Here is a 72,089-nt window from a genome sequence, read left to right as displayed (position 1 = left end):
AAACACAGCTCAAAAAAAGCATATTTAATACATTTTGGCAGTATTAAAGGCCCCCCCTCCAGCCATTGTCTCAATCAGAGAATGGGTGTGTGGATAATAGTCGGATGGAATCCACAACCATGGCAACAGGATTGCAGCTGACGTGACAGCATCTTGGAAAAAAGCGACATGGCTCAGAATTTGATGAATTTACTGTTTATCAGAACACAAATGAGACGATGATTAGCACAACACAGAGTCTCTCTCTCATTGGCTCTCTTATTTACCTGCCTGGTTGCTGCATAACACACCTGAGGCACGTTGAATCTCAAAAAGGTGTGCTACAGTTTCCAGGCTGAACGACAACGAGTTTTGAGGTATGTTTTCTCTCTTTTGGTGGGTGTGTCAGAGGTGGTAACCAACCAGCAGTGACGTCTATGTTAACTCAGGGTAATTAAAAGGGAGAAAAGCAGGTTATTCAACGCACCATTGTTTCAGTTTAAATAAAAAATGTACATTTTGTCGGGGCTGAACGTGCCCCCGAATCTCCAACCAATCAGTTGCATTGTGGGTAATTTAGGCACCAGGTTTTGTTAAGGGAGAAGGATGATTTCTGCCAAATCTGTGTGTTTCTGAAAACATTTTAAGCGAGGAATAGGCCATGCAGCTGCTGAATCTGTCTTTGTTTCAGATCGCCAAAGCTGAGTTTAAAAGATTTTCGTCAGATTTTGAGAGGCGGCAAACCGAGCCGGTGACTCGACGTCCAGCTTCTCCAAAGTCCTCGTGACGCTACCAGAATGCATTGCACGGTTGCTCCCATAGAAATGAATGGGAAGCGGGGAAATGACGCTGACCATGGACACAACACCATAACTGTATACTGTGACTTGCTAGACAGTCAGTTCAACAACTAACCTAAACTAACCAAGCTGAATGTGATTATCCCGCTATACTGACAGTGCACCCAAGAGCAAAGTAAGCTTTCATCATTTTTCTCTTGAGTTTGGTTTGAACTGACACGTTTGCTTAAACTCAACGTGTCACTTTTCTGTCTGAATGCATCTCGGTTATCTTGATAGCCCTCCAGTCTCCTGGTCATGCTTGCCACCCCCAGAATGTAGGATACACACTGTAGCACTGTAGAGGTATGGATGTATACAAAGCCGTTGTGTAATTCTTCCTCTCATTGTTGTGGGAGCATTTGTATTCTGACTGTGCTTGTACATGTGTGTAAGCTCTGATAAGAACTTCGTCCCCTGTGAGAACTTGTTAATTTATTCTAACCCTGGTGAGATTAAACTAACTCTTCCAAATCACCTGGGGATGGCATCTCTGAACCTACCTTTTCCTCTTAAGGTGCTAATTACTCCCCTGTAATGAAAGTAATCAGCACTTGAAGTGATGTTGCATGCGGAGCACTTGTTTTGTGATTGCCTGTATCATACTATGCATCTTCAAGCTCTCAGTAACAGGCTTAAGGAATGAACTGCTTCACTGGAGCAATCAGATAAGGGACAGCATATCTTGAATATTGATGATACACTGATGCAGTTCTGGGAATAGGTGGGGCGTGGTTGTTAAGGATGCGGTACTGACATGAGAAGACAAGGCTTTAAACCTCTATATGGTACACTTTATTCTTGTGGAATAGAGGATGAATGATGCTTGTGTGCAATACATGTTTATGTGCAACCAGGGGATGAAGTTAACTTTTTTGACCACCAGCCACTGTGGCAGGTGGATTTTTAAATCCACCTGCCCAGGGACTTTTTACCAGCCAAAAAAAAACAACAGAAAAACAGGAATTGCTGTGTCTCGATCCTATCCTGTCCTATTGATGGTAGCCTACTGGTGGACATTGCGCTGTCATCACGTGCTGTAGTATGGGGGCCCGCCTTGATAATCCTGCATAGGGGCCCGGTGTTGGCTCGTTACGCCACTGCATATAAGAGATGAGATGACTGACAAAATCAGGAGTAGCCTACGCGCACCACAACAACAACAACAAAACACTGGTGAATGCGCACCATAACACAAGAATTGTTTTTGTATAGTTCTTAAAAATAAAAAAATAAATAAAAAGGAAACTTGTTTTGGGGAGAATAATACTTATTACTATTAATTCATTACTCTGGGCTGAGATTTCCTAGGAACCTTACCAAAAAGGCTCAGGATGCTGCAAATGTTGGTATAATATGAAAAAGGCTGGTGGATTTAAGACACAAAATAAGAATGTATTGAATGAATCAAATATGAACATATCTGTCATTGTCAGTGGCTTGTTAATCTTTACATTGTTAGTTAATTTCCTAACCTGGCCTGGGACACACATTCATACGGTTTAATAAAGTACTTATTGGACTTTAACTTATCATTGCACTTACAATAACGAGAGTAGCTGTCCTCAATTTAGGTCATCCTGTACGTCTCATTTGCGTTTTTTCCTGCATCCACCGTGTGCGTTTGTGTGTGATTGTGTGTGTGTGTGTGTGTGTGTGTGTGTGTGTGATTGTGTGTGTGTGTGTGTGTGTGTGTGTGATTGTGTGTGCGCGTCAGTCGCGGGGGAAACGGAGCAGCCCCGCCCGCTGCAGAGAGCCGACAGTATTGAAACAGCAGCAGCTTCAGTGACAGCGTACATTGATGTTAAAATGTATACATGTTGGCAGGACGGTCTGAAATGTTTTGACGGTCTTTCGCTGTACGTTTTGTTGGTAAATGTGAGATGTTCGAGTCACACACACGACTCGTCTTCATATCAGAAACTAGGAAATTAACTTTACCCGTTCTCACTCCCGCTTGGTCAGTGGCTGCACATGGGACTGCTAGGATTGTGTGAGTAATGAAAATGCGATAGGGGGCCACGGCTGTCAATCAATGTCTTCCAGTGATGCGGGCCCCTGATTGGACCGGGCCTTTAAGCAACGGCGTACCCTGCTTACCGATAGTTAGGTGTCTGAATCACTCAATTCTCATTGGCTACCCGCCAACGTGCAGGTAGATTGACAGTTTCACCCGCCAATCACAAAAGTTACCCGCATTTGGCGGGTGGGCGGGTGCCAATTTCATGCCCTGTGTGCAACAATGTAGCAACATTTGATTTGATGTTGGTTCTATTGTGAGCAGAAAGTGTAGATGACACATTGTTATGTCTGGAGTAACACAGATAAACCACTGCTTTGATTTGTCAAGATTAGCTTGGCGGAAGAAGAAAAAAAAAAAAAAGCTTTGATGCCATTTTAACTGTCAGAAGGAACAAGGAACTAGTTAAACTAAAAAGGATCAAAGGCTATGTTAAGACATATGCATCCAGCACAAAGGGACCGTCCCATTTCGTCGTCCCTCTCTAGACCTTGGGCATTTCCCCTCTAACTGTTTGTGTGTGCAAAACTTGAATGGCTATTGGATCTGTGATGTCACATGTGGGCACTCCAGTACATGGATATACAGTAGTAATTAAAGATACTTGATCTGATCTGGACAGTATGTTTCCCTCTGGCCTAAATAACTGTGTGTTGCCTGATTACCCGCTGGAAGTAAAGTTGTACCTTGAGTCATGTTTAGTCTCACTGCTAGGTGATTTTTGCTTGTAATAAGTCAAAACAATCTGCCAATGGAACAAGTAAAAAATTCACTTGGTAAGAAAGAAGATGACCCATATTTTACAAATAACAGAGCCGCTTAAAAACCTTATGAGATGTCCAAAAAAAGCTTGCTTCATCTGAGATATGACTCAAAACAAGATGTTTCCAAGACTCTTTCACTTAAAGTGCTCATATTATGCTTTTTCCTTTCCTTTATTGTGTTATATATCTTTTTTGTGCATGTTATAGGTTTACAAAGTGAAAAAGCCCAAAGTCCACCCCAAAGGGACTTACCATCTCCAACAGAAAACACTGTTCACTAACTGCTCCAAACAGCTCTATTGTAGTCCAGCCTTTACTTCAGAGACAAACGTGGTCACTTTGGAACACACGTTATAATGCTCACCTAGCTGCTAGCATGGCACGCCCTCATACTCTGCTTCTGACTGGCTAGCAGTCCTTACCTAGGTACTGTCAGGGCACGCCCTCATACTCTGCTTCTGACTGGCTAGTAGTCCTTACCTAGCTACTGTCAGGGCACGCCCACATACTCTGCTTCTGACTGGCTAGCAGTCCTTACCTATCTACTGTCAGGGCACGCCCTCATACTCTGCTTCTGACTGGCTAGTAGTCCTTACCTAGCTACTGTCAGGGCATGCCCTCATACTCTGCTTCTGACTGGCTAGTAGTCCTTACCTAGCTACTGCGCATGTGCGACTCCCAACAAAGATGGAACAGAAGTGAGAGGTCTCACTCTGTAGCTAAAACAGAGAGCTCAACACACAGGGTGAAAAGAGGAGCTGCAGCAATGTGCAGTACAACAAAAATATGATGTTTTTGACCATTTTTAACCATGTAAACCTATTCTGGTACAACCTCTAAATACAATTATGAACCTGAAAATGAGCATAATATGAGCACTTTAACAAGATATTTACACTGCATCCTTAAGTATTGGAATATTACCAATTTATTGAAATATTACTTGTTATTGTGTATATTAAGTGTTATTAGATATTTTGAATAGAAATTAGGTGAATATACTTGGAAAGATTTAGCTTTTTTGCAGTGCCATTTATTCAATTTCAACTGCACTGCTGTCTTGTGTGATGACAGGTCAGCACACAAACACACACACACACACACTCTCACACACACACAACACACACACACACACACACACACACACACACACACACACACACACACACACACACACTACTCTACTCTCAGCCCTGTACAAAACACTGTGTGACCTTCTGCTCCCACGCTGCCAGGGGGAATGGTAGGGATGAATGTGTGGGGGGAAAAGAGCATGATGGGAAGGATGGATGGAGTCGGGGAGAGAGGACTGTGCCCCGTTTCCTCCTCTTTATGTAAATATTTATGGCAGGGACGGTTTGAGCTTGACACAAACTCAGACTTTAACATGATAACATGATAATTAACATGCACGTCTCCAGACATTTGCTTGGTAAATAGAGTTCCACGTCCACCTGTGACTCAGAGAAATTACACTTTGCTTTTAAGGGGTCATCCCGTTAGCCGTCGGATAAATACTGGAACAATATAAAGATGTAATCTTGTTTAAAGTATGTCTGTTTTAAGGGAGGGGGGGGGGACGACACTACAAGGAAAAACATAATTCTTTCCGATTTTAAGATTGATTGTGAAGTGCTTGCTTCCATAACATGCCTCCTTTCAGAAAATAAACCATCAAATCCACAAATACACATTTAGGTGACTTTACTTCACTTTGTCTATTTGCGCCTGTAAATTTCGTTAACATTAGTATAATGTAATGTCTCATTTGCATTTTTAAACATTGGAATTTCAGATACCTTAAATACAACAACTAATATCTTAATGTAAGTAATCAGCTGGGAAGTTTCATGGTGATATCTTTTAAAATGTTTTACCCAATTTGCAGTTTTTTTTAGTCGCTATGGTACTATTCTCACAAGTATGTGGTAATATTTCACTACCTTCAGTACAAATAAACCAACAGATCATCAAAAAATAACTTTTTACACAACTCTAAGTACATCTGACGTTGACTGTGTACAAAAACCATCTAGAAATACAAAGTACATGCATACCTTTGGATTGGATTTTCTTCTCTATTGTTAAAATATTTTTTACTAACACTATGCGTATTATTCATAACTGATAGTCAATGAAACATTTGCCTAATATACTGTATGTATGGTTGGTTATTTTGCCTGATATAGTCTGATGCAAAACTTCAGAATCACCACGCTAAGGTGGGAGATGATTATGTAACCTCGGTGGGATTTGAACCCACAACCTTACAGCCATTTTTCACCAGGCGCATCTGTGCTGCGTTCCAGTTTTGTTCCGTCCTTGGTTACGCGCCATACCACATAAGGAGCGTCTTGCTGCCCGACTCACAGATTTGACTGTCTCTACTTTGTACTTTACAGAACAATGCAATGTTTTTCCACCTCCAAGATGAATCTCTCGTTGTCCGTGGTGTTGTACAGGAGACATAATATACAATACTGGAGGTGTGTTTTGGTAAACTGACTGGATGCTGTTTTACTTCCTGCCACAACAGTGTGGACGAGGCTTGTGATGACATCACTGCTGACCAATGTCAGGCTTGGATTCGACATTCAAGGAGATTTTTCCCAAGTTGCATGAATTATGAAAACATACATTGTGATGTGGACGAGAACTTACGGCCAAATCCAGATACCGAATTGATGCAGATTAGTTTAGTGTGTACTACAGAGAACTTTTACAGTATTTACAGTAAACAATTTTCTTTCAGTTCTGTTACAATATTAATAATTAGGCAAAACCTTACATAATGTTGCAATAAACACATCCAAACAAACACACACACACACACACACACACACACACACACACACACACACACACACACACACACACACACACACACACACACACACACACACACACACACACACACACACACACAGACGCACACACACACACACACACACACACACGCACGCACACACACAGACACAGACACACAGACATACACACACACAGACGCGCACACACACACACACACACACACACACAGACATACACACACACAGACGCACACACACACACACACACACACACACACACAGTATTAGTAGTAAGTAGTTGATAGAGAACAGGGAAAACAGTAATCTGGTAGTGTGTGTGTGTGTGTGTGTGTGTGTGTGTGTGTGTGTGTGCGTGTGTGTTTGTGTGTGTGTGTGTGTGTGTGTGTGTGTGTGTGTGCGTGTGTGTTTGTGTGTGTGTGTGTGTGTGTGTGTCACTACAGGATCCTGGCTCTCAGCGGTTTGCTGACGCATACTGTCTGCGCTGGCCGCTGACTGACAGCCGGACTGCGAGGTGCAGAGAGAAGGGGATACAATAGAAAACACTTTAAAAGCTCAGCTAGATTACAAGATAGGGAAATAGGTACATTTGGGCAATTTTCTCCCTCCTGGAGGTCTCTTTTTTCATACCGTTTATTGGCCGGCGCTCTTTAGAGACATTTCTTGTTATTTTTCTTCTCTCTCTGTTACTGACTTCAGTTCTTTTTCACATCCTTCACTGAGCTGCGTTTTGCCACACAAATAGAATCACCCTTAAGTTGTAACAAATGGCTTTATTAATGCTTAATATATAATGTAGCAGTGCTTGATATGATGATGATGATTAGTATTTATTTTTTCTTAGTTTCTTACTTTTCTCCTCCTTAATGTGTTAGCACCTGTTTTTGCATATACTGTAAATAGTAGCATAATTGGGATGTGTGCAAACTACTATTACTATTTTAGTATTTGTTATGGGGGGAATCAGTCAGTGTTGGTGTAGTTAGGCTTGGGAGTGTTGTGCTTGCCTAGCTGCTAGCGTGGCACGCCCTCATACTCTGCTTCTGACTGGCTAGTAGTCGTTACCTAGGTACTGCCAGGGCACGCCCTCATACTCTGCTTCTGACTGGCTAGTAGTCTTTACCTAGGTACTGTCAGGGCACGCCCTCATACTCTGCTTCTGACTGGCTAGTAGTCCTTACCTAGGTACTGTCAGGGCACGCCCTCATACTCTGCTTCTGACTGGCTAGTAGTCCTTACCTAGGTACTGTCAGGCCACGCCCTCATACTCTGCTTCTGACTGGCTAGTAGTCCTTACCTAGCTACTGTCAGGGCACGCCCTCATACTCTGCTTCTGACTGGCTAGTAGTCCTTACCTAGGTACTGTCAGGCCACGCCCTCATACTCTGCTTCTGACTGGCTAGTAGTCCTTACCTAGCTACTGTCAGGGCACGCCCTCATACTCTGCTTCTGACTGGCTAGTAGTCCTTACCTAGGTACTGTCAGGGCACGCCCTCATACTCTGCTTCTGACTGGCTAGTAGTCTTACCTAGGTACTGTCAGGGCCCTCATACTCTGCTTCTGACTGGCTAGTAGTCCTTACCTAGGTACTGTCAGGGCACGCCCTCATACTCTGCTTCTGACTGGCTAGTAGTCCTTACCTAGGTACTGTCAGGGCACGCCCTCATACTCTGCTTCTGACTGGCTAGTAGTCCTTACCTAGGTACTGTCAGGGCACGCCCTCATACTCTGCTTCTGACTGGCTAGTAGTCCTTACCTAGCTACTGTCAGGGCCCTCATACTCTGCTTCTGACTGGCTAGTAGTCCTTACCTAGGTACTGTCAGGGCACGCCCTCATACTCTGCTTCTGACTGGCTAGTAGTCCTTACCTAGGTACTGTCAGGGCACGCCCTCATACTCTGCTTCTGACTGGCTAGTAGTCCTTACCTAGGTACTGTCAGGGCACGCCCTCATACTCTGCTTCTGACTGGCTAGTAGTCCTTACCTAGCTACTGAGCATGTGCGACTCCCAACAAAGATGGAACAGAAGTGAGATGTCTCACTCTGTAGCTAAAACAGAGAGCTCAACACACAGGGTGAAAAGAGGAGCTGCAGCAATGTGCAGTACAACAAAAATATGCTGTTTTTGAGGTGTGTGCACACCAAATGAGGTGGTCTCGGTACACTTTCACGTGATGCGAACTCGAACCGCCCCAACTACTGTATGTATCTCTGCAAGTCTGAGCTTAACAGCTCCTGTAGGTGTGCTTTGCAGTCTGCAATGCAGCAGACAGGGGGCATAGCACAAGATTGTGGGCCTTGATCTGAGGTCAGTTAGTCTTCTGAATAGGTTGCGCAGATCTCAGAAATTTTATACATTGTTCGTCTGCTATTTCATTACTAAATTCACTTCTGAGACTTTTTTATGCGAGATATCAACTATGTAGAGCTCAAATATGGACTGTTTTACTAAAATTTATGGGTTATTGCAAATTTTGTATGACTGTGTCGGACTTCAGGAGCTCCACAATCTGCCGTGACAGGCGACGACTGCCGGCCGGGTTTGATGCCTTCCCAGTCGGCCTCTCCCCCTTCACAGACCCTCTATGTGAGCTGGAGCTCTGTCAGGATCTCACACACGAGCTGCGCTGTGTACTTTAGAAAGAAGAAAGTTTGGAAGTTTTTCAAGGATATTGAAAATGAACCACGGTCGTAAATGCAGTGTTCCAGGCTGTAAAACGGAATACTGGCCCAGAGAAAAGTGTTTAGAACAAGTATATCGGACAATGGAGCGGGGGTTGTGGATCTAATGCAGTGGCGCAGAGGACGTGCCTACATGACTTCACTCTCTGCTAAATTTCCCTGCGCTGACTAGCTACAGGGTGAGTTGTGATTCCTTGGTGGAGGTTTTTTATGTCCCAAGGGTACAACAACACTAGTTGTAATGAAAGTGTCGAAGCTTTGCATTTTGTCTCGGCTGTTTTAGCCGCGCTGCAACCACTGCTCGCGCCTGGCATGTCTGGGCATGTCTGTACTTTTGGAAGTCTGTCGATAACAGACAGTATGTCTGTGTGTGTGTGTGTGTGTGTGTGTGCGAGCAGCGCTTCGTGTGTGTGTACGAGCAGCGCTGTGTCTGTGTGTGTGTGTCTCTGTCTCGTCAGAGCTCCTGAAGTCCGACACATCTTACCAAATTTGCAATTAGCCATCAATTTTCGTAAAACGGCCCATATTTGACCTTTACATAGTTGATTTTTCGCATAAAAAAGTCTCAGAAGTGAATTAAGTAATGAAATAGCAGACGAACAATGTTTAACATTGCAGTGTCTGAAATATGAGACCTGCTGTCTTGTCTCCCATGCATGTGTATGTGCTTCGCTCAACCAATCAGCGCACAGCTCATCTAAATATTGATGAGCATACCATATTTGGAAGAAAAGCTGTCGTTCCAAATAGGGCCATATTCACAGGGTATTCACAGACCCATAGAATAGCACCTGGGCCATTTTCAGCCCAACCAATGTTACATACCCTATTAGGAGACCTTAAGGAACAGTGTGAAATACCCTATCTAACCATTCTATCACTCCTTTAAACTCCCCTGACTCTATTGGATTGGAATATTACAGCCCATCTATGCAGCCTGTCCATGGTATCCAGCAGTGCTGAAACACTTTGGCAGCAGTATGTGTGGAACTGCGTAATGATAGGGCTCGAGTGGGAGTGAGAAGAAAAGGTGGGCTGCTGATGGAGAGCGGAAAACAACCATGGTTCTTACAGGATGACTTTAATGAAATACTTTCTGTTGAGGCAAAAAGTGTGAACAATATGGAGGACAAAGACCCTTGGGTGCGGGCGTCGAATGGAGGAGCCATTTCACCTCCACTCCCTGAGCACAGCGGGAGACCCACAGTTCACCGCACCATCCTACTACCATGTCCATTTTTCCTTTTCTTTCCCGCTCTCCTACTTGAGAGAATAATGGCGGCGCCGTATTTAGATTGAGGTGTGAACTAAATGCACGGCTCCACACAGAGGTGCAGGAGACGGGCTTTCAGGTAAGAGCACTGTGACTTATTCATCAACTCTTGACACTTTCGCCCATAGTTGAAGGCCAAATGCACGCACCACACATTGAAGATAAATAGCTCTCTAAGTCCAGGTGCTTTTCCTCACAAAGCTCTTTTTTTTTTTTTTTTTTACAGATGTCAGCAACAAAGCTCTTAGAGCCGAGATTGACAGACGCAATCATCAACTACAAGGGAAGTTTCTTCTTTTATTTTGTTTTTCATTCTTTTTCAAACCAAAGTGGTTGGTTAGTTCTGAGCCACTTTTAAGGTGTGTGTGTGTGTGTGTGTGTGTGTGTGTGTGTGTGTGTGTGTGTGTGTGTGTGCGTGCGTGCGTGAGTGCGTGCGTGTGTTCTCACTGTCGGGCGGAAACCTTGTTGTATCTCCTTCCAGTTACTACCATCAGGCCTCCACTTTAAAGTCCTTCGAGCCGAGAAGAACACTTACAAACACTCCTTTACTCCCACTGCCTTAAAGATCTTAAATAAAAAGCAATGACCCACACACCCACGCAAACACTTTGCCACTTTGCACACGTATCATAATTTTTATAAGCTATTGTATGTTTACTATCTGAGCTTATTTTTGCACTGTATGTTGAGGCCATGTCTAAGATGATTTTCTGTCAAATCAGACAATACAAAAAAAGTTTTAATCATTTTAATATCAATGTTATTACAAATACTTACTGCCAGATTTAGTCCAAGGTAAATAGCCCTTTCATTCCCTGAAAAACCAGTGTTAGACATACAAGGTTTGCACCCGTCAGTGGCGATGTATAGATTTGACAACTTGGCTGATGAAATGCACAACACATTTTTAATTCTGTAGTTTTTCAGCCCTCTTTCATCTAAAAGAGTAGCTGTTCTTGTTGCATTTCTAAAGGGAGGAAGAGAAAAGGATAGGTGTGGTCCCAGTAATTTTTTTCCAAAATAAGACACACGCAGTCTCTATTCATAGTGCCTATTTTGGAATGAGGAGGAAGTAAGCTTTTGGTTAGTTAGGTCAGTGTGTGGGCTAAAGGTCTTGTTTGCACCCTGAGGATGTCAGTGGAGCAGCAGTATACCAGTCAACAGCAACCGGAAACTAAAAATAACCCTCTTAAAGAGAACTTATCAATGTAGACTGATACACGCCAGTTACTGTACACTGTATATACATATAGACTGTATATTTTAACAGAAATTGTCCAGAATTACAGTTGTATTTTAGTTTTTTAACATTTTGAATAACATAATTTGTACGCCGACAACTTTTGTCGGCCACGGAGGTTTTGGGAGATTACACAAGTCCACGTTGTCACATTATTCAAAGCTGTTGTCACTTTTTAATGACATTTTGGGCGTCTTTTTCTGCCGCATTTCGACCTACATGACACTTTTTACATTGTATTTGTATTTTTTTTACGCTTTTTTTACGTTTTTGTTGCTTTTTCTGACATTTTTGTCGCTTTAAAAATGTTTTTTTTTAAGTTTTTATCAACATTTTCAGAAGGTTACTAACTGAGCAGATTTGTATGAAATATTTTTTTATATAGGCCTACCAGAAAATGTTCTATATTTTAACTGAAGCTGAACACATAACTTCTGTTTTTTTAAGTCCGGGTAATGAGCTGCCAGAACTTTTTCTGTTATTTTATGGATTTATTTCTTAGAATTAGGCACACATTCTAAATATGGTGAATGAACAGGAGGGAGTTTCTACAGAAAACATAAAAAAGAGATGATTCATCACCAAAGATGAAGAAAGCTCTGAGAGTCATTCTTACATTATCAGCTGATCGCCATCTGGCCGTGACTTTACACAATGGGAACCTTCAAAATCCTCTCCCACTCAGCTCGATATGGATTATCCAGCTCAAAGCCCACGCGCTGGTTTATTTCCAGAGCGGAAAAAAAGGCAGATTGTTTAATATATCTTGACATTTAGTCTGCAATGCAAAGGTCAGGTCCCATCCGATGTGGGCTCACACTTCAAACAGTCTTGTTTTCTGTGCAGATACAGCTTTAGGACTCTACAAAATAGTCCGATTTAAGTAATTTAGGTAAAAGGGTTATTTGCCATCTCTAGTGGTTGTGTCTTAAGGCCCTTTCACTAAATTTTGCCGTGCAATTAATTGTCTCAGAAATAATTGCAGTTAACAAAATTATTGTCTCTTTCAGTCATTTTTGTTGCTATGAACATGTATAAGGTCAAGTGCCAACAACTAACAATTGAAATTTATAGTCAATTATATATATATATATATAATTACAATTTGGCATATCTAACCATAATCTACAATTACCAGTCATACACCTTAAGACCTTAGTTAATGTTAGCAATTAATTGCGGTTAAACAAAGAAACCGCGATTATGTAAAAAAATTGACAATTAGACAATGATGTAATAATTGTTACAGGCCTATACCTTTTACACGTACTGCTCTGGACATTACCCGGCGGAGCTGTATGTGAGAACGCAAATGTCCGAATCAGTTGGGCTGGACATCAAACAGTCTTTACCCTGCCAGCTCCTGAGTACAAATCTGTGCAATCTCCATTTGAGGCCAAAGTGTGAGAATTCCCAGCAAGCGAGTGGGTGTGTTGATGACGTTTCTATCGCCTTGCGTAAAAACCCAAAGAAAACAAACATCCAAGGGTGAAGAAGAAGGGTGATTTACACGAAGACAGCAACAAAATGTCTAACTGGAGAGATGACACGATTCAGGAATTCTGTTGGCAAGGGCCAATGCGGAAATCGCCAGACAATTTCAAGGAATGGCAAGAGACCAGACCAAATTACGAACTAGAAATGTGACTGCGGTTTAATCTGTGTCATGTTTTGCCTCCTGCACGCTCTACCCAGGCTGCAACCCTCAGGCACCAACCCTCAGCTAAACCATATTTCCAGTAAGTGAGAACGTGTCTGACATGGCTGGAGAAAGGGAAAATTTGGACAATGTCCCGACGTGATTCGTCGGACATTGTCTGGAGTATACATGTAAAAATGGCTATATTCTCTAAGGCTGTGACTGTGGCCTATTGAAGAACTGCTAACCTAACTGGTACAAGACTACACATGGAGAGATGGTGCAGTCCGCAATCTTCCTCTCTTAAATTTGGTAATACAATTTCAAAAATAATCTTCTGTCTGGTTGCAGATCTGGAAGGAACTATAATCATTCAGCACCCTCCCAAGAGTCTAGGTACAGCCCAAAGTTACTTGTCAGTGTCAACAAAATCCTGTGTTGAATACTACACAGGGAAGAGGAGAAACAAATCAATGAAAACTGAAAAGTAATGCTGATCCAACCCTCTAAAACTCTCCCAGCTGACCTGTTATGCAGCTTCCCCATGCATGTCTCTCGGGCCGGAGAAGCTGCCAAAAGACCTCCTCTTCAGCCCTTTTCCTTCAATTTCTTTATACTTTTTTAAACTATAGGCTATTATGCACATCTCTCTCTCTTTCTCTCTTTCTTAGACACACCCTTAAGAAAAAAGCTATACACTCAATCTAAAGTGGCGGTCACACCACAGAGTGACATAGATGAGGGCCAGGATGATGCGAATCGACATGTCTGTGATTTGGTGGGGCCCTTTATCATTTTTAAGGTTTTTGTTTCCTTTGCGCCTTGCGGGGGGCTGTGGACGCCTTTCATGGCCAAACTAGTCTGGACCGCTGTCTGACAGGAAACCTGTCCCCGAGTCAACACGCTGCCCGCGGCTATGTCCGAGGGCTGACGGTGATGCTGTGTGGGTCCCGTCTCGGTGGGGATGATAGGGTATGCGCCCCTGGGAACCTCAACCGGGCCTGGCACAAAAAGATACAAAACCCCGACCCGAGTGCAGTGCCACGGCCTCGCCCTGGCCGTCCTCCGGGTGCCTCTGGGTACCCAACTCTCGGGGTACCCAACTCTCGGGGTACAGATATGTCAGTAAATTCAAGTAAAAGCAGGCTTTGCTTATCCTGTGCGAATGCGCCACACAAAACTCAGATGTGGGGGGGGGGGGTCATTTCTAAATCACACAAGGTCCCCAGATGATACTAATCCTGTGCAAATAGTGCTTCAGTTCTCTAAACGTGTATAACTTGCATGCAAAAAGGAACACTAGCTGTGACAAACCCTCAGGTGAAGTATTAAAGTGCCCATATTATGAAAAAAATCACTTTTTCTGGAATTTGGGGTGTTATTTTGTGTCTCTGGTGCTTCCACACGCATACAAACTTTGAAAAAAAAAACATCCATGCTGTTTAGAGTGAGATACGGTTTCTGAATGTGTCCTGTCTTCAGTCTCCAGGTGAGCTGGTCAAAATCTGCACAGCTTTCTACGTCACTAGCTGAGACGAGGGGCCTAGGGGGCTAACCGTTAGCATTCTAGCACTAGCAAGTTAGCTTGCATACAACTGCTACAACACACACAAAGTCACCCTAATCTACAAAATAAATTGTATAGAACTACTTCCATGTCCCTGTTCTGCAGGTATTCCACGCAAAGTTGGAAGCGTGCCCTCATCAAGTCTCCCAGCTAATCCTGCCTTGTACAGGCCGAAGTTGGAAAAACAGCTAGCTAGCTCATGTTATCCTTAGCTAGCTACTGAGCATGTGCGACTGCCAACAAAGATGTTACAGCAGTGAGAGGTCTCACTCTGTAGCTAAAACAGAGACCTGAACACAGGGTGAAAAGAGGAGCTGCAGCAATGTGCAGTACAACAAAAATATGATGTTTTTTGAAAATTAAACCATGTAAACCTATTCTGATACAATATCAAATTACAATTATGAACCTGAAAATGAGCATAATATGGCCAGTTTAACATCTCTGCGGTTCCTCTCAGCTCTGAGCTTTCAGCACACTGTTTTGGTTTTACTGCTCTTTCACCACTTTACCAGAAGTTTCAGCTAAAATGCTCTGGAACTTTATACGCACCCTGCCCACCACCAAGCAGCAGACAGACCAAGTCAGCGACTGGCTGGTGACTATAGTGGAGCTTTTAGCAGGTAAAGAGCCGGAACGTTTTCTTTGGAGTTGGTGGAGGCCAAGATATGTTTCCTCTGGTTAATGAAAATTGGGTGCCATTACGTTCCATGCAAAACATATTTGCAAATGAATGCAAATTGCCCGTACAGTTCATGAAGATTATTTTCAGGAGAATACAGTAGGTTTCTGAGCATGTGTATATGATTGAGGACCATGTGGAAAATTACAATCTATTGCAACACGGCTGCTGTCAGCATAAGGTGTGGTGAGAGGGGAGAAAGGCCAGGGAAATAATTGGCCTCCACCTTTCCACATATTTAACGCCCACACACACACACATAGAAGGCAGATGCCAGCTCCAACTTCAGGGGCACAGAACACACGTTAGCAGGTAAACACGTGAGGCTGCAAACTGCACTTTTCCTCCCCTCGGGTTAAACCTAAGCACCCAAAAAAAAAGTTCAGCATTCTTTTACCTGGGCATGTGATTCGCCAGAAGATTAGAAATGAGGACTTGAAGAGACAGAGACAAACAGATTGAGGACAGGTGAAAAGACTGATAATTAAAGAAAGAAAAAAAGGGATGGAGCAGACAGACAGGGTGGGAAACAGAGAGAGAGAGAGAGAGAGAGAGAGAGATGGATTGAAATGGGATCGACTGGAGGGATAAAAGAGGGAGGAGAGACAGACAGAGACGGGGCGAGGGGTGAGGGGGCAGAGAGGGATGGATGAGAAGATGAAAGATTAAGTAGCATGGAGGAATGTTAAGTGTAGCTTAAGCGTGTGTACAGAACTGGGGGATTTATGGTTAGCGCACGCTCAGGGCAAAATAGTTTCAGAATTATTAAACGACTTCAATTAAAGTAATATAAGGGGAGAGAGGCCGTGTGGGTGGGGGAGTGCAGGGGGGGGGGGAGCCCCCCTTCACACACCCCCATCAACTTTGATTTATGAACGCCCTCTTTTCTTCCTCTCTTCCTCCTGCAGTCCGTTCGTCATGCCCCCTCTCCCCATGGCAGCAGTTTACATCCTCATTCTGCCTTTTCTTTTTTCTTCAGTTTTACTTTAATTCACCATGATGGAAAATTGTTAGTTTTCTGTGTTATAATGTAGAGAAGTAAAATATACATACAAAAAAATATAAAAAGTACGCTGTGTCTCAAAAATAATCTATTCAAATTAAAATAACATAATGTTGACAAACAGTCTTGCAAAAAATATTTGAAGATTAGCCAAGTATCCTCGTCCAAAGTCAACATACATGCTGTTTGTAACTTGACGGTATTTTGAAAGGTCAAATTATGAATTAATTTGAGAGGACAGTGAGTCGTTGCATGCCGCTGTAGCCGCCACTGTTTTCAATATAAACACGACACCAGCCATGCCACCAAGGCTAACAGCACACCAAATTCCATTCTCAAATGAACGACTTTAAAGTCTTCACTACACAGCACTTGAAGGAAACTCACTTTTAAACCTAGTAGCTATCTATTTATAAGTGAATATTCTCTGTCTAGCTTGGCTAAAAACACCAGATCTGCAACATGTTACTGTGGCCTTCACTACCGAGCCTGTTTGTAACCGGTAAGCTACTGACAATGTGATCTTCACCTGTTCAACTGACTTTACCCGTTTAGATAGTACGGCTCTGTCCTGCTATTATTACAGACATGTAAACTCAACACAGATACAGACACGGTGGTGCGCTGCTTTAATCCAAGGTGCCAGAGCGTTGTTCCGGATCATTCCCGCCAACTTTAACCCCTGTACGTCAGTAAACTTTCTCTATATCTGTATCAGTGTCTCTGTGTCACAACTGGCAGCGGCAGATGACCGTCCACCAAGAGCCTGGGTCTGTCTTAGGTTTCTGCCTAAAAGGAGGTTTTTCCTCAACACTGTCGCACTAAATGCTTGCTCTTGGGAGAATTGTTGGAATTGTTGGGTCCTTGTAAATTATAGAGTGTGGTCTGTAAAGTATACAGGTTACTGTCACTGTTCTAGCTCCATAGAAACCATGACATCTATTGATTCCTCATGGAGTTTCAATAAGACAGACTGGATTCAGGGGTAAAGAGTGTATAGTCCAAACGCCCCTCCCTGCAGACTCCCTGTTCTTCTTTTGCCAGCCAGACATCTGTATCACTGTGTTGTAAAAGTGTCATGAAAGGCGATCCGTCCATGAATACTCCCTGCGGGAGTCTAAAGAGCTGTGTTTTAAGACCATGGGATTTGTACCATGTCACCAACTCTCCATTCGCCCGACACAGTCCATCCAAGTCCAGATGCTCCCCCTCCATGTAATTTAAAGTTAGAAGTCGATGAAGCTCTGATTTATACATTTTCTCCTGAGCCTCCACAACCACTCACCAGTGTTTGTTTTTTATATGTATGCATATGTGTGCATTGAGACAAGCCTGAGAGTGCACACCAACTAATAACAGAAATGGAAGAAATTATTAGTTGGAGGTGGAATACATGTCACATCAGGCATGAACAAAATGATAATGAATGGATGGATGGATGGATGGATGGTTAGACGGATGGTTGAATGGTTGGTTGGTTGTTTGGATGGATGGATGGATGTTTGAATTGATGGATGGATTGATGTGTGAATTGTTGAATTGTTGGTTGGATGGATGGATGGATGGATGGTTGGATTGATGGATGGATGGATGGATGGATGGATGGATGATGGATGGATGGAAGAATGGATGAATGGATGGAAGGATGGAAAGATGGATGGAAGAATGGATGGATTGATGGTTTGATGGATGGATGGTTGGATTGATGGATGGATTGATGGTTTGATGGATGGATGGAAGGATGGATGGATTGATGGTTTGATGGATGGATGGTTGGATTGATGGATGGATGGATGGATGGATAGATGGTTGGATGAATGGATGGATGGATGGAAGGATGAATGGATGGATGGATGGATGGATTGATGGATTGATGGAGGATGGATGGATGGATGGATGGATGGATGAATGGGTGGATGGATGGATGGATGGATGGATGGATGAATGGATGGATGAATGGTGGATGGATGGATTGAAGGATGGATGGATGGATGATGGATGGATGGATGGAAGAATGGATGAATGGATGGAAGGATGGAAAGATGGATGGAAGAATGGATGGATTGATGGATGGAAGGATGAATGGATGGATGGATGGATGGATGAATGGTGGATGGATGATTGATTGAAGGATGGATGGATGGATGATGGATGGATGGAAGAATGGATGGATGGATGGATGATAGATGGTTGGATGAATGGATGGATTATTGGATGGAAGGATGAATGGATGGATGGATGGATTGATGGAGGATGGATGGATGGATGGGTGGATGGATGGATGGATGGATGAATGGTTGAAGGATGGATGGATGGATGATGGATGGAAGAATGGATGAATGGATGGAAGGATGGAAAGATGGATGGATTGATGGTTTGATGGATGGATGGTTGGATTGATGGATGGATTGATGGTTTGATGGATGGTTGGATTGATGGATGGATGGATAGATGGAGGATGGATGGATGGATGGATGAATGGGTGGATGGATGGATGGATGAATGGATGGATGAATGAATGGGTGGATGGATGGATGGATTTAAGGATTGGATGGATGGGTGGTAGGATGGATGGATAATGGATGGATGGGTTGAAGGATGGATGGATTGAAGGATGGATGGATGGATGAATGGAAGGATGGATGGATGGGTGGTAGGATGGATGGATGATGGATGGATGGGTTGCTGAACAACCATTTTCCCCCCATAGTTGGCAGATTTTTGCTTCTTATTCATATGATATTGAAATATTAACAGCTACAAAAATACAAACATTTCCATTTCTGTCAAGGATCAGTGTGTTCAGTTCAGTGTATTTGCATAATTTATAAACTGCTCTAATTCCAGATTCAGGCTTCTGTAGCCTATATGTAAGCATATCTAACTCACACACACACACACACACACACACACACACACACACACACACACACCGCTGCCTGGAAGGAGACGTTGGGGGCTTAAAACACCGATAAACCACACACACACACACACACACACACACACACACACACACACACACACACACACACACACACACACACACACAGTACCAACTGGCTTGTGATGTACCCTATTCCTCCCAGACTTCCTGTTAGCCTGTTACTAATCAGTCAAGACATCTGCCAATTGCCTGTCCAATCCGACTGACACTAGCGAGGGCCAGCGTTGGAACAATGTTGGCTGGCGGATCAAAGTACTTGTGGGGAAATGCCACCAAGACTAATTGGTATCGTTACTGTCTAGGTCCCAGCTGGGATCAAACAGGGCAGACGGGAGAGGTCTGATAACCAAGATAAAGTAAGTACAGGGCTGGTGCGTGAAACATAATGATATGCTATTTAGAGATTCAATTTCTCTATATTGGCATGGATAACAGCCATGAAAAAGTGGTACGGACTCATCTATTGCTGATAATTTCCGATTTATATCTGGTGGGATATTACTGCCACGGCTGATTACTGTGGAATGGAATGACTGACAAGAACACACTCAGAGCAAAGGATGTATGTAAGTCGCACAAAGTCCAACTGATATAACATTGCATGTTTTTTGTCAACAGCATGCACTACATGCTCTGTAAAAAATCCTATATTCTCTTTTGGGAAAAAAAAACTGTACCCAAAAGACAGACATGTGTGTAACCTGATGGCCTAGGGGTTTAACTGACCATGTAATTGCAGTCCCAGGTTTAGGTCCGCTGGGGACATTTGTTGCATTTCACCCCTGTCATCGCTCTACTGTCCTCAATCTAATAACAGGAAAACGTTTCAATCTTATAATCTTTTGGCTTCTGTCTTTTGCATTAACTGGAATGGCAGGAGGTTGTCTGTCTACGTATACAGACACATTGCATGATGCCAACCAAATATTTTATTTTCAACTTGTACAAAAAGCAATATGTCCCCGTTCTGTCACTGGGCGATGGTGCCACTGACTAACAGCCAGATGGCTCCTTCTAATCTATAAACATAGACAAGTCAAAAGAGCACTGCTAACATCAGGTTGCAGGATAAAGAGCTATGTAATTAGTGAGCTGTGATGCTCTAAACAGCTTTAAGACACAGTGAAAAAAAAAAAAAAAAAAAAAAAATATATATATATATATATATTTTATTTTATTTTTTTTTGTTTTTTTAATTAAGTCCGCTCTGGCTGACTTTAAAAACTGGTCAGTTTAGATGCTATATTGTATATTGTATTGGTCCTTAGTCCAAAACCAGTGCTAGTAAAAAAATATCTTGTAAGCTATAGTTAGCAGCAGTATGTGTACACTGTGTCTCATGCTCTTGCGGAAACAGCTGCCAATCAAACAAGTTCACGAACACAATACTTTTGGATGGTTTGATGGTTTGATGGATGGATAGTTGGATGGATGGATGGAAGAATGGATGGTTGGATTGATGGATGGATGGATGGATGGATGGCTGGATGGAAGGTTGGATGGATGGATGGATGGTTGGATGGATGGATGGATGGTTGGATTGATGGATGGATGGATGGATGGCTGGATGGACGGTTGGATGGATGGATGGTTGGATGGATGGATGGATGGATGGATGGATGGATGGCTGGCTGGTTGGATGGATGGTTTGATGGATGGTTGGATTGATGGATGGATGAATGGTTGGATTGATTGATGGATGGATGGATGGAAGGATGGATGGTTGGATTGATGGATGGATGGAAGGATGGATGGTTGGATTGATGGATGGATGGTTGGATTGATGGATGGATGGATGGTTGGATTGATGGATCGATGGTTGGATTGATGGATGGATGGACAGAATGATGGATGGATCATGGCTCGCTTTAACTTGTGTTCTCTCTTTTCTTTTTATCCTGTGTTTCACTGCTGTAAGTTAGGGACGAATATAAATATTTTTTTTGTTCACCGATGTGAGAACATTTCTCTGTAATCTTGAAGCCCCACCCTGTGTGTCTTTCTTTGTTTGTTTCAGGTTTACATGGGACGTTGAAACATGCGGTAATATTACTGTACTTATCCATACAAAGCTCTTCAAACAGCCTAAACCCTACCTCGACATGCCTTTGGCCCAATAACAAATTCCTTTGAATGCATTTCGCCACAGTGTGCACACATGAAGATGTCTTTACATAAATCCTAGAACGTACACTCTGACATTTCCTTTGTTTGAAGGCTCTCCAGAGGATATGACATCACCAGACCCCTTTCTTGCGGTGCCCAAAGTCCAAGTGAGAATTTATAAGTTTACATAAAAATCTCACTTTTTTTTAACAGGCCTCTCCTTCCAACTGTCACAGGGCAATATATAATCCTCACCTAAACATTTGAACTCCTACTTCAGAGGGAAGGAACGGCGCCAGAGCGGCCTGTTGTGTTTTATTAGCATGTCAAAACTTGTATTGATTGAGAGTATGATTGAAAGCACCGTGTATAGCCTCACAAAGTAAAAGACAAATTGAAGCAGACTGGGGTGTGTGTGTGTGTTTGTAGTATGTGTGTGGTTCTGTCTGTGTGTGTGTGTGTGAGAGTAAAAGTGAACGACCTTTGTACGTGTATATTGCATTTTTGAATGGACACACTGTACAAAAATGTCAGAAATCTGAGGGGGGAAAAAAAACTACAAAATGCAGCAGGATACAGCAAAACAAATCCAAGTGAAAAATGGCTCCCCTAGTCCAACCCATACTTCTTTATTTATAGCCCGCAGAGTGACATTTTCACAACGCTGCCACCAACCATGAAATTTTCCCTCTATATTTTGCCAAGAAACGGTTCGTTGTAGAGACAAGAGGGAGGCTGGAGCAGACACAGAGGGCTGGGAATGGAGAGCAGAAGCTGATTGGTTAAACAGGGAGCGCAAACATCTGTCGTGTTCATGAAGTGTTCTTGTTTTTTTTTTATTTGGTTAATGTTTCCTGTCTTCTCCCAACGCTCATCAGCAGGTGCTCTAATGGATCATTGTGGCAGTAATGTGCTGGCACAGGGGAGTAAGGCAGCGAACGGAAGCTCACCACAGAAAGGTAGAGAATGCCTCCGTGAGTTAACATCACTGATCACACAGTGCCACAGGCCACGCTGTAGGTATGCAGGAAGAGGCTTAGCTTCAGGTACAGGACAGCACTGGGGTTTTGGTAGGCCCATGCCCAACGCAATTTCAATCCCAACTCGTAAAATACTGACTCTTGGTCAGTGGCTCTCAGTGTCAGATGTATGGAACGCAACAGGCAGAGCAGCAGCTCGACCGTGGTGCTGTAACAGAGTTTCTGCAGGTTTCACCAAGTCAAATTTAAGACCTTTTTAAGACCATTATAAATAAAATGTAAGACCTTTATCACAACATGAACTGAGCCCTAAATTCAGTTTTTTTCAAGCCAAGTATTGCTAAACTTGCACTTCCCCGTAGCTGAAGAATAAAATCTGTTTTATGTCTGTGGTACAATCCCAAAGAGACTTGCGCCAATAACCCGAACGCTGATTGGCTGCAATGTAAATTGATCTCATTTGTAGTCGTAATACAGCAAAATTATATTTGGACTAGCGAAAGAAAGAACTACAACACCACGGAATGAAAAAAAGAGCATTAGCGGTACCGTTGCATGGACGTAGAAAAAATAAGACCTGTTTAAAATTATTTTAGACCTAGAACACAATATTTCATCTAATTTAATGTCTCATAATCATTTTAAGGGCTAGAAATTTCAGACTTTTTAAGACCCTGCGGAAACCCTGTGTAAGGGACTGTTTGTTATTTATTTCAGGGGCCACCAGAGGAGTTTTGGGATCTTTAATCAAAATAGACCTGACCCTCCCTTCACAAGCAATACATTTTGGTTGACCCTCCAAAATGATATGGAAAAAAGGGATGACCCTCCCCAACAATTTATTAATACATTCTGTACTGGTTTGCGCTTGGCAAAGACATAGTCATTGTTTTTTTACAGCCATGACATATGTGACTCTGCTTTCTCATCTTACACATCCCACTCCTCTGTTATGGTGTGGTGACCATTTCAGTAGATTTACTCACTAACATTGTTGTGGAAACACAATAAGCATGGAAACTAAATGCACACTTCCTGCATTACTGCATTACTTCAAATACTAAGTTACTCCTCTAGTAAACTAGTATTCACATGAAATAAAACAATAAAATATTGAGACCATTCAGCAAAGTACTCTGGGAAATAACAAATTCAACACTGGTTGCTATGGACTCGTCACTAGGCTTCCTCAGTCATTGTATATTTTATCATAGGTAAAGCTGCCAAAGCTGAACATTATCCAAAACTCCATTTCTCAGACAAGCGTCAATTTGGGAGCTTACATGCTACCACTCTTTCCTTCGTCGTTTATATATATATATATATATATATATATATAATATCACCGGGACCGAAAGGATATTTGAGTCAGGTATGGCTGCAGCCCGGAGACCTCCCGTCTCATGCCATCAAAAGATAAAAAAGATAGACAAAATGAATTGGATGACCCTCCCATCAACAAAGAATAAAAAGACATGACCCTCCCCTATTTTCCTCCGGTGGTCCATTCCATGAATACCGTACGGTCCCTAAGATGACGTAAACATGGAGTAGTATGAAATACTGAAAATCCGCATGATGAGGAAGGTTGGGGGGGTGGATTGGTCAAACAACACAGGACTTTCACCCAGGAGACCGGGGTTCACGTCCTGTTCTTGTCCGGTGTGTCACTGAAACGTACATTTTATAACCCCACCCACCATCTTTTCCTAAACCTAACTGTCCCGTTCTTATGACATGTCAGTTAAACGTGGGCTCCGAACCAGAGCGTCAAAAAGTGACGGCAAGAGTCCCGACCAAGCGTGTCTATATATGACGCGAAAGTACTTTATGCATCAATAACAACTTACCTGTTTAGTAGGTGTTTAAAAATGACTGTATACATATGTTGTCTTACTATGACTATATAATATAAAATATGCAATAATACAAAGATATACAAAGATATACAAAATATATAATATATACAGGTACGATTTAGAGTTGAATGAGGGGTGGGGAAAGTTACAAGCTTCGGTTTCGTCCCGCTCCTTTTCGAACATATTGGACATATTGTTTGTAACACTTCATAGACAGTGTTTTTCCTTTTGGTGTGTTGCTACGCAGTTATTGTGTTTTTATATATTTTATTTTATTGTTATTTTTTTGTTCTAAGTAAAAATAAAGAAAGAAAGGATGCTAACATTTTCCAATCAAACCTAGGATGAATATGAAATGAAATACAAAATATGTATTCTGGCATACACTTTGAGAAATATCTCTGTATTAACAGTTGTAAGACTGTAGCTTTTTTTGTTTTGCGGCCACGGATGTTGGTTTGGGGGATTACAGAAGTCCACGTTGTCACTTTTTTCGATGTTTGTTGCTTTTTAAGATATTTTTGAAGTTCCTTTCAAAGTTTTTGTCCTTTTTTTCACCTTTTGGGGCGTTTTTGTTGTTTTCTTCTGACCTTTTTGACACCTTTCCTGACATTTTTGTTGCTTTTTCCGACATTTCGGAAGTTTTTTTCAATGTTTTCAGAAGTTTACTAACTGAGCAGCTTTGTATGACAGAATTTTATAAAGGCCTAACCGAAAATGTTCTGTATTTTAACTATAGTTACACATATCATTTCCTGTTTTTTAATTACGGGACAAAGTCCGGGTAATGAGCTGCCAGAACTTTTTCTGTGTTATTTTACAGATGTATTTCTTAGAGTGTACTTGTAGGATCTAATGACAATATTGCAAATTAAAACTTACTTACATAATTATCATATGAGAGACGGGCATCACTGATTGTCTGACAGCTCATTTTCTTTTTAAATACTTTGGCTACATTTACATTGCTACGTTTTGCTACGTTTCCCCCTCTCATTCCCCCTGCTCTGCCATTTCCCCCTCTCATTCCCCCTGCTCTGGCGCTTCCCCCTCTCATTCCCCCTGCTCTGGCATTTCCCCCTCTCATTCCCCCTGCTCTGGCATTTCCCCCTCTCATTCCACCTGCTCTGCCATCTCCCCCTCTCATTTCCCCTGCGCTGGCGTTTTCCCTTCTCATTCCCCCTGCTGTTGTGTTTCTGAGCCCCTAAACCGGAGACATTTGGAAACACTTCTGACCGGTTTTGGTTTGGAATCTGCGGGGTTGTGTTGCAGTCTCAACGGCTGCAAACGGAGACCTTTGGTAACACTGACACTGACGCCAATGTTTCTCCGCCTGATTGGGTCTTATCAGTCACAGCGTCTCAGTCTCTGAGACTAAAGCTACTAACGTTACCATGGCAACTACCAGCAACGGGCAGAGTATACACGCTGCCTCCTGTTTATGCCCAGTAGTGGTGGGCGGATCAATCCAAATATCGATAATATCGATACCAACGTTGGTATTGATCAGCGGCGCACGCACACACACACACACACACACACACACACACACAAACAGGACAGAGATGGAGCAGAAGAATGGCAGAGAGGAAGAGGAGCGCCGTGTGGCTATATTTTCAGGTCGAAAATAAAACGACAAGCTGTATAATTTGTAAAAAGGCTGTAAGATACAGTGGTAACACAATAACTTTATACAAGCATATGGACAATCTGTCCTGGGTTTTAACTTATTAATAATCCAAAAGAAAAATCACAAAAACACGTAAAGTTCATGAGAATTCATTCACATTTAGCAATTTGATGATGCATCCACCTTAATTATTAAAAAGTATCGATATCGTATCGGTATCGGTGATACTGGCCCTGTATTTACTTGGTATCGGATCAATACCAAATTTTGCAGTATCGCACACCACTAATGCCCAGTATACGAGAATGTTGATGAGATATTTTGGTTTGGGCGTGTTAGTTTAAATGGAGATTAGTTCTTCTACTGGAGCTAGTGTGTGCATGGAGATCACTTTTGGCTCAAAACTCTGCTTCAAAACCAAAATGTAGCGGTGTAAATGCAGCCTTAGCCGATAACAGCCCTTTAGTAAGTTGTCTCATCTTCTTTGTTTCTTTCAATGTATGCAAACATTTTTAAACCAAGCTTAAAATAGCAAAGGTGTGAGAAAGAGCTGTCTGCTCCTGAAAAAGATTGTCTCCTCGCTGACCTCGTGACACACAACAATAATTAGAGCCAATTAAAGGCTGTGAGTGACATTTTAATTGCACCCCGCACATTTGTTACACTCCTTTACTCGCCAGTTGGATGGAAAATATTGCTCTTGTCTACCATCCCTACTGCAACTAATGCAGTTTTAATTAAAGTTTTTCTTTCCACAGAAGCTCTCTCTGCTTTGTCCTCGGAAGGTAACAAGTTCAGGCATGTATGCTGTAGGTATCGCATCAGGCTGCCAAGACAGTAGCAAATAACTTTGCGGTGATCATGACTCAGAATGCAGCTATTTCTGGTAGCCATTTAGCTGTAATTGTAAACAAATGGGCAAACCACAAAATATGTTGATCACTTGCGTTAGTCAGTGTTTGCATTGCATTGACACACCCAGAACTCATTTTAATGCCGCAGGGGGGAGGCGATTTGCAGGCATAACAAAAATGAAAATGGTGTGTGAAAAAATTTTAGTAGAATCAGAATGCAGCACAGTGAATCAGGAATGTGTTTCTTTAAGCTCATAGCTGCTTCGTCACGGCTATCGCATCTCTATGTGAACACAGGATGGGTCTATCCCTGGATATACGATGACATGAAACAGGTGGCGTACAGTAGGCTTAATGTAAAGCTCAGATTCTCCTGACATCAGGGCCTTCTGTGATTTAACAGTACCTTAGTCTTGCATAGCCAGACCTTCCTCCACAGCGCTGCGGAGGAAGGTCTGGCTAGTCCACACAGCATTCTGGGATGGGAGATTTCTTTAAACCAATCACAATCGTCTTGGGCGCCGCTAAGCGCCGGATGGAGCCACGGTGCTTCTGCAAAATAGCCTCGGGAAGGAACTTGTTTTGGTGCACTCTAAGAAATAAATCCATAAAATAAAATAAAAAGTTCCAGCAGCTCTTTACCTGGAAAAAGGCTGGGAAAAGTGTCAAAAAGTCGACAAAAACGTCTGAAAAAATGCCCAAAATGTGGAGAAAAATGACAAGAACTTTGAAAAGAACTTCAAAAATATCTTAAGGAAGCCCCAATAAAGTTCATAATCAAAGTTTTTTTTTTTTTTCTCATACCCGTTACCATGGTGCCCTTTCAATAAGACTGCTGCAAAAGAACGGGAACTGAGGAAAAGTACAATTATTTAAAAGGAAGCCATGTTAGTTTGAGTAATGTCATATTAATAATGTATGCCCATAGTCTCCAGAGCTGATATCATAAAATGCTTTGCTCTTTATGAACTGATCAAGGATCAGTTACATAACCACACAGGACAAACTTCACTACGAGATGAATTGGTCTCAGAGGAGTAGGAAATTATAGCTCAGGTTATATTAAGTAAGTCAACCTTTATTTATGCAGGGGAGGGTTTGTTGAGCATGCATGCTCTTTTGCAGCGAGGCTCAGCTTCACATTTACACGGATATACATTCACACCTGGGAGCTACAGATACAGTTTTCAAGGCTTTGACCGAGATAGGTTTTTGGAGGTTGTTACAGATGTCCTGGAATAATACTTTGGCAAAGTGCCGGATGACACAAGGATTCATTGTTCCTCTATGGGTGTGCCAATCAATTACAAAAAAATCTGACTGGTATAAATTCCATCTGACTCTAAGTCACAATTGTGATCAGAGAAACACAATGTCCTAAGATATAATGAGGAGACATTCTGGTACTTGTTGGTACAACATGTTCCCTCTTCTCTAGTCTTACATAATTGATTGACTGCTCAAGGCCCATTAAGGTGTTTTTGCATGTTTAGCTTTGTTTGTAGCTCTTACATCCGCCTATTGAGACTGCTAAAACCATGTTCTACACCAATATTTGGCAAGTTACTTGAAATGTGTGAAAAGGGTTCCTTGTAGTGATGGACGCACAGAGAATTATCACCCAAAGTAAAACACCTGCATTGAGAATGTTACTTAAAGTGCTCATATTATGCTTTTTGGCTTTTTCCCTTTCCTTTATTGTGTTATATATCTTTTTGTGCATGTTATAGGTTTATATTCCAATAAAGAAACAATTCCATTGGAATCAAAATTTTTGAAACGATTCCATGTTGGAACCGGTTCTCGATGCCCAATTCTATTCATGGAGGCCTTCCACAAAGGTTCCCTAACATTTTCTACGTTTTTTGAAAAGTGCCACATGAAAACTGTAATTATTACAGCTAGGATCTGAGTTAGGAATTTTAGACCCAATTAACACCTGGGATTAGCTGTGATCGCATATTCTTGAGAAAGTGCCATGTCATCCAAGGTGAGGGTCACGTGACAAAGCGACACAGCCGAAGGCATCTGTAGGCTACAAGTCCACAGAAAATGATCCAAATGCACCTGGAAATCCAGAGACCGAAAATGCCCATGCACAAAATAAATTCAAGTGTAAAGCCTGTCAACAAGGGAATAGTCGGACAACCTTCACACGCTGCTCTCTAACCTGCCCTCTAACAACAGTTAGGGGTCAGTGCCTTGGTAAAGGGCACTTTGATGGCAGCTAATTTAGGTAGAGGAGAGTGTTACCTATTTTCTTCCTCTAACTCAAATCTCTCCTAGCTCCTCTGGGGATTTAAACCCCTGATCCCCCGGTCATAACCCATTTTCCCCATCCTTCAAGCTGAAGTTCTCCCCCCCATCCTTGTCTTTTAGTTTGTCCCAAACATTAAACTGTAGTTTAATGTTTTGTCTGCATGCTTACTTGGCAAACTGCCCGGGACTCTCTTTTTATATTTTACAGTGGAGACACGTATACACATCCCTGTGGCAATGTGAATAATGAGAACATGTACTTGGGAGGAGAGGAACAAATAGGGAACCAGCGCAGATGGAAAACAGGATAAAATAAAAATGACCTCCTGATAGTTTAGAGGCTCCTCAGCACATACAGTATGTCCTTACAGCAAGTATGCAGGACACAGTGTATATATTTAGGCATTCTGTTGAACCAGGTATGCTTCATCCACGTCCTGAGCCATTATTCCAAGGCCTGGAGGTGGGCTGACCATGAGGGAAATTGCTATTATTTTTTGTAATGGGTGTAATGGGTGTATGTGTAGGTCAGTTGGTATTGTTTCTGATAGTATTTGTTTGATTTTATCGTGGTATCTCAAGAATATCTCCTTCAACAGAAGGATTCCTCCGGCACGGCAGCTGGTCTGATTGACAGGCCCACACTTCCTCATTACCGTTCAACACAGAGATGAGAACAGATAGAAAACAACATATAAAAGGCTTTATCAGGGGTAATTAATCAGACCCCACAAACACACAAACGCCTACATGAAGCCAAACCCTTATAGGTTCACCGTTTTATGTTCCGTCTTAATTGGTCAGCACAATTGGTAATGCGAAGGCAGCGGCTCTATTTGTTACCGTGCCAGCATGGATGCAGGGATCGCTGTCCCCATAATCAGCAGGCCATGCTTTGAGGTTTCGCATAATAGAAGACCTACTCTCAATGAGCTGCAATCAGTGGTTATGTGTGTGTGTTTATTTTTGCCAAGGCAGGACAAAATATAATACTTCTTCCCATCCGGTGTCTCTGCCCGTGGGGCTGATTGGGAGAATTCACCCCCTGAAGGAACTGAGCTAAGAAATTTGATATCCTTCATTTAATTGTGCGGGTCTTTCGAGATGCAAAGGGTCAAACAGACGCAGATGCTCCGTCCCTGTCATGTCAGACAGCATAACTCATCCTCGAAACACCAGATACGAGCAGGAATAATTCACCCATCCCACAGTATCTTTGGAGCACCGCAGCCACCACATGCTTTGTGCTGAGTAAACAGCAGCGGTTTTCCAGTGGCCACAGGAGCAAGGTGATCCGCTCGGCGCCCGCCAATTTGTTTGTCCTCTAAGCTTGTGCTACCAGGGAGCAGAGTGGCAACCAGGCAGACAGCAAAGTTCAGCAGGTTAGGGATATGGGATTGAGAATGAAGAGTATCTGATTTCCCTGTTTGGCCCGCACAGATAAACACTCCCATCAAGCAGGAGTAAGAGCGCTAATTTGCTAATTCAGTGTGTTTTGAATTATCCTGCAGACAATTTGAGTAGGGCAACTTCGTCATCTTCGTCATTCCCCAACCCTTGTCCCTTTGAAACAAACATGTAATGTAATTAGCTGCAGGCGGAAGCTAACAACATCCCATATTCTGCCCAGTTGTTGTGTTTAGTGGGGAAAGGGAATTGTGTCTCTCCGCTGTGTACTTAAGGGAATGCCACCCAAACCCAGCACAAATGTTGATATCCCTGGTCACAGAAAGAGAAGATAAATACACAGAGGGAAATCTTTTTGGAGTGATGGAGTAATGATAACAAGGAAGGAGAAAACATTATCGGGCTGACTGACGCACGCATAAACACTTTGATAATGATTCAAATGGCTTGTTTAATACATGCAGACTGTGCTGTGAGAGTAAAAAAGCCGGGGAAATGTTAGGAACAGATGAAATTGTCCTTGACAGTCACTCAACAAGCCTGAGGAGCTGCAGAGTCAGATGCTTCTGCAGGGCACACGTGTTGGGAACGCTGCTCCGTGTCATTGCACCTTCTCTCAGCCTCCATTTCACACTCTTTTCAAGTCATCTCCTAGTCCATTTTATCAACAGCCTTTCTCATCCCCACTTTCTTTTTATAACTTTAATCTTCACTCTAACCCCCCACTCACTCAATTTTTGTTTTTGCACGTACAATATCCCCTGCCCTTACATTCTGCTTCATGCTACCATTGCTTTGACAGTAAAAGTGTTTTCCCAGTTCAGTTTTTTCTCACTTATACCCGTTCCTTTTTTATTCATCAACCTCTCACTTTCTCTTTCATCATGCATATTTAATGGGCTTAAAATTATGGTACGAGATTTTTTTTTCCAATAGAAACATTGACTTTTTTTTCTCCTTAACCCTTTGAACTGGATTGATGCACTTTGTGTCCATAATTGCACACCTTCTTAACTCAATTAAATCAGAACATACAGATGTCATACACACACTCTTAGATTCAGTGTATCTATTTCAGAGATATAGCCTAATTCCATTGTCCATTCATTTCTCTGAGTCTGTGTGTCGATCTGAAGGCCACATTCTGCTTTATGATGAATCATGAGCAGGTTCGAGGAGCTGATGACAAACAAAACTGATTGACTTTGGGTTAAGTGCTAGTTAGTAATCGTTAGCATGCTAACACGTCAAACTAAAATGGTGAACATGGTAAACATTAATCCTGCTAAACATTAGCATGTCAGCATTATCATTGTGAGCGTGTTATGATGCTGTTGTTAGCATTTAGCCAAAGACGGTTTAGTGTTTAGTGCTAGTTAGCAAATGTTAGCATACTAACACGTCAAACTAAGATGGTGAACATGGAAAACATTAATCCTGCTAAACACGGTTTAGAATAGAGATGCCCTGAATCGGAGTAGTTTCCTGTATCTGTGTCCCATGGGTTTCTCCACTACCACGCCTCTTTAGGAGACTAGTGGCAAGGTCCTCTATTGATTCCAATGGGAGAAGTTAATGTGAACACAGATTGTGAGTTAGTAGCCATAGTCACCAAAGTAAATATTGGACCCATTTTTCACAAGCCACAAATCTCCAGAACACTGACACTAACATGGCCTTTTTCAGACAGAAAAATTAACTTAGTTTGATACCTGTTTCTGTCTCAGGAACAAACTTCTCTGCGAGATCTGGCAACAAAACTAACGTTCCTGAATGCACAACAAGGCCGAGGCCACGCCCATTTAGGAGACAGGAAGTGTATGGTTTCATACCATCGGCGCAGCGTGTAATACGTTAATCTTTAGTTATAGAGAATCTTTGATTTAGCTAGCAGTATCACTGTGCCTAAGTACCATCTCTCAGAGCCATTAGCATGGCTGTAGACTGTTGCTGTAACCCCTTAAAGATAATCATTCATTTCTGTCCCATATTTCTTTTACATATTTCATCAGTCCCTTTTTCGGTCCTCTTGGACTGCCTTCCATCAGTATTGCTGCCCGCCTCTCTCTCCATTGCAGTTTCCCTCCTGGACAGAGTGCCTGTACAGTTGGAGATACAGTATAAACCCAGCATCAACTACATCAGAATACTAATGTCCATTGATCTGTCGAGACATAACATTTCAATCACAGGGACAGCATCCTCCAAGCCTCCAAACTTATTACAATCAATGCGCAATAACTATAAAAGCTATCGAGCTGAGGCTGTGGGGGAGGGATTAACAATCATGTACATTTAAATCAAAGGTTACCACTCAGCGGTGCTATCCATTCTCATAGCTGTCCAACCGGTTTCATTTGGCTCTATTCAAAGTGTGTGAGGAAACATACTGTGTTCATCAGAGGGAGACAAAAAGGCAAGGAAAACTTGTTTCTCGCTACCTCTGAGACGAGAGCGGGAGTTAATTAAAATGTGAGACACCTCGCTGAATATCTTTAACATTGTTTCCAAGCAGGCTTTCCAACGCCCAGGAGTAAAAAAAGAGGGGATGGGGGAAAGATTCTGAATAGGTGAGACAGAGAGAGAGAGGGCGGCAAACGCTGCACTATTTCAGCGCGCAGATCTGACTAGACAGGCTGAAGCTGCAAATTGCTTTTAGCAGTCATTTTCTCACCTTAATTAAAAGAGGGGAGAGCCGCAGCTACAGGCTACATATCTTTCAGCATGTGCTTTGTGTGATAAAAGTGGGACAATGGTGGGCTCTTTTTTTGTTTTTTTTGTTTCCTGCCTCCCCCTGCTGATAAACCACTGAGTGCTGTTGAGTCAGGTCAAACACTGATGCTTAACCTGTGATGTGAAACCTCAGTGGGCTGAATGGCAATTAAATGTGCTTTTGCCAGCTTGTCGTGTGAATGCCCCCCCCCCACACACACACACACACACACTTCTCTCTCTCTGTCTTTCTCTCTCTCTCTCTCGCTCGCTTTTGTTTGTTTACTCCAACCTGTAGTGGCATTATGGCTGCGGAAGCCATTGGTGGCCTGGTTAATTAAACCAACAAATCCTCCATCTAGAGAGGCCTTTTGTCCACATTGATCGCCGCTGGAAAATGTTTTCAAAAGATTGCTCATAATGAATACAACGGGAGGTCTTTCTATTCGAGATAACGTTATTGCCTTATCATCTTGAACAATAATAGATTCAATAAATATAACATGCCATTTCTGCAGCTTTTATGTCGGGTTCGGTAAGGCATCATACGAATGAGCATCTGCATGTTTCAGGCTCTTGGTGCCTTTGTGATTTACTACCATACAATATTTAGAAGCTAAGACTGCAACACTGCCGCAACACAGTTACAACCGCTCGGATGTTTGCTAAGGGAAAGACTGTGTTCAGACAGAGAAAAAAAACTTTGGCAGGGCAACCTCATTCATTTCAATGAGGCCGCTGTGGTGGGTGCACAGGGCTCATACCTAAAAACAAAAACAAAAATGCAAGGCCATATCAAACATTTACAACCTGGTCTCAACTTCAGAAAATAATGGAATAATTGCAAGGGCACATTCCTGTTAGATGACTTAATAGCATTAGCGCCATGTTTCCACCGTTTACCTGGCGATCATTTTGGGGTTCTGGAGACCATCTAAAACATACTTATCATTGTTTTGTCACCTTGATACGTTTACTGTAATTGATTTTGAACTGATAACATGTTTCAGATGGTTTCTACAGAAAATGACACACCTCTTGTATACTGTAATATTTCTATTCCACTTTCGACATGGCATGATTCTGAATGGCATGCTGTCGGATAAACATAATAAGAATAAGAATAATTTATTTGATACCTTTTACAGACAGAGTCACAAAGTGCTCCACACAATAAACATTTGTTAAAATACACTAGGATCCAAAACAGAAAATAAACAAGCAAAAACAAATACAATACCAATGCAGGTACCCAAAATTACAAAATGTCAGCGAGTTGAAAGAAGTATGTCTTCAGCTGCTTTCTAAAAGCGTCAACCGAGACTGCAAAATTAAGTTAATAGGAAGGGTGTTATACAGAGTCGGAGCTACCACTTCAGAGGAACGGTCACATTTAGTTTTCAAACGAGTGCATGGGACCACCAGTAATCCCTGGTTAGAAGACCTGAGGGACCTGTTAGTAGTGTACGGATGGAGCAGGTCAGAGATATAAACAGGCGCCTGACCATGCAATGCTTTATATGTAAGAACAAGAACTTTAAATTGGATCCGGACATGAAACCTAACAACATGAAGGCTGCAGCAGCACACGCTAAAACGTGGAGCGAGAGAGAGAGATTAAATGTGCAACTTGTTTCGCCTTCTAAGATCACTTGAATCAGCCCGTTTTCACTCCCAACTCGTCAAATACTGACCCTTGGTCAGAGTCTCTCAGCGTCAGATACCGACGCAAAAATCCCCCTTTAGCGTCTGTATGGAACGCACTGGGCAGAGCAGCAGCTCCACCACGGCGCTGTAAGATGATGTAGTATGAAGAGAGACAATGGTAGAGAGTAGTATGAAAGACCTAAAATCTGCATAAGGAGGTTGGTTGGGGTGGTGGATGGGTCAAATAACACAGGACTTTCCCCCAGGAGACCGGGGTTCATGTCCTGTTCTTGTCCCGCCTGTCATTGAAACGTACATTTTATAACCCCACCCACCATCTTTTCCTAAACCGAACTGTCCCGTTCTCGTGCTACATGTCAGTTAAACGTACGTCCCGACCCAGAGCGTCAAAAAGTGACGCCAAGAGTCCCGACCTAGCACGTCTAAATATGATGCTAAAGGAGACTTTTTGTCAGTAACAAACGCCAAAGGCACCTGACCATGCGTCGCTTTTTGACGCGATGGGAGTGAGAATGTGTTGCTTGAATACACTTATTATCTCAATTTTCATCTCTTAGGCCCAAAAGAAAATAGGATCTCAGTGTAAACACTTCAAAATACACAGTTTGTTTTGTTTAAGATCATGTTTGGGGCATTTTAGGCCTTTATTCAATAGGACAGCTTAGACATGAAGAGAGAGAGGGAACAACATGCAGCAAAGGGGACCAGGTCAGAATTGAACCTGCAGCCACTGCAGCAAGGACTGAGCCTCTGCACATGGGGCCTACGCTCTACCAGGTGAGCTATCCAGGTGACCCATGAAAAACACAGTTTTAAGATTTTTAGATTCCTCTGAAGGAATTTACATTCATGTCTGTTCATCTGTGTGGCTAAATAAATGAAGATGCCTTACCACTCTTTGCATGCAGCATGTGAGCAAACAACTTAATGTCCTGTCATTCGGGGCTTGTGCATGTTAGATATTATAAAACAGGCAGCAGAATTTGCTCTCTCATAACGTTATATGTTGAAAGTGATGCAGATGTGTTAGTGGATTCACTGTGAGAAGGGAGGCGAGCGTTAGTAAATAATATGTTTTTTCATCCATCAGTGACGCAGTTTAAGAGTTCTTCTGCCTCTTAGTCATAACTTTTCACTGTTTTCTCTTTCTCTCTCGTGCATCACGTGCCAAAATATCATGCAACTCTGTCCGAATCACTCTGATATATATATATATATATATATGTTCATACATAGCCCATATCACAAATAAAACTTGGCATATTTCTTCATAAAACAATGCTTCATAGACATTTCTATTTTTTATCACCTTTATTAAATGTGCAAGTGTAGTTTGTGGTCAAGGAAAGCATACCACTTCACTACTTATATATTGGGTTTAGTAAGGTCAGGAAAAGTGAATGTGCTACAGCAAGTACAGGAAGTTGGGCTGTAAAATGGGATGGATGGTCACAGTTTGGGTTATAATTTTAAAATTCACCTTTTCTCTTCCACGTGAGTTTGACTTCCGCCTGTCTAATCCACAGACTGCTCAGGTTCTCGCCCCTTTGGACCTATTTTTTTAGCAATATAGTCAAGAAATATAAAACCAAAGTTGTTAACTGTTACATTTGTTTATGTTGACTACAGTTGTATTGTGCATCAAATAATCTGTGACATCAACTCCTCATATTCTAAGGATGTCAAACTCAGTTTCACTAAGGGCCACACTGGAAAATGAGAATCACATCAAGGGGCCAGACATCTACAGTTTATTGGCTTGCTTTTATTTAAGAGAAAAAGTCAAATATATTGACTCTATTACTGCATGTCTAATATAGCTTTCACTTACAGTTGGACCCTCATACAGCCCTAAAAAAGTCCATAGCCGCTATTGAAAAAAGTGACAAAAATGTTGAAAAAAGCGCCACAAAAGGTGGAAAAAAGCAACAAAAACTAAGAAAAAGAAGTCAAAATGTTCTAAAAAAGCGCCAAAAACTTGGAAAAAGCATCGGAAAAGGCAAAAAACGTAGGAAAAAGTGGCAAAAACATTGAAATGAGCTTAAAAAATGTGGAAAAAGACGCCAAAAGCATTGAAAAAAGCGCCAAGAACGTTGGAAAAGGTAAAACTAGGTTGGCCAAAACTTATTGTGAACCTAAATTTATACGCGTGCCGGATCAAAATCAGCGAGGGGCCGGATTTGGCCCGCGGGCCTTGAGTTTGACACGTGTTCTAACAGAACTTTAGCTCAGAGCTGTAAGACGCCCTCCTCCCCACCCTTTTTCTCGTAAAATACTTGACGATATTGGCCACATTTAACAGTCTCTGTGAGGAAATGTTGGGATCACATTATTGATAGAATCATTACCACAATCTCATAAATCCCTGACGGATCAGGAGGTAATTTTTACTATGCCCATAATCAGCACTCTTCATCAAATCGAGCTGTTTTTTGACAGTGCGCGTGATGGGAGAAGAGGGACGTTTCCTGTCGGCAGTTGAGAAATGACATGGATGAATGTCAAAGGAAAACATTCAATTACCTTAAGCGGGTTTGCACAAGTGATTGCCCTGTCGATGGGGAGGAGAGAGGGTGGAGGGCGAGCTGAGACGGGACACGAGGAGTTAGAAATGCTCGGCTGGAAGTCGGTTTGATTTGATGGGATTCAATTTGATGGGCCAAGTTGACGTTTCCTCTTTGTGGTAAACGGCAAAGGAGGGTGCAACAAATTACTCCTTGTTGGCTGAGGCCAGTGTGGAAATCTGATGAGGGAAAATTACCCATCACATCTGCCCTCGTTTTGAGGCAAAACGTGCCTGAAACCCTGATTCTGTAGTTTAAAGGTTGCCTGGAGCTTTACAAACGTCTGTGTAAGAGCGTGCACGGAAAAAGAAGTGTGCCTTTGTGAAAGGAGTGCGTGCATGTTCATGTGTATGTACTGTACGGTCTACACAGCCAGCTGTCACTCAGTTGTCACTGATCAGGAGAGGCACATTTCATAGCCCCGCTGGATTATGGGAAGAGAGGGAACATTCCTCTCATGCTCGAGGCTAATCAGGCTGTTTGTTCTTGCCCCGTTTTCAGAGTCCAAGTAAATTGGATGATTAAACTCTTTAAACCCTGACCTTGGACTAATTATTTATGGCCGGTGGGGGGGGGGTTTGGAGTTCACAGCCGGACTGACGTGCGTCATGCCTGCATGAAGTTGGACTTTGAAGGTTGCAGTTTAGCAGAGGGAGCTAAGGGAGAGAGAGAAGGCAGTGGAGCTTCTGGGAGCTGGCTTGGTATACAGTGGGCTGACATTACAGTTTCATAGTGAGGTCTCTGTGTCCAGGCTCACTCTCTCGCTTATCCTTGATCACGAAATAACACACGGGGCACATGCTGCACATGCACAGCATTCCTGGATGGGAGAAAAACGTGCTCTGGTTTATTGGCATTTCTTTAAACCAATCACAATCGTCTTGGGCGGTGCTAAGCGCCAGACGGAGTAACGGTGCCTCTGCAAAAATAGCCTCGAGAAGGAACTTGTTCTGGTTGAACATGTGTACATTCAAAAGTAGTTTTAGTCGTGCAACAGAAAACTCAGATTGGACAGATAGTCTAGCTAGCTGTCTGGATTTACCCTGCAGAGATCTGAGGAGCAGTTAACCATAGTCCTCAGAAATCCACCAGAGTTTAGAATCCAACACAAAGAAAGAGGAAGGGGACGGACATCCGGCTTGACAGCTACACACTACATGCTGTAAATGTATCGGTACATGCTCTCTCACACACACACACACGCACACACACACACACACACACACACACACACACACACACACACACACACACACACACACACACACACACGCACACACAGTGTACAGCACTGGGTAAAGAGCCACTGACCTTTAGCTGGATTACCATTTGAAAGGGAGGTAACACCGATGCTTGGCATCAGTGTAGATGCATCACACAGGCAAACATCTTGTCTTTGACCCCCCCGGAGGCTCAGTTTGGATATGTATCTCAACATCAATATTGTACATCCATATGGAAACAGGTTTCCATGTCAACACTGCATGAAATTTAGGTTATGTGTTTTAGTTTAATCATCAGACACGGAACTTAATAGAAACCTGACAACATTTTTAAAAAAAAGAGTGGTGTGATGTCTGTTTTTCTTTGATTTAGATTAATTGCGTCAGTTGTAATTTTTTATGTGTATGAGTTGGATTTTGCGAAGTGAATGTTTGTAGTGTGTAATGTTTGGGTAATGTGTAAATTGTATTGTCACAAAATAGACTGCAGGACACCTGGAAGAATAGCTTCTAGCTCATGCTGAAAGTAAAGGGGATCCAAATAAACAAAAAACAAAGAAAGAAAGTGGCCCTGTTGGCCCAGTGGTTAAGGTACCAGCCATGAACTGAAATGTCCCCTGTCTGCACCCAGATGGGCACGTTTGTTGCGTGTCATTCCCAATCTCTCTCCCCCCTCCTTTACTGTCATCTCTCTGCTGTTGGCTATCCAAAACAGAAACAGCCACACAAATGCCACAGAACATGTATGTTTTCTTGCCCATTATTGCACATAATTGGCCATGTTTTTTTTTAAATTTACACAATGTAGTCATATGTGACTGAGATATTTCAAATGTGAAATGTAAGGCATTACATGTTAAAACAGCTGTTTCACAGCTGTATGACAGTTACATTATCTGGGAGAGGACCATGTTTCTATGTTGAGCATAACTGAGGCTATTGTTTAGAGTAAGATTTAAATGGGACTAAAGACGGGAAAAAACAATCCATTATGTTTGTTTCTTTCCCACATAATACAGACTAATGTAGGCTGCAGTGAGCCTAGTAAAGCATTTTAAAAATTGTTAGACAGCTGACTCTGATTTAAGAAAATATAACCTGCACCACACATTTTCCTTAATAGTTTCCAATATATTTTTTGGATAGTGCCATGAAGTATGTTTGTGGAGAGGAGTGTCAGTGTTCATCTACCGTGTCAGCAAGATTTGGAGAGGTTTTACACGTCCTTTATCCATCTCCAGCATGAAGAAAATATTGAAGTCCAGGTAGATAGATCTTTATTGTCATTGCATATATTCACACAAAGAAACGTAGTTGGCGCAATCCAGTGTGCAGCATTAAAATACAATATAAACTATATGCATAAACCTGACACCCACACATCTCACTCATGACCACATACACATTAACCATACCATAAATACCCTAACAAAATACACATATTAATCATGATATAAATTAATACCTAAATACAAAAATAGAAATATAGGGAGCAGTGAATAGTTAGAAGTGGGGGTAAATAAGAAAGCCATGCCCCTTCATCTGAATACAAGAAATGGAAATAAATAGAGAGGGACATGTGACATTATGAAATAAATGTCCCCTGAATTAAATAAAAGTTATTGATTTCTTTTTTTTATTGAACTCCAGTATATTGACTCATTTATATTTACATTTATGTATATACTGTATGTATTGCCCCATTCATTTATTTCAGGATTTATTTTTCATAGGCATATTTATTTATGTATTTATTCATTCATTTAATATTGAGTAAAATGGCATTCCATAGAAGTGGCATCTTTCTTATTCTGCAGAATTGTCAAATGGTAGAAACAGAGATGGAAAAACCGGCAAAGCCAGGACAAGTGAAGCACAAAGAAGAGAGAAGCAGAAAGGAGGGAAATAGAATTGAATAGATAGATGGCTGAATAGGTAGTGACATATGAAGCAGAACGCAAGGCTGACAAAAGAAGGTTGTAGTGAAAATGGCAATATGGGGGGAAAAAAGTCAAAAGGACAGGCCAGATAGCCAGAGAAGGTATGACAGAATGAATGGAGGGGAATAAATACTGAACAGGCAGTGCAAGAGATAGAATGTTCAAATATACAGGCCAATAGATGATATGATAATATAATACAGGGAAAAGAAAGTTTCAGGAGAAGAGATAAATAGCCATAGAATCAGAAAATAACATATTAAAAAATGCAGATAAACTGTGGTAGTTTGGGAAGTCATGTGTATACTGTAGAGAGTAAAGCACCAATACACTTTATAGAATATGAGCAAACACAAAGAAGAGAGGGTCAGCGAAAGAGAGGAATAACAAGTGAAAGTAGCAGCAGGTGGAATAAAGACAGCGCGGGGGTGGAGGGATGGGGGTGGGGGTGGGGGGGTGATGTTAAAGGAAGAAAAATGGCTCTGAGGTTTTTTCTTGACCTCACTCAGAAGCCATCTTTTTCACCTAACCTAGACTCCAATTCTGTGGAGCTTCCCCCCCCCCCCCCTCCTCCCTCCACCGAGCCTCATCACGATAGTCACAGTAGAGCAGAGTGGGAGGATGGTCCCAACCTGCTCTGTGTGGAAATAACTCAGCCAGGGAACAGACTTTATTATTTTAAAAAAAGAGTCTGAAAATTGAAAATGCTGCTTGAGTGAGAAGTTACTTATCATTCTTAATTGATTCGTTACGGACTGGTGGCTCTGAACTTCCTCCTGTTAGATGTTTTATACAGTACTCATCTTTTTTTTCTTCTGGAATTTCTCTCTTACTTACTCTACCTTCTTTTCTCTCTTCACTTTTTGTGTCATACTGACAGACAAGCAGCAGAAAAGTGAAGCCAATGCAGGGTGACTTAAACTTGCATTTTATCTCATTGCCAGCAGGGGGCGACTGCACTGGTTGCAAAACAAAGTCTGTTTCTAAAAACGTCTATGGGTTAGGGTTAGGGTTCGAAATTGACCCTACTTCTCACCTCAATATACATTTTCATAATGAGTTTATGGTCTCAGTCGCTAGTTTCAGGTCTTCTTCAATACATCATGATGTTCATTTTGTAAATTATGGTCCCGTTTATTTTAAAATAGATGATAAAGCAGGGGATGCTTTAGGGGCGTGGCTACACGCCGACCTGTCAATCAGGACAGAGGCATAGCAATGCTAACCATAGCACTGTGGACATTAAAATATACCTCAACTTGTTTTTAAGCTTCCGGGTACCCAGTTAGCTCACCTGGTAGAGCGGGAGCCCATATGTAGAGGTTTACTCCTCGACACAGCGGCCGCGGGTTTGACTCCAACCTGCGGCCCTTTGCTGCGTGTTATTCCCCCCCTTTCATGTCTTAAGCTGTCCTATAGAAATAAAGGCCTAAAATGCCCCCCGGAAAAATAAAGAAAATAAGGCAACTTTCTGTTTTTAGCGTTTAGCTTAGCGCAGCGCCATTGCAACCATAAACACTGGCTTGGCCGCGTCATCCTCTACATCTCCACCCTCTTGTCAAAAATCGTCACGTCATCCAGTTTCAAAAAACCAAGATGGCGACTGCCATATTTTTAGGCAGTGGTGGCCTAGGGGTTAAGGAAGAGAGCTTGGTCACCGGTTCAACCCAAGACCGGCAGGATAAAATCCATTTATCCCTCCCTCATCACCACCACTGAGGTGCCCTTGAGCAAGGCCCTTAACCCTGACCACTCCAGTGGAGCTGCTCAGTGGCCAGCAGATCAGACTGTGGTTGTACTGGGCAGCTTCCAGGTATGAATGTGGAACTGTGGGAATGTGACAGGTCGTCGTTGCAAATGAGAAATTGTTCTCAATTGACTTACCTATGTAGCGCTCCCCTCAATATTTATATTGATGAGGGCAGGGCTTTTGGGTTCTTTTAAAGTATTTATCAAATGTGTTTTTAACCCTGATTAACTCAGTTTTAAATGTTATCTTGGATCCCTCTTTTAAAGTACACATATGAAATGTTTTTCTAACCTACCTATGAATTCACCTTTCTTAAGTTATAGTTTTAATAAAGATTGTTAACCATATGTGTCTGTATATGTCTCTCTCAGAATAAAATGATAACCTCTTTTCAGGTAAGTAATGAAGTAACACAACACAAGTTTTTAGAAAAATATATCTCAATTATTTACTCAATAAAGAAATTATTATCTCCAATGAAATAAGAAAATGAAATAAAGATATGATTGTTCTTTTTTTTTTTTTTTTAAACCTTCAAAATAAAATGTCCCTCTTTTTTTAAGGAAAACACTGTCAATACTGTACCATATAGAAATGCACAGACAACAATTTAAACACTATTAACCCTCAAATGGATTTGAGAATCCATTTGAGGGTTCCCTCGAATGAATTCAGAAAACCTCAATGGACCAACTTCAAGTCACTTAAACCAACATAATTTGTGGGCCCATACACACCTTAATGCAATCTAAAGCCGGCAACCAAAATTATTATAAAACTAAAATACCGTAGCAGGCCTGATGTGGTGCTTGTGTCAGTTGTGGCCCAAAACTTAATGGCCGTTTCACTCGTCAGCGAGCAAACAAAATGAAGGATACCTTGAGTTAATGTTTCTGTACCGTCCTTTCTCCCACAGTCACAGGAGCAGGCTCAGCATCCGATCAGCATTTCAACACGAACTCCGTCGGTTTCTCTTTTCTCCTCCACGTTTCCAGTAAAACTCACGAGTGAAGGACTGGTTGGTCCAAGCTCTGTCTGAGTCTCTTCCCTGTCTTCAGGTCGAAAGCAGCAGATAAACCCCTCAAACTGTTCAACTGAGGGAGTCAAACTTTAGCTAGGAAATGTCGTTCACTTGTAATGAACTGACTCCAGCCTATACTTCAAGGTGGCTAAGCGTTAGCATTAGCAGTAGCACAAAAGTAAACAGTCTCTGAACTTCGTGTAGAAATTCCTCCCGTTTCTCAATATGCAGCTTGTCACTCATCTCACTGGTTGTCGTGAAAACAATCATAAGACACAAGTTACACACTGGTTTGTGCACTACTAATTCACAAATTAACTCAGAAAATCTCTGTGTCACGCTCACTCTTTGGCTTCACTCTGGCCGCTCTCTCGTCTCTCCTAAAAAAACCTGAGACCTGACTCTTCTGCCGATCGTTATTAACCCCATAAATGCTGGTTTAGACAGTTTTCAGAAATACATTATCTTTTACATAAAACAATAAACATATAATAATTTTTAAACTGCTTTTAACATTTTTATCATAACATTTTAAATGAATTTCAACCTTTTTAATCACACTATTTATATGCTCTGATTATTAAATGATACTACAAGCATCACTTATCACCTCATGCTTTTAACCGGGTTAAAATAAAAAAAAAAAAAAAAAAAAAAAATATATATATATATATAGCTAAACTTGAGGCTTCTAAACAGCAGTCCACAAATCACTGCGTACGTGACGTCACTGATTATTTTTACAGTCACACTCTCCGTTCACACTATACACTGACTCTCACTCCCTCCATTTCTTACTCATAGCAGCAGGAGTTGAGACCTGCTGTGGTCTGCTAGGGTCTGCTGGGAGCTAATGAATTCTGCCAGCTCTATAGCCAAAGGCCCGGCTATGGTTTTGTCACTCTGCCCAGCCTACAGCAGGGCTAGAGGGGTTGGACGGGCACACAGGGTCCTGGGGGAGGATGGAGGTCTGGCTGGAGGGCACAGAGTGAAAAGAGGAGGGAAGATGGAGGTGGAGGTGGAGGGAATTGAAACACAAGTTTGGCTGGGCAGATGGACAACAGCCAGACCAGCAACCTGCAACAGAGGTGACCCCGCCTCCACCTCCACCCACTGCCACCACCAACCACAACCCCAAATAATCCAGTGGAAGGACTGAAGTGATCCTCTGTGACACTGGAGCATTCCACTGTTCCTCATTCAGCTGGCATGGACATTTGTGACATGCAGGCTGCCAAATTCCTATTTTGGGATTTATTTTCTATCACCAGTGGAATGGATTTTGTCAGTGCTGGTAAAAAGAAGATCTGAGCCAGTGTTTAGAAAGCAACTCAGAATAACTCCTAGAAATCACACTGAAAGTTAACCTAGACTAAAAAATCCTCTACCTCAGAGTAAAACATAAAATCTTTCAGCAAAGATAATCATAACTCCTGGGAAAAGTGTGATGGCAGTGTTCCCAACATTCAGAGCCACAGAGTATGAATTATAAGGGGCATTTTTTTTTATTGTTGTCTTTTGTCAAGCTAGTGGCTTAGCTCCATGGATGTCAATGCTGGTCTGTCGACCAGTCCACAACTTTGGTCAGATAGATTGCCATGGGAGTTTGTACAGACACCCAGGATACCCAGAGGAATTCAATTTGCAGTGATCAAGAGTACAGATTTTAATTTAATTAAATATAATTAAGTATATGGTGTTGGGTACTCGTAGGTGTACAGATTCAATTATTGGCATATTATCAAAGAGGTTTATCAATATTAATAAAGCTATGAATATGGTTATTAATAATATAATATATAATATAATCAACAAACAATCAAAACGGGGCACCACCCTGAAACTTCAGGGGCCAATATTGAACTGTGGAATAGTCTCATTTGTCAGTGGAAGGGTGAAATCCGAGCACTGACCTGTGTTTAACCAGCAATTAATACAATAAGTATAAGTATAATCACAAATAACTGCTAATTAAAGTATAGTAGAATTTATTAACTTCAAAATTATCAATGGCCAATCAATAATCCTTTGATCAACTAAACCAATATACGCTTCTTTTAAGTACAACAAAACAAAGCAAAAACAAACCAGCATGTGGGGAGACCTTCTCTGTGTGTGTGTGTGTGTGTGTGGGTGTGAGAGAGTGAGTGTGAAAGAGTAGGGGGGTTGACGAGGTGTAGTCTAGCCAAAGACTACAAAAATGGCTACTCCTGTGAGCTGCACAAAACCGTTTCACCCCAAGAGGGCGGTATTGCTAGGCTAGGCCCAAGATTAGCCGTTAGCTCATTCAGGCTACCGTGTGGTTGACACAAATGGACACCCTGAGTAGCGCAGTTGTTAAGCAGTGTGCGTTCTGTAGCTAGCTACGTGACTAGGTGTTGGCCAGCTGTTCACCTTAGCATGTGTATGTAACTAGCTATGTGTTCATATATGTGTGTGTGAGAGAAAGGTTAGAGAAAGAGATATATTTTTACTTGGATCTTGGTTACCGATAATGACCAACCCTCTCAGTCAACTCATGTCTGGACTAAAGTGGAATTAGGCGCAGACTCTGAGAAGTTCGTCTGACTGAGGGGACGTTCATTATAACCACTCCGGTGTACAGCACCTAAACTCCGTGGAAGGAGCTAGCAATATAGCATTTACAGTTACCCTAGCTACATTATATTCAACACAACATATCAACAATGCACCGTGATCAGAGTACATTCACAGAATAGATTTGACTCAGCGGTCACAATCCTAGATTAATACATTACACGTGCAGCAATAGCACTGTATTAATCAGATCACATTAATGGTAACACAAAATAGCAGCAGTAGCAAATTACTCATTAATAAAACACACTATTTATCTCTGCCCAGACGTAAGCCTTCTTACTGTGTGTTCAGTCCGTTTGTTCCTGTCCATGGATTTCCACAGAAAGAACAGAACCGGTCCATGTCTGCTCGTCAGCAGATCACAGAGGAAGCTTTCCTTCCAAAAAGGGCAGAAGGAAGGGAGCTAGAGTCGACTTGAGACGAAAAACCTTCTCTTGCAGATATGAAAACACTGGCGAGTGGTTTCAGAGGATCCACGGTGCTCCCAGCACCGAAATTAAATCCACTTTGTTTCAAAAATGAAAGTTTTAGCACAAACTTGTGTCGTGCTGACCTGTCTTCAACCAGAGTTGAGGTAGAAAGCATTTGTTTCTGTGTGTCATGCTGTAGTGACCAAAGTCACAGGGCAAAAGACGAGAAGTAGGGGTTTACGTGAGGTGTTATAGCTCAGGCCACCAGACCTGGCTCCATGCTGGTTTTATGGTACCTCTGAACCAATGGGAGAATCAAAGTGAAGCTGAAGGTGTCGAACCTTATCTGCAGGCCCCTCCCTGACGCCATTTTACTCTTCCTATCTCCTTTTCTTCATTTAGGAGTTTGGAGCAAGGGATGTGGACTCTACCGTAGGCCAAGATCCTTTGTCTGAAAGACCACATGGTCTCTGGGTCTTTTGTCTTTGAGTCACATGTTGGCTGAAAACCCTTTGCTTGAAAAAGATAATGTTTAACCTCCTCGATGGTCCCAACAATGGCATGTGTGCGTCTTAAATCTATAGTGCATAGTTTTTGTCACCCCCATGAAGACAATGACAACAACACTGTCGGTGCATCCACATGATACAAGCCTTCCATGATCAGCTTCACCCCCACCCCTCCTCCAAACAGTTGCTAGTAGCCAAGGAGGACATGGAGGATTAAAAAAGCATGATGGACTCTTCATTATCTTTACTTAAGTTCCTGTGCGCGAAAGTCACCGGACGACAGCCATGCTGAGAAATACAGAGACAGTTTTGTTGGACAACCTCACAGAGCTGCTAGCGTGGCTATAGAGTCTTCATCTTCTTGATTTTGGGTATTAGACCCTCACGTAGCTTAAAGAAATACATGTTTTCCATTTTAAATAGTAGATAATTTGGCTTGGTTGTGTGAAATATCCTAGTCAGGCTAATCACACTGCTTTACAATAACTGTGTCACATATATACAGTATATATACAGATAAGATAAGACTTTATTGTCCACCTTGGTGGAAATTTGTCTTTGGCTTCTCCAAAACATTAAAACACAACCATGACATTGCATGTTATCAACATAACATCCAATGTCATGGTTGTGTTTTAATGTTTTGTGTAATATTCTGTAATGTCATCCAGTAAATACACTATAACAATATGAACATAAATATAGCGCTGCCAGTTTCAATGAATGAATAAATAAACCCACAGTTTGCATGAATGTAGCTTGTTTTTCCATAGCTTCATGCTAAGTGGTGGGGAAATGAATGACTGCATTATCTAAGAAGTTGTACGAGCAAATCTCTGTAGCCAAAGCTGTATTTTTTACAGTTTTTCTCAGTCGCTTTGGTACATTTCTCAAATCATCCTCGACATTTGCAAAATAGTAAGTGCATTTCTCAAGACAATTCATACAAATAGCAAAACACCATGGATTACCTGCAAAAGCCAGTCTCTTGCTCAAAATCCTTAGTTCATCTCTCAAAAGTAAATATCTGTGTCAATGAACATGTCATTGCCATCAGAATGACAAGTCCTTGTGTCAGTGTGTACAGATAAGACAGTCAAATTGCTTAGTCATGTTGTCAATATAACAGTGTACTCTGGAGGGATGTTCTGATGTAAACTATGGCTAAAGTTTTGGTGACAATTATTGTAAATTGTAGGTTACATGTTAGTGTATGTGGGAGTTCGATTGCAAGATACTGGACAAGATTCACATTTACGCTTTTACTGTTTGTACTGTAATTTCTTGACAGACCATGTCATTGCGATACAGAAAGGAAAAGACAGCACTGTAGTGCTGTAGGAATTACAGTGCAGTCTTCCTACACCTCCTGACGTTCACTGTAACATTGTGTTGTGCTCCAGCTATATATGTATATATATATATATATATATATACTTGCCAGTTGATGGTTCATGAGATGCACCTTTGTTAGAGAAAGTCAAGATTCACCTGGGAGCAATTTACCAAGTCAGGACAGATTTAGAAAAAAAGTCTAATGGAAATGTTTAGAAATTAGGGATGGGCGTATTGATCCTGTGGTATCGATAGATCAATATACTCACGCTACTCATTTGGCATTGATTTCCTTAAAAAAATATCAATATAAACTAAAAAATAATAATTGGGGGGTGTATGTATCACTTTCAGCTGTTTTAGATTACTTACTTAAATTACTATGTGCCTGGACACCCCTGTACCTGGCGGCGTATTGAGATGGCCCATGTCACGTGACGAGCGAATGAGCGTCAACGTGCGACACAGCCGACAGCGACACAGCCAAGGCCAGCCCAGCACGAAAACAAAGCGTGGTGTGGTGTTCCTAGTTTATTATGATCTTCATGACCTCTTTTTGCTTCAGTGAAGTGTTACATGTTTACTTCTACAAAGAGGTTGAAACATAACAATTGTTATGATGTTTTAGTTTTTTTTGTTTGTTTTTTTTTTTTTTACTTTTAGCTTTTTCCACCAAGATTGGTCTTTTTTCTTTTTTTGAGAAATAAGAAAAGTGAAAATGTGTATTTGTGAAGGTGAATTTGTTTTTGTTCATATTTAATTTATTTAATTCATATTTATGTTATTTCTTTTAATTTTATTTTGTATTGACCATAATACATTTTGTATAAATGGTCTGTATTTGTCTTGTGATTTGTCTTAAATGTAATAATATTTTTACTGACAAAAATTGCCAATAAGAAATTAACGGTATCGGTATCGGTATCGATATCGATGAAAATGTAAGAAAAAGTATCAGTATCATATCGAATCCTAAAAGTGTGGTATCGCCCATCCCTAATAGAATGACAACTTGTTCAACCATTTTGCATGTAAAGACTTATACTATGAACTAATGCCTAAATGTTGTGGGGGTGAGACTATTCAACAGAGACCCATTATAATACATTTTGAAACAGCAGAGAATTGTACATAATCATTTGCATGGATGTACCAAAGCATTTGCATGTTGTTCAAAGCAATGAGAAACTGCTCTTTTGTCACAAGTGACACAATGATGTGGAGACTGAACAGGTAGTTTTGAGAATTTCAATTCTGAACTGAGAAATGTACCAAAGCGACTGAGAAAAACTGTAATAAGCTCATTGCCAACGCTGAATATCTCTCCCATGGCTGTATTGACGGAGCATACAGCCTTGCTGTCAATTTACCCCAGAGGCCGATCACAGTACTACATCCAAAATAAAGAAATGATGGGTCAATGATGTGTGGCTGGCTAGCTCAGTTGGTAGAGGAGGTGCACATATATAGAGGTTTACCCTGGACGCAGAAGGTCCAGGGTACAAGTCCGACATGTGACAGTTTCCTGCACGTCTTCCCCTTATAAGGACATCTCATAGCTGTTCTATCCATTAAAGGCAGAAATGGCCTGAAAAATATCTTAAAAAGAACTGCACTGCACTTAATGAAATAAATACCATCTGCCTCAGAGTGCCTGTGACCTTTGACCCGTCAAATAAGCAGGAAGACAGTGGTGTGTCAGATCTCTGTCCTGTCTCTGTGAACTCTGCATGCGAGCGCACCTCCTCATAATAAACTATCTCCACTTCACAGTCTCGCACAGCTGATAGGATCTCTGGGCTTTTATGTCAGGGCCGTTCTGTCTTTGTTCCTCTTGACACTGGGAAATGCTGGAGATAGCAGAGTGTTAGACAGCAAGTGTTTCCATCATCTGTCAACAGACCGTAATGTGCTCTGATATACAGATATCACTGCAGTTCATCCGGGTTTATTTATGAAACCACTCATTGTTAACTACCTGCGAAGAAGCCTATAATACATTTCAAAGTAAAATAAAACTATAAATGCATGACAAAGTATGTCACCACCTGTAATCTGGCAAATCATGATTCATTATTATGAAATTGGTTCATTTTTCCGATTTAACGATGTTCTAACAGAATAACAAAATTTGTATTTGCATCTTTCAGCAATTCCCAATTCAGTACTACTGTACATACTAATTATACACAGTAGTATTTTGTTCTATGTATACTGTTTTTTGCTGTTAGTATACAAAACATTCAACATACTTTCCATTTCACCCAGGAACTGATAGGTGCAAAGACTAATGCTGTGAGCAGCTGCTCCATTTCATTTGTGCAATGCATTGTGGGACAATGGTGTCCATCAATAGCACACTCAAAAATCAACTGTATTTATTATGCATACAGCCTGGTTTTTCCAATATGAGCCCTCTTCATACTGTAAACCTGCTTAGCAATAGTGTATGGATTTAGGAGACCCCGACTGATTTTCAAATCTACCGTACATATTTTTGCGATAGGGAGATATAGTAAAATAAAACTGAAATAATGTTGGACTGATATGATCATATAAACCTCTTCATCAACAATTTTTCATTATTTATTTCTATCATTTTACAAATTAAATAAAAAATAACACACTTCATCTGCCTTTGGCTGCAGATTTGTTCTGCTGTTTGTTCACACTGTGCCGTTCAGACATGATTTCCTGAAGAAATGTCTTTCCATTTGTTGAGCTATTGTCTGTATGTGATTGGCTCAGACAAGCAATGAAACCAGACCACCACACCCTCTGATCTATAATATTCCTCATTGTTTACTTGGTGAAGGTGAGCTGGACACACCAGGTTCGTCCAAGACCTAATGCTTTGCACTTGTCGTTGGGGTTTTGTGATTAAAATAGGGCCCTAATTCAATTCAATTTTATTTATAGTGTCAAATCATAACAGAAGTTATCTCAGGACACTTTACAGATAAAGTAGGTCTAGACCACACTCTATGATTGTGATCTATGATTTACAGAGCGCCAACGATTCCCCCGAGAGCAAGCATTTGGTCCACTAAGACCTTCCCTTCATTGCATCAAGGGGGCCTAGTTCAAACCAAGAGATATGGACTGGACTGTCCACATACTTTTGGTCACAAAGTGTAATCTCCACAGTTTACAGCCTATAAACTGCTAGAGCACACATTATAGTGCTAAAGGCTTAACACCAAATATGCTAATCAGTCGCGCTGCATATAGCCAACCCAACATATCACACACTCTTTGATTTGCATTAGTCTCCGGTATACTGATGCTAAGTACTTCTCACTTCACCATTTAAATCTGATCAGTCTTCATGATGCTCTTACATTTCTATTGATGTCACCATAACAGCATCAGTGGGAGGGAGAGGCAATCAGCTCTTATTGTCTACTTAATTAAGTTTCATTTGATGGAGATGATGATTTGTAATCAGCGCCTCAACCTGCAGCAATATGCCAAGTAAGAAGCTGCCGTTCCAAACACAACTTTTTTAGAGTGCACTTCAAATGGCGCATGGCCATCACTCAGCCCTGGTCCGCTGAGACACCTTTATTTTCAATCATGTGTTGATTAATGCCACACCAGAGGAAAAAGCTCATTGTTTGACTTCTTTCTTTTCCTCTTCCGCCTGTCTGCTGCTTTGTTCTGATGCGACAATGTCTTTGATGGCACCGCAGGACGCCAGTCGCTGCACTGTGAGTCAATGAGCACAAGCCATTACAGGTATGTTAGCAGACCGGTTTGACAAAGCCCTCCATTGCTTGTCTCATCTTCTGGGAAATGATAGCGAAGGTACATAACAAGACTGCCAGGAGAGTGCATTTCCGATGCATGCCCGGCGTCGCTCTGCGTTCTGCACATCTGCTTCTGCCCCCTCCACAGAATGGCCCACTTGACTGTGCATGGTGCCATATGGGAGCCCTGTTTGAAACTACTAGCATGAAACCACACAATTAATTCTGAATTACGCCAGACAATCTGCTGCAAGACGGCCACTAATGAAAGTGACGTGGATGGGTTCTGGATGCGCGCATGCAAGAGGGCTGAGGCCTTTGGGCAGGGGAATACACATACAGTCCTAGATCCAGAGACACCAACACACTGATTCACACTGGCACGCACAGACAGACTCGGTCGCACGCATGCACACAGTCCGGCAGTCATTCAGCCTGTGCATTCAGGAAGCGTCTGGATGACTGCCCTAAATTTGTCTGACGTGGGCCTGAAATTGAATCTAATGTAGCCCTCCCCGGAGACACTGAGCAGCACACTGGTAAATTATTTAGCAAAAAAAAGGAGCTTTGGACTGCATAATTTAACCCAAATAAATGAGGAATATGAGACGGAGAATGGTAACCGAAGACAAGTGTCTGTTGACTTGTAGTGTAGCTCGTTTATCACGATCACAGCATGAAGAGAGTGCCGTGGGAGTGTTATGTGTGCACGTGTGAGTGTGTTTGTGAATATTCAGGCGGGCTAGATCAGCAGGAGATGTAACAGCTCCTTAGAGAACAGAGCAAGTATTATGTTCATTATTATTTCTGAAGGTTATTTTTGACACCACTCGGCTAGAAACACGGGTACAAACATATTTAATGGCAGATTTTAGATCACCTGCATCTATACATCACTGTGCATGTTCTGCATTCACTTCCATTCCAAACCCTGCACCAAACACTGGCATTACAACTAATAAGCCTCTTACTTCCAATTTCCATTTTTTCTATGCGCCCTTGTTGATACAGTTCAGTGTTATTTTGTGAGTTCACAACATCAGTGTCCCTGTCACTGCTAGTATTGTACATAAGTGTGCAGCAGCACTTTGCAGTTAGATACATGTGACAGGAACACACAGCAGCAGCAGCAGCAGCAGCAGCAGCAGCAGCAGCAGCCCTGTATACGGTGGCAGCTAGTGTACCATGCTTTAATTCCCATCTTATTTCTCATGCACAAATCAGACGGGCTCCAGTGCCCCTTGCAGCTTGTCATCATCTGCAGCCGGTGTCTTTGGTTATTTCAGCCTCCCTTCAGTACTCGGCCCCTAGCAGACCTTCAATTATTTATAAAGGATTTTCTTTTTCTTTTTTTTTTCTTTTTGGAGAAAAAGGGGCAAGTGAAAAAGATGAACACGGTGGCAAGGGAGGCAGAAGGCGCTGTCATCTCCTTACTCTTCCATGATATTTCCTGGCCTAATAATCAAGTTGTGCTGTAGAACCAACGGCAGTGACACTAAGAGGAAATAACTTCACAGCATTAAAGGAGATATGTTTCCATTTTGAGGGGAGATTAAATTAATCTGTTATTGAGTGCCTTAATACATTCAGCCAGCAAAGTCCCACAACGCAACCTAATTATATCAATTGGGGGGGAGGAGGAAAAAAGAAAAATAGATGAATAGTAATTGACCAAAGTTAAGTTCCCATTTGATCTCATCTGGATGTGATGAGGCTTGCTTGATAAGAAAGGTCACAGTGGTGTGTTATCTTTATTAAAAGTTGGTTCAAAGGACGTTTGTAATGATGATCCACTCAATCCGGTGGATTACAATCTCTTTGATGGGTTAAATACCTAACATATGTGCAGAGGCCCCTTACATGTGTTCCCACCAGCTGTGCTGCTTTCACATGCCTCGGTAATTCACTGCTACGACCCTCTCTCCTTTTGCCTATGGGGCACATTGAGCTGAGCTACCTCTGAAACTGACACTAAGCCCCTATAGAAAGTTCGATGAGATGACAAACATCTGTATGGGGACATGAGGAATGGCCGCTACTGACTTGCTGCAGTCAAACTGAATGATATCTCTGTTTTTTGGGTTTAGTGTGAACATCTGGTAGACACCGTGAAATCACATCTTTCAGACCCCACCGGGGTTGAGTTATGTCAGCCAGCTAGCAGCAGGGTCAGAGTTGAGGCCAGGTAACAGCTGGCTGTAGCAAAGGGTTTGAGGATGGATCAAGGTTAAGAGTGGAAATGATACAGATACAGTTAATTTAGCCATCCGTTTCTTCCTTTTCTTCCATTTTGTGTTACTTTAATTGATAATCATATGTACAAGAAGACAAGCCTGTTAAGGATGGTATCTGTGTTTTGAAATGATAAAATAATAAATATGTCCATCTGCGTGATGGGGGGGATCATTAAAAAATACCAGCTGGCACATTTAATGTAGGTGGAGGCGCTTTCTGTCCAGAATTGTACGCAGCAGGTCACGGCTTGTCAGCTCACATCAGTTGTGTGTTGACATTGCCAATAAGAGCCACTACACTGGAAGAAATGCCAACAATGTCAAGGATCTTAAAGGCAGGGTTTGGAACCATTTCCAATATACATTTTAGTTATTAGTTAGTTATTAGTAATGGTCTTTACACCCTGACAGCATTAAAAAAGTTAAGGGCTCTGAAAAAGGCATGATAATATTATATAATATTCTACTGGGCCATAAAACTTTGTACTTACCAAAGTAATTGTTGACTTCTGGGAACATGGCATCACTAAAATAAGATCAGACTTGAAAAAGGAAGTAAAGTTGTATGATAGGGTTCAAACAGAGACAGAGTCTAAAAGTCTGACCACTTGTGTTTCTTGCCCACATCAATTTTTTTTGTTTTTAGATGTCGCTGTGTTCCCAGAACTTGAGTACAATGGTACATGACTGATAAAATGGCCGTATCTACCATAATAAGGTCCACATTGTAACAAATAGGAATTGTCCTTTAGCTATGCTGTAGCTCTCTTGGTGCTGCAGAAATCAGACAGTTGGTTACAGATTTCATCTTTATGATTTGAAATAAAAACATAACATAAAAATGACTTTGCAGGGGAAACAGTGGAAGCAGCAGATAAAGGACAGAAGGGTGCCACTGCAGGACATGAGCAGTTTCGTTTTTCGGTTCCCCAAATGGCTTTTGAAAAATACCCAGTGGAAAGCAAAGCTAAATAGAACTATCAAGGGGCTGGAAATAGTTGGAATTTGATGTCACCCCTTTGCCACTGCGTTTGCCCTGCACAATTAAGAGCTCTTCCCGTCAGTGTTGCGCTCTCTAACTTAATCCATCTGTGTCACCATCCAGGTCCCCATGCAGGACCTAATCTAGGCTAAATGCAACTATAATCCAATTAATCTGTCATAGCACAGGCCCACTGACGATATTTTTACTTTCTGCTGACACGTCCCATTTCCCTCTTGGAAAAATAATGAGGAAGGATAACTTAATTTGGGTAACGGAAAGCAATAATGGAAGACAGTTAACACAGCGAAGACAGCGATGGAACGAGGGATGGAAAGAGCAAGAGTGTAAGTCTTATGGCTTTATAATGAGTTGCATTCTCTGGCTTCAAACTTCTGTTTACTTACTGTTATCGTAATGACGAGCAAGCATTGCTCACACGTCAAACACGGTCACGCATCATTGTAAAGATGTGGCCTGATGCTTTTAATTTCATTTACATCTCGGTCGCCATACGGAAAGGTAATTTGGATAGGGTTTTAACATCAACTCTTGACAGTGTACAGTGCGGCTGAAAATAGCAAAGTGCTGACAAACTGCTGATGAACACTGCTGATTACCATTGATCCATTCGATGACACACAAACATAAGATACATTATTAGCCCAGATGGGGCTCCTTAACTACTGAGCCAAATGATCATCATGTGCTATCATCGGGGAGCTCCTCTTTCAAAGTCTTTCTTCATTGATTCATTCGTCAATATTCTAGAGTAGGATAAAGTCTTGTCATTCAGGTGATCATTTATAGGATGTTACCTTGTACTTAGTCTTGCTTTGCCAGACCCTCCTCCAAAGCGAGCTGAAGGAAGGTCTGGCTACTCCACATAACATTCGGGGATGGGAGGAAAACATTCTCTGGTTTATTGGCATTTCTTTAAACCAATCAGAATCGTCATGGGAGGTGCTAAGCTCCGCACAGAGCCGCTGCAAAATAGTTGTGTGAGTGAAAACTCAGATTGGACAGATAGTCTAGCTAGCTGTCTGGATTTACCCTGCAGAGATCTGAGGAGCAGTCAAAAATAGTCCTCATAAATCCACAAATTTAAAATTCCAACACAAAGAAAGCTGAAGGAAACAGAAAATACATGCATCCCGCGGAATGTCCTGTGGCAGGGGAGCGATCCCGGAAGTGGAACGTCAAGGATACAGACTACCTTGTACTTGTACCTGCTGACAGCAGAACAGAGAAAAGCATTATCATCTGATCACATTTGAAGGGTGCTTTTTTTAGTGAGCTTTTACTGTCTGACATTTCGATCTTGGCAAGAGTTGTTGGATAAAATGCTCTTTTCTACTGAACAAGAATGTCACACACTCAGATATACTCATTTTCTTTTCGAATCCAAACTATAGGCAATGATAACCTTCCTTCTGTGTTCAACATTATCTTTCTTGTTATGTCAGATTAGCTAATGCACCAACCCTATCGCCAGACATGGACGTCCATATAGGAAGGTTCTGCAAAACCCTGCTTAATATCAACGGATCCTCAGTGGAGATAGATAAATAGATAGACATGTATTGCCCCTTGAGGGGTAGTCTATTTCATGCACACGGCAATATACATGGACAAATACATCAACAGATAACATAAAGACAGGTATATAGACACATAGAAACCACCACGTTTACAACAACGACACCGGATCTTTACAAGGAGAGGGTGGACAGCTTCAAATACCTTGGTGTCCACATCACCGAGGGTCTGCCCTGGGGCCTGTATACTGACTCAGTGGTAAGAAAGGCAAGGCAGAGACTGTTTTTCCTCAGACGCCTGAGAAAATTTCGGTCTCCCCTCAAATACTGAGGAATTTCTACTCCTGCATCATCGAGTGCGTCCTGACGGGAAACATCACTGTCTGGTACGGAAATAGCACTGAACAGGACTGCAAGGCCTGCAAAGAGTGGTTAATTCGGCCAACCCCACCCTGCCTAAATAATATTTACACCAGACACTGCAAGAAAGAGGCCAGGAGAATTATTAAAGATCAAAACAGCACAGGGTAACAGCCTTTTTGCCCTGTTGAGGTCAGGAAGAAGGTACCAGATACAACAGGCTGGCACTGACAGGCTTCTAAAAAGACTTTTGTCACAACACAAGACATGTCGCAAAATGCTGTGGCGGCCAGTCAATTACATGTTAGCACGTATTCCTTGTAGAATACTCATTTTAACACATTCTCACTCCCATCGCGTCAAAAAGCGATGCTTGGTCAGGTGCCTTTGGCGCATTGCTCGAATTATCTTTTTGTCTTTAAGGGGGTCTTTCTATCTCATAAAAAAAGTTGGCACACCCTGCACATAGCCTAACAAGGCTATACAATTAAATAGTCTAGGCGCGAGTGGCGCTTTTGCGCAGTAGGCCTATATGTGCACGGTAGGCCTAGGCTATTATCTTGACACACGCACACAACAGAAATGGAGTCCTTTTAATTAATTTGAACATATTATTGATTGTAATAGTCCATATTTCATTTCAATTTCGCAATACAAAGAAATAGACTAAACGATTTAGTCTGAGTGTCATTCTCAATTTCACAATGAAATAAAACGTAACTCATTGAACCAGACCACCGTCTCAGATATCCTCAGTGTCAAACACAATAATACATGTAGTCTTTAACGTATACACAGGGAAAATGCACTAACTGGCAGGAATGAATAAAGCTATTGTACAGCCAAACTATGTTCTAGTCTTATAATGTGCACGTAGTGATAACAAGACCTGGGTGTTCAGTCGTCTCGAGTGTTGAACCGTGGAAATAAATAGACCAACAATTTTGGAATTTGCACTGCGATGTTGTCGGGAAGCCTATTCACTGAATATTCTGCCATCAGAGATTGCATTGTATTGCTGACGGGTGTTTCAAAATATCTGGGAACTTTTCCGGAGCTCTGAATGGCAGAGGATAGCTAAAGATTTATTTATTTAAGATGTATTAGTGGTATTTACCTCAAAAGCACAGTAAGCTAAACACAAGGTGACTTCTTTGGACTTGCGAGTGCTGTCAAATCGATCGTAGCCTATGCGGTTTGCTCACATAGCCTAGTGGTGTGGTGGTGAAGTGCAGTCATGCTGTGTTCATGAGCGTAGGGTAGGCTCAGGTCTACGTCCCGTAGTAGCCTATATTTTATATTTTAATTTAACGTCTTTAATGGTAAGAGACCGCACAGGGATGGATAATGAGCGTTGTTTAATATTAAATTACAATGTCACATATGGCAGACACCTTCAGATGTGAAAGACCCCGTCAGATTTTTGACTTTGTTGCTTTCATGGACTTCCTGGATCAGATGTCTCACTGGTACTTGAAGCAGCCCGCCCCCACCAACACAGTCCCTCCCCGTTGTTTTAACCCAGGGCTTTTTTCAGTATGAGGGCACACTACTTTCTGCATTGCTACTGAATGTTGGAACACTGTTAGCACTGGATGTAAACCCGGGTGCAGATTCGTCCAACATGGCTGTCAACTGTTCAAGAATGCAAGAATAATGAAATGTGCCTTCAGACATGTGTCTTTCCCATTGCTGTGCTTTTTAAAATTGATCAAAACCAAATTGGTCCACATTGTAACATCAAGGTGAGCGTGATTGTAATAACAAAGTAGGAACATATCACTCAAATGGCTTTGAGGAATGGCTCATTATCACACCTACCTATCAGTACATGCACTTTGCAAGAAAACTGGAAATGAACTTTGCCAACGCACCCTCTCTTCACAACCTCTTCCTATTTCTACTGAAATGCCAATGCTTCTGAAAATCAGGTGCTACACTTTGAAAAGTCAAATACCAGAGTGGAACCTTTATTGAACCCTCAGAGGTGGGTATAATCTACCTACATCTGCATTTTCATACAGAAATGAAGGTCTTTATTGAGCACTGGGTGACATTCTTAAATGTAAGTACCCATCAGTTCAATGCTGGATATTCAAAATGGCCCTATGCTGGATATTGATCCAGAGGATGGTATTTACTGTGATTGATGGTATGGAATACACTAGTATGAAGCAGCCAAGTTTTGCTTACCAGTGCATATACTGTTTTAAGTTATCTACAAAGTAGACTCAGAAAAATAAAAATAAATATACAATAAGACACCAAAAAAGATGGATAATTAGATCCCTGGTTACCACACATTTTGGCATCACAACGATTCAAGCCACTCCAGGTTTGTAAGATCGCCATCAGAGGGTTCAAAGTATGCTTAATGCAGGAGAGGAAAAGGCAAGGGTACATTTGTCTTCTGAATTAAAATCATTTTAATAAGCAAGTGTGTTACGTGCATACTGGGGAGAGTAGAAATTGTAGCGGTAATGATACAGATGGACACACTGTAATGTAATTAATACTCAAAGGAGAGCACTTTTTGTATGCCTTGTCATGGTAAAGCTTAGCAAAGACCACCAGGTATGTTGGAAGGTTCATTCATTGAATACCAAATAATGAAGGAATACTGTGACGTGACAGTCTGACAAAAGGATTTACTGTACAGAGGTCTACAACATGCAACATTAGAGACCAATCAGCCAATGTCAAAATATGCAATGAGTTAACATTTCGTTCCCAAACTGAGCTGCCCCAGATTGTGCAGAAGCCTACTTTAAAATCCCTCAGATGTCCTTCTCTTTTCTTTTCTTTTTTGGCATCATGTTTCATCATCAGATCATTTTCAAGCCTACAGTTTGACCAATTAACATTCACAAAAGTGGGCTAAAATTAAGCCAAGGTTCTTTGCTCTCAGGGGCTTATGATTTTGCTAAGGACTTTTAATGTTTTACAATTTTTAAATAATAGCCTTAGTGCTTTTAATTGTGTACACTGTTCATCAGCTATTTCTTCTCTGATTGATTTTTTTATGGGTCTGAACCCTTTCTAATAATAATAATAATTACTAACACTTGTGTTTTAAAACGATGGTACTTCAGCCTTCTTTATAGCTGTCCTATTTTTACTGTACATCATTTGAAAATTGAAGCCAGTGGTCTCAGTTATTATGGTGGTCCGAGTGTGAACAAACAATACAAAGATGCACACAATAATTCAGTTTATTAGAATGCTTCTCCCCTCTCTGACAATGCTGGCATATTAGTGTAGTAGTGATATCCTATATGACACTACAGCTTGAGTTAGTTTTTCATTTCAGTTCCAGCTTTAGACAAAATTTAAATCCAAACCTGCAATATTTTATGTGGCTAACTGCCTAATTGGAGGCATTGCAACCAGTGGTGGAATGTAACTAAGTGCATTTACTAAAGTGCTGTACCAAAGTCCAAATGTTAAGGTACTTGTACTTCACTTGAGTCTTTTCTTTTCATGCCATTTTCTACTTCTACTCCGCTACATTTCAGAGAGAAATATTGTACTTTTTACTCCACTACATTAATCTGTTACAGCTTTAGTTACAAAACAAACTTTACACAAATTAAGATTTTTGCACACAAAACACATGCAGTTTATAAAATATAATGTTTTTATAATAAATTAAACTACCCAACAATACACCATACATGCATACACGTATAGATGAAATGGTTATCAGATTAAACACTTAGTTGATTGACAGAACAGTTTGAAACATTTCCATTTTCTAAAATGTGAGGATTCTTCTGCATTGAGTACATTTTCCTGATGATACTTACATACGTTTACTTAAGGTACATTTTCACTGCAGGACTTGCAGGGATATGAGTACTTCTTTCACCACTGATTGCAACAAGCTGTAACAACATTGACATACTGTATTATCATCTTATGAAGGGGTTATGGTGAATGTATTAGCAAACAGTTGCCTATTTACACATCCAGCAGTTACGGCACAACATGAACAGTCATTTGGAGTTGTGTTTCTGGTCACCTGATGAATGTAAGTCCATTATTCACTCTCCTTTTAGCTCTGTTTTGGTCTCCACCAACTCCTGAGGGAAATATCAGGCCCCCTAAGTGCTAAATGCTTTACTATGTTCACCATCTAGTTGCTAACTGTGTCTGTATGTTTACCATTTTATGCTGGGCACATAGTCTACAGTGGTTTTGTCAAAGCTATGTTTACAGGAAACAGCTGCTGCTTTCTGCAGCTAGAAACAATGCAATGAGAACCAAAAAAGTAAAGTTGTTGGCCCCAAAACCAAAACAATGAGCTGAAAGGGCACTATACAAATCTGTATTGGTGAGGTGAACTGCAGAATTATTATTAATCCTAATTAAACGAGTGACCCTTTTTGTATTACACATTGACACTTGAGCCACTGTTAATTTAAAATGTATTGTTTATAGCAGCTTTAAGTGTATGCAGTGATAACCAGATGACCTCCCACACATCCCAACTAACTAAAAGCACAGATTTGTTTCTCCTCCCAGAAAATTGTTCCAACATGCCTCTTTAAACAACACATACTTTCATTATGCACTGTTGTGTTAAATGTTACAATATCAATTTCAGCTGACCGGGAGAGAGATGCTTGTTAGCTGAAACCACTTCTCTTCATATTTATTGTCTAGGCCTACCCACCAAAAAAAGTGCTAATGATTTTCAGACCTTTCTCCTTAATTCACCCAACAGCTGTACAAGCAGCTGTATGCCCACAGTGAAAGCCAATCTGAGACGGGAGCATTTTTCTGTGTCAGTTTCTCTTTTCTCGTCTTTCCGTCCATTTTTCTTCTTTTATGTGTACTGACTAAAGTTGACATTCTTTTCTGTCACTCTCCACTGTCCTCTCTTTCCCGGAAAGAAAATCTAAACAGGAATTAATATGGTACGTAACAATTTTAATCCTTTTCTGTAATATGCATCCGTGCCCAAGCCCCATGGATAAGCTAGTTTATCAGAATCAGATTTAATTTTGCTGCTCAGACTAAACTTTTAATACTGGTTATGGCCTCAATCACCTTTGTATCCTATAACTTTCTCAGTAAATGAGCAGAAAGAACCTTAAGCAAATTACACTAAAGATTCACTCATTCAAGTGGAAACAGTTGTGGAACAATCAGGAAATCATTTTCCTAATCACAGATCCAAATGTGTCTGTTAAAGGTACAGATCTCTGACAAATGTGTCACCCTGAGTGCATGTACATTAAAGTGCTCATATTATGCTTTTTGGCTTTTTCCCTTTCTTTTATTGTGTTATATATCTTTTTGTGCATGTTATAGGTTTACAAAGTGAAAAAGCCCAAAGTCCACCCCAAAGGGACTTACCATCTCCAACAGAAAACACTGTTCACAAACTGTTCCAAACAGCTCTATTGTAGTCCAGCCTTTACTTCAGAGACAAACGTGCTCACTTTGTAACACACGTTATAATGCTCGCCTAGCTGCTAGCATTGCACGCCCTCATACTCTGCTTCTGACTGGCTAGTAGTCCTTACCTAGGTACTGTCAGGGCACGCCCTCATACTCTGCTTCTGACTGGCTAGTAGTCCTTACCTAGGTACTGTCAGGGCCCTCATACTCTGCTTCTGACTGGCTAGTAGTCCTTACCTAGGTACTGTCAGGGCACGCCCTCATACTCTGCTTCTGACTGGCTAGTAGTCCTTACCTAGCTACTGTCAGGGCACGCCCTCATACTCTGCTTCTGACTGGCTAGTAGTCCTTACCTAGCTACTGTCAGGGCACGCCCTCATACTCTGCTCCTGACTGGCTAGTAGTCCTTACCTAGCTACTGCGCATGTGCGACTCCCAACAAAGATGGAATAGAAGTGAGAGGTCTCACTCTGTAGCTAAAACAGAGAGCTCAACACACAGGGTGAAAAGAGGAGCTGCAGCAATGTGCAGTACAACAAAAATATGGTGTTTTTTGAAAATTAAACCATGTAAACCTATTCTGATATAACCTCTAAATACAATTATGAACTTGAAAATGAGCATAATATGAGCACTTTAATGTATTTTGTAATATCACTGAATTAATCAAATTTTATTTAAAGTGTAAATCACCATTTAACATTTAGTTTGTCCTTAGGATGAACCGGATCCTCTCAAGGTGAAGTGTGTCAATCATCTCCGTGAGCCATAAGTTCAGTGTTGGGACTTCTTTCTTTTTCCAGAATAAGAGGATACACTTTTTTTACAGTGAGAATTCCATATGCCAAGAAGCGCCGTTGAGCCAGTGTCAGTTTCTTTGCTTCATTGGATATCCCTAAAATCACTAAACCTGGATCTGGGACAATTTTAATATTTAACACCTTAGACATGAAACTGAAGATATCACTCCAGTAACCATGTATCCTGCAACCAAGAACATAACTAGGAAGTAAATTACCAACATGTGTGTCACATTTTTCACAAAGAGGAGAGATTAAGCTAAGCTATTTTAGCGGGGGGGGGGTTTCCCCCAACGAGACGAGTGCACCGCTTGGTCCCATCCTAACGTGCTGTTATTGGCTAGCACTACTGTGCTGTTATTGGCTAGCACTACTGTGCTGTTATTGGCTAGTACTCGGTCATTCAAAACCTTCACGAACCAATTGTCAATGAGGTTGCGCTTCAAGGACACTGCAATCAGGACTGAAATGATCACAGACCCAAACATGGCTGTCAAAGGAGTCCAATAATAGAATAAGGCAGTGGTTCCCAAAACTTTTCATGTCAAGGACCCCTAAACTGACAAATTAGACCATGGATCCCCAATACGATTTTTGCTTTTAAATGTATTTTAACAGAAAGTGTATGTAACCAACACATTCTCATTCTCCCATTGCGTAAAATACAGACGCTTGGTCATGTGCCTTTGGCGTTTGTTATTCACGCGAAAAGTCTCCTTTAACGTCGGGACTCTTGACGTCACTGTTTGACGCTCTGGGTCGGGACATACTGACTGACATGTAGCACAAGTTAGGTGTAGGAAAAGATGGTGGGTGGGGTTATAAAATGTACGTTTCAGTGACAAGCGGGACAAGAACGGGTGAAAGTCCTGTGTTGTTTGACCAATCCACCCCCCCAACCTGCCTCCTTACGTGGCATTTCAGTCTTTCATACTACTCTCTACCATTGTTGCTCTTAATACTACATCATCTTACTGCACGGTGGTCGAGCTGCTGCTCTGCCCAGTGCGTTCCATACAGACGCTGAAAGGTGATTTTTGCGTTGGTATCTAATGCTGAGAGACTCTGACCAAGCGTCAGTATTTGACGAGTTGCGGGTGAGAACGGGTTGCTGGAACCCATGATTAAAACAGTCATACATTCTGTCATTGTGTTACTTATGAATTTTAGTGAAAATAAATGATTCCCCTTTTTGCTAGGGACCCCGTCTCAAGGACCTCTGGGGCCCTTGGACCCAACACTGGGAACCACTGGTATAAGGCAGAAATGCCATTTAGGCAAATTGCATTCTGAATCATATTCAAAATGATCTGAGGATTTAATACTTGCCACATCAATTTGACAGTTGCTAGAAATAAATGTGAAAACATGCAGCCATTAGACAGGGTATTCAGTTACACCCCATCATTTTTAAAGACAGATAGATAATAACAACAAACAATAAGATGATGTATTATTGACTTTAGAGTAATATCTTCCGAAGTGTGTTAGTGGAATTGCTACTATTATTAGACTGTTATCCAAATTATATTTTATGCCATATTTTAGCTGTTTGGCCAATTTTTATTTCTATTCTTTTTATTTTTTATATAGTTTTGAGTGAAGCAGAATGCTGCATGCAACACATTTTCCTTCCCTGTCATAAAAGGAAATGCTGAAAAAAACCCAAATAAGAACGTCAAATGATTCTGTGGCTGGCATTATGTTTTTTTTCCACTTCAAAGAGAGTGTACTTTTGCAGTAAAGGGAATTGTTCTGCTAAAAATATCACCACATAATTACAGTATAATCTCACATGAAGAAAAAAAAAAAGTGAGAAAGCGAAAATGAACACCATTTCATGATTCATTTTCTGTGTTTCTGTGTTCAAAATCAAACCGCATACACGGCGAGAAATCCTGATTTTTCTCAGGAAACAAGGGATATATTCCTGGGAAGTAGTCATTTTCAAAAGCACGGGGAAACCTTCAACGTTTGTGTACACGTGTGAGTGGCCACACGTCCGTTCGGAGAGAGTTTAGACGCGGTCTGAAGTGGACGTCTGGAATGTAAATCTCTGCCCTGTCTGATTATTTTGGAGACAAGTGTGTCTGAATGTGCAGCTGAGGGCAATTTCCTCACAATCAGAGTGCTTTTCTTGCACACTAATTAATCCTAACTGTGAGAATATACGCACGCAGGTGGACACACACACATATACACACACACACACACACACAAAGACACAATCACGCGTCTACGCACACAGATTTAGAGTAAAATCAAACACATGCAATCAGTAAGTCCACCCGAACCGCTGCTGTTCCTGAACGCTCTCTCTTTCTCTCGGAGAAAATGATTTGGCCCGTCCCTCTGGCCCAGGAATCTCATAAGTAGTGGTGGGCAGCAGATTCTCAGAGGGAGGTACAGCATTTGGGTGGAGGACGCACAATTACTCCACAGGGAGCTCTGGAAGCAATTATTCCACCATCCAAATGCCCCTGAAACAACTCACCCAACGCTATCAAACACACGCAAATTGTTCTGCCAACCTATTGTACGGAGACACCACATCATTGCTTGGAGAATCATATTAACCTCATTTGCTGTGCAGACGCCCACACAAAGCAATTGAGCTAAAAAATAAACAGTTGGCCGGCTCAGATAATATCTGGCAAGACAGTATAGTGGGGGTATGAGAATACTTTGAGGATAAGCAAGCGGCAGCGGGACGCTGTGATAGCAGAGCTCAGCCTACAGCACCCTCTACCTCGCATTCACACCTCCAAACACACACTGTCACCTGCGAGGGCACACGGCAGCAAACAAGACTTTTCCTTTTATTAGAGCAGCTGAAGAGAGACAGGAAATGGGTGAGAGAGAGGGGGTGTCATGTAGCAAAGGGCCTCGGGAGTTCGATTGGAACCCGGGTTGCTGCCAAGGACTGAGTCTACATGGGGCAACGCTATACCAGGTAAGCTAGAGGTTGCCCCACCACCATCTTTTTCTAAACTTAACTAAGGAGTTTTTGTGCCACCGTCGCAGACTAATTTCCAATATGGGATACAATACAATACAATCCTGAGAGTCTTGCTAGAGTTGGGACGCCCTCCCGTCGTCTCAATCGTTTGGTGTAAGGTGTTTATAAAACTCAGTCTTTTTCCTGTCTTGACGTTCCGACAAAATCAAACGTGATTGATATTATCGTAAGTCTTGGTAGCAAAGTTAAATTATGTGAACATTGTCAACAACCAATGGATGTGCTCCCTCCATCACCAAACAGGAAGCAGCAAATGACTAGAGCCAGTGCTGTTTATAGATGCTATGGTGCTGCGCTTAGCCAAAAATCCAAAGAGGGAAATTTGCTGATTTTCAACCCTTATGAAGCGTGTCATCCAACAGGGGGTTTAAGCTAGCTAGCTAGCTACTGCTAGCGTTAGCTTGCCGATTTTCTGTTCTGCTGTACATGCATTTCAATGTCTCCAGTACCCGGAGGTCTGTGTTTATCCACCGGAAAAAGCCCCAATGGATGACACTCCCTTCCTGTAAAGTACTCCAGTTTTTGATCCAGTCCAGTTTATTGTCTATGTGTACTGCCAGGTATTTGCACTGTCCTCCACTATGTCCACACCGACACCTTGGATGGAGACAGGGGTCACCGGTGCCTTCCTCCTTCTCAAGTCCACAACCAGCTCCTTTGTCTTTGTCACATTGAGCTGCAAATAACTGTCCTCGCACCATGTGACAAAGTTCTCCACCACAGCCCTGTACTCAGCCTCGTCGCCATCACAGGACTCTGACTGGTAGCTGAAGTCCGTGGTGTAGACAGTGAAGAGGAACGGAGAGAGGACGGTCCCCTGCGGGGCCCCGGTGTTGCTGACCAATCTTTCCGACACACAGTGTTGCAGGCGCACATACTGAGGTCTTCCTGTCAAGTAGTCAACAATCCAGGACACGAGGGGGTCATCCACCTGCATCGCTGTCAGTTTGTCACCCAGAAGAATCGGCCTGATGGTGTCAAAAGCTCTGGAAAAGTCAAAGAACGTGACCATCGCAGTGCTTGCCGGTTTATCCAAGTGTGTGTACACACGGTTTAGCAGATAGATGATGGCATCCTCAACTCAAAGTCTGGGCTGGTAGGCGAACTGGAGTGGGTCCAGGTGTGGGCTAACAATGGACCAGAGCTGCTGCAGGATGAGTCAGTCTCTCCAGGGTCTTCATAATGTGGGTGGTCAGAGCCACCGGTCTGTATTCCTTGGCACCACTGGGACGTGGGGACTTTGGCACAGGGACAAGGCAGGATGTCTTCCACAGCACGGGGACCACTTGGAGAGTCAGGCTCATGTTGAAGACCTGCTGAAGGACTCCACTCAGCTGGGGGGCACAGGCCTTGCGCACCCTGGGGCTCACCCCATCATGGCCTGCAGCTTTCCATGTATTGAGTCCTTCCAGCTGTCTTCTCACCTGGTCAGCCGTGAAGCACATTGTCGTGGTAACCAGTGGAGGGGGGGTGGAGTTGCTGCTCCTTGGGGAGAGGAGTAGAACCCCCACTGGTTTCGTCTCTGAGTTGACTCTGGAAGTCGGCAGGGGGGGGGGGGCTGCTGAGTTAAACCTGTTCAAAAACAGGTTCAGTTCATTTGCCCTATCCACTCCTCCCTCAATCCCATTGTCAGCTGACCTAAAACCAGTTGGAGGACTGGTTGCAGCAAACACATACAGCACACTCACACTAATTACACAAACATGCAGTCGCACAACACTTACTTCTCTGGGTTGCATGTGTCTTCACACAGACATGTAGAGTAGTACTGCATGAAACTGGGTTGAAACAAGTCTCCTGCCTTTATCGTGCAACAGCAGCATCTGGATAAAATGCTGAGCGGAGGAGAACTGCTCCTCCTCTCTTTCATGCTCCCTTGCTTCTATATTTTTTCTTTCTGCTTTCCTTTGCTCTGTAATCATCTGTGTCTTTTTTTAATAAAAGGGACATTGAGTCAGAGCTCCAAATAGTGTATAATTTTAAACTAATAAGATACATAGCTTCCCTGGCTAAACTCTTATTTAACATTTGACTTGGATTTAATTATCTGTTGTACTTTCTTCTATAAGAGGCCTACCAACAGATTTTTTTCACCACATCACATTTATTTGGCAGCCGCCTTTGTCCAAAGTTGCAGTTGTGCAGTGCATCTCCCTTAAAATCTCAAATGAATTAGTTAATTATGGCCTGGAAAAAAATTATTCTAACAAGGATACCCTGTTTCATGAAGGTTAATTTGAGTGTATTACAATTTTGAACTTATTTTCAGAGTTGTGGCCGTCACCTTTGCAGTGGTAATGACTTTGTATCCGTTAGGGCTGCATGATATGAGGAAAATATGCGAAATGCGATAACGTTGTTGAATATCGCGATAATTTATCGCCATGTTACTTTCAATAAATTAACAGGTATTAGTGTGCTCAGTTGTGCAGCTTTCAGTATTGCTTGTTGAATTCAAAACAAATGACAGGAAATCATTTCCAACATTCTTTTATTGAACAAATTGAACTTTGATTGCACTCAGGACAAATACAACTGGAACTCCATTCCTCCAGAGATCCGGCACTCATCGGTGAGTGGGGAGACTACCATCCCTCCTTCTAAGGAGAGGCAGGAGCCACAGGTACAGGAAGCAGAAGCGGGGAAAGAGAAGAGGACTACGGGCCAAACTTAAGGCTATTCTATTCTATTGAATTGAACATAAAAGGCAGCACTAAAAAAAAAGAACGACAGTTACATTTTTAAGTGCAGTTTTCTACTGATACTTTTTTTCAACTAACACAGAAAATCTCGAGCGTCTTCCGCGGTGTATCTATTGCGCCAGTTGATATCGCCATGATGATTAAAAAAAACGATATATTGTGCAGCCCTATTACTCCCCAAGTTAATCGCTGAGTGGTGACATCACTCCGACAATGAGATAGCGTTTAATAAAGCATTAGTATTTCCACTGTAAATTGGTGCATATGTTTTGTTTTATAGTCAATTATTTTTAATTCATGTAATGACTATGATGAAGTCTTCCATATTTTTAAATTGTCACATGATATCAGCGAGTAGTTCACTCTTTGTTATTTGTCTCTCACTGTTTCCAGAGGCCCTCGTCTGTCCTCTCTCCACCAATAAACAAATCCAGCCGTAATAAAGATAATTACACCTTTTTATTTTTTAAGCAACACATTCCATGACATTTCTCCACACCGGCGTATCCAGAGCTTGTACCCCTTAAAAAATATACACCAGTCGTGATGAAACTGAATCCAGCCGTCTGAAAGCACTTAACCCTCAAAGGCTTGCCTGGGAAAAGGCCTGCTGTTTGATTTTCAGCCGAAGCAACCACGCCACATGAAGGCAGACAGTGTGTGGTGGACACACTTAGAACTTAAACTTCTAAGTCCTGTTTCTGCGTGTGTGTGTGTGTGTGTGTGTGCATGCGTGGAGGTCCGTAGGAATCAGAGTCAAACAGGCACTGTTGCGTGATTCGTCCACCGGAAAGGCAGCATTATCAAACTCTCCAATTATCCTGACAAGCTGCACATCATGTCGTCATGGCGACCACCACATATCCACTGAAAAAAGGAAGCGACGCTGACGCTGCCCAGGATGTAAGTCACCAGCATCTTACAGTGTGGGGTAATTCCACCAGTCAGACGGGACATATGGAAGTGGTTTGGTGCTGAGGAAGGTGTCAAGGCGGGTACAACGTTGCTGTTGGGAGTTTTGGGATGGGGTAACCCCCCCCTCCCACCCAAAAGTACCCTCCGCCCCCACCTACAGTACCTTCTCTAAGTCTGAGCCAAGAGATGTCTGGTGGGGTTTTTAAAAGTGGGCAAGAGAGACGTTAGATCAGATTAACTCACTCCACGTGCCTAATGGGCTGTTACATAGGTCTGACACACACCATTACCCACCATTTACACCTCACAGGCACACAGGCGAAGACACAGACAGTACCTCCAGATTGCATGCATGTGTTTGTGTGTGTGTGTGTGTGTGTGTGTGTGTGTGTGTGTGTGTGTGTGAAAGGAGGGAGAAAAGGTAGAAACAGGGACAAAAAGATGCAACTATAAGACGTGTGTGTGAGAGAGCATTTATATGTGTGTGTGTGTGTGTGTGATTGCTCTTGAACTGGATGGGTGGGCGCGCTGAGGTAAAAAGCTGACTTTATTGGATAATTAAGAGGAACGGAGTTGCTCTCATTACTGTGCTGCTGCTCTCCCCCTTGTTGGCCTCAGATACTGACAGAGCAGAAAAACACTCCAACAAAGACTCGACGAGAGGAAACGTCATTCTGCCACAGTTTGTGTTTCAGCCTGCCCATTCACTTCCTGAACTAAGGCTCTCTTCCTTTTTGGATCATAACATTGTCCCACACTGTATCGCTGTTGAGCAGAGCTGTCCACACAGGCCATAGGCTTTACCCCCCGCCGCTCCCAATTCGCTTTGCAGTTTCAACACGCTCCACTTTGGACAAAATGCGCTACATGGCATCGCCTGAGTTGAAACGTGCAGCTGTGCAACCAGCGAGGATCCTATGAGTAGTAAATCTTTGCAGTGGGAAACATTCAGGAAAGCACCAGAGAACTTGAAGTTATCTTTGAAGCTATAATCAGCAACTCTGGCAGCCCATGACGGTCATTTCACATGGAACAGGTCGTCTGTATTTCAAGGCACATAAAAGAAGTGGTAGAAAAAAGAAAAAAGAAAAAGTGAAAGAGAGCAGCAGAGACGGTGTCTTGTATTCCCTTGTAGTGGTGGCAGCTGGATTGTGTTAGCGCGTCAGAGCGCGTTATCGCCGGGACACAACACAAAGCAGGCCCACTGAGCGTTCGCCTTGCTAACCACCGCCTTTTACGTTAAAGACAGGCTTTGGCGTCTTAGCCATGAACTGTGGGGCCCCGGAGACCAAACACAGGCTGACAGAGCAGATATAGACAAACCAGAGTTTGTAGTGTCCCGCTGACTCTTAACTGGTCTGTTGGTACAGGCGCGGCCTGGGCTTTGTCAGCCCTTAAGGCTGCCGTATGGAGGACGGAAATGAATACCGTTCAATAGGAAGAGGTAAAAGAGCTAAGGAAGGCTTCTTGAACGATAATACTGGGACAGAACAAAAGACTTCCTGATGAGTTCAGGAAATAAATGTAGTGAGAACAATAAGGAATGTGAATGAAAGGGGTTCAGTGTAGGCTTTGCATTGCATTATTTGAAATAAAATCTGTGGTTTGTGATCAAAAGGACAGATTGCAGACATAAATCTTCACGTCACGGGCGCCCGAATAGCTCAGTTGGTAGAGTGGGCGCCCATATATGGAGGTTTACTCCTCGACGCAGCAGGCCTGGGTTCGACTCCGACCTGCGGCCCTTTGCTGCATGTTGTTCCCCCCTCTCTCTCCCCTTTCATGTCTTCAGCTGTCCTGTCAATAATAAAGGCTGAAAATGACCAAAAAAAAAAAAGAAATCATTGCATCACAACTCAAGTATTATGTTTAGGGATCGACCTGTACTGTTTTTTCAAGGCCCATACCGATTATTAGTAGTTAATAAAATCGATAACCGATATTTTGGAACCGATATGCATTTACAGTGAAAATGAAAATCTTTAAGTCAAAAATTAAGATTTTGGAATGTTACAAACTCCAACACAAAACTTTGTTTAAATGCTTTAAGCAATTATTTAATAATTAAGAAACTTTGAACCTAATCCCCAGTAACAGAT

At 41.9% G+C, this 72,089-nt stretch overlaps 1 long non-coding RNA gene across 1 annotated transcript; it reads left to right on the top strand.

Annotated features, from left to right (window-relative positions):
• The first annotated feature begins 39,885 nt into the window (after positions 1 to 39,885).
• On the top strand, positions 39,886 to 48,013 carry LOC116043200. The gene is made up of 3 exons (XR_004103422.2): positions 39,886 to 39,898; positions 40,863 to 40,872; positions 47,799 to 48,013. It is a non-coding gene; the product is annotated as an uncharacterized LOC116043200 (long non-coding RNA).
• Positions 48,014 to 72,089: the final 24,076 nt, after the last annotated feature.

Source organism: Sander lucioperca, chromosome 8 (genome assembly GCF_008315115.2).
Source record: "Sander lucioperca isolate FBNREF2018 chromosome 8, SLUC_FBN_1.2, whole genome shotgun sequence".
NCBI classification, from domain to species: Eukaryota; Metazoa; Chordata; class Actinopteri; order Perciformes; family Percidae; genus Sander; species Sander lucioperca.
Note: the sequence above shows the minus strand (reverse complement) of the source record. Positions and strands in the feature narration are given on the sequence as shown.